Below are 71,893 nucleotides of genomic sequence, written 5' to 3' on the forward strand. Positions count from 1 at the left end.
TTTCCAGAAGGTCACTGATCTGGTGTGGATGGTCTGATATGGATGCATTCACATGCCTAACACCTGGGAAGGAATAGCCTGGAAAATGGGATAAACTGGCCCCCTTTCTCTCTTTATTTTGTCTCTTGGTTTCTCTTTTTTTTTTCACTTTAAATTACCTTTTTTTAACTTTTATTTAATGAATATAAATTTCCAAAGTACAGCTTATGGATTACAATGGCTTCCCCCTCCCGCAACTTCCCTCCCACCCGCAACCCTCCCCTTTCCCGCTCCCTCTCACCTTGAAAATAAAGAACAATGCCTATTGATTCAGTGATTCAGACATGTGAGGGACATAGAATAACTGCTTTTTTTTTTTTTTAATACAAGTATGGGGTGTGTATGAATGAAGTTCTTTCTGTGCTCTGTTTTGGGAGTCTGTTAAATCAGAGTTAAAATTGTCCTCAGTTAGAAGAGAGGGGGAATCAAGGACACCCCATTCCTGCATTATCCTGAACTTATAGGTGAGTGGAAGAGGAGCTGGTAGAGATGAAGTGCACACACTACTAGCTAACACATGTCCCTCAGACCTCATGGGCATGCAGGTTCATTTATTCTCTCTGACTCATCAGATCTTCATCATGAGTGTCTACCATCTACACTGGATGGTAAGGGAGAAAACACTAGATTTATGTCATCTGATGCTACCCTATGAAGGGTTCATTTGTATAAATGCTCAATGTGTTTTGGTGAAAATGATCAGTTTCTCAGATATTCCCCCTGCCTTGTTATTCTTTTCCAAGATAGGGAAATAGCATGAAGCAAAACTTGCCATCATCTTTAGTTATCTCCGTTAACTATTTCTAATCTTATTTGAATAGTAAAATTGAGTACAATAAAAGTGTGTGTTCATATTATACTTAATGCTGATAACTCAGAAGATACAGCTATTTTTATTAAACCAACAATATTAACCTAGTATTTGATTTTTAGATTTATTGAAGACATGTGAACCTGAAAATCATTTGAGCTAATTTCTTTAATTTTTTTTTCATTGAAATCATTTATTTGAGAGGCAGAGAGAAAGAGCCCCCATCTGAAGTTCACTTTCCAAATGTCTGCAATGGGAAGGGATGGACCAGGTCAAATCCAGGAATTGTGAACCCAATCCAGGTCCCCAACATGGATGGAAGTGTCCCATCCACTTAAGCCATCACTTACTGCCTCCCAGAGTACATAGTGGCAGGAAGCTGGAATCAGGAGTAGAGTTAAGATTGAAACTCAGGCCCTCCAATTTGGGATGTGGGCATACAAATTAGTATCTTAACTGCTAGGCCAAACACCTGTCCTGGGTTATTTCTATAATTCTTGGAGTTTTAGGAATATTTAACTTACATAAGCACTCATTTATCTCTAAGCCCATTTGAACGGATCTCCATTAAGAATTTTCTAAGTTCATTTAGCAATACATTCTGGATGTAGAAAATCATTATGTATATACACATATATACATACATAAACATTTTTAAACAAATAAACAGATGCGAACATTGATCTTATAGGTTTCATTTGAAAGTTTAATCATGAATCAAGCAATACAGTAATACAGAATTTACTAGTTTATCTTATAGTAATATAAAATAAATTTATTTTATTTTTAACTGACAAATAGAAATTATATATATTTATCATGTACAACATGATGTTTTAGATACCTATATTTATTCTATATCATGGTTACTATGCATAGTGCTGCTGTAAATGTGTGAATGCATACATCTCTTGGACATGCTGATTTCATTGTCTTTAGTATATCCAGTAGTGAGACTTCTGGATTATAAAGTAGTTCTATTTTTAACATTTTTAGAAACCTCCATACTATTTTCCACAATATCTGTATTAACTTATATTCACACCAACAGTGTTCCATGGTTTCTTTTTCTCCACATCCTTGCGGGTCCTTGTTCTCTTTGGTCCTTTTCATAATAGCCATTCTAACAGTTCTAAGGTAATTGTACTTTTTATTTTTATCTGAATTGTGTTTATTAAAAAACAGGGTAAATTGAGATTACCGACTCAATAAGGGCTAAAGCTTTGAGTTACAAATATTTGTGAGGAAGACATTTGAGATTTTTGTTTTGCTTTTACATGTAAGCTCATTGAGGCTCTGGAGTAGAGGTGGCATCAAACAGCTGTTTGGAGGTCTCCAAAGCTGACCCAAATGGGTAAAGTATTCCATCTGTTTCCAATTACCATGTTTTCTTTTTAGCATCATAAAGTGCTTTTGTGGTATCCTAAGTCCCCTGAGATTCCCTGATGGGGACAGGGGGCCTAAAGTTCAATTAACTGTAGGGAGTTGAGGGAGCTCAGTGGGAAGGGAGCAGTTTAGCAGGGGAGGACAGAGTGATGCAGGTGGTGAGGGTTTGAAGGGGGCCATATCAAAGAATTCAAGGAAGCTAAAGAGAAGATCAAAGGTGATAAGAGGAGGAAGTTGGAGAGAAGGTGATGGGAATTGAGAGGTTTTAGAAGAGCCAGTTTGGGTAGATGTTCAGTTTTCCAAAGAGGATATTAAGGTTCCAAGGTATCCACAACAAAATCACATCAACAAGGAAGAGGAAGGGTGGGCATTTAGCTTAGCAGTTAACATGCCCAAGTCTCACACTGGAGTACCTGGGTTTGACTACTAGCTCCTGACTCCAGCTTCCTATTAATTCAGACCCTGGGAAGCAGCAGTGGATACATAAAGTAGTCGGGCTGCTGTCACTCACACGAAAGAATTGGGCTGAGTTTCCAGCTCCAGGCTTTGACTCCAATCCAGCTCCAGACCTTGCCGGAATCTGGGGAGTGAACCAGCAGATTGGAGCTCTATCTGTCTGTCTGCCTCCCTCCCTCTACCTCTCTGCCAAGCAAATACTTTTTTCTTAAAAAACGAGACAGAGTTGGCACAGCATGTAGTGAGCAGGAATTCAAGAAGGGGGTTATAGCTGAGAAGCACCCATGGGAGAAACAGTATCAAATAGAGAAAAGAGAGGCTTCACAAAGAGCCAGGAAAAAAATTCTATCCCAGAAGTAAAAAAGTGGATCCCAACTGGAAACAAGAGTCCAGAGGAATTTTCTAGTCCAGGGCAAGGCCCAAGAATCAGGGAATAAATTATCCCCACTTCAAACAAAGAGCCAGAAAAACTTACAGTCCAGTAGATACTTTTCAAATGAAGAAGCCTTGAACTCTAGCCCAGCTGCAGAGAGTATACTCAGAATGTTTTGTTTAAAAATATTTTTATTTAGTTGAAAGCCTGAGAGGGAGGAAGGGAGGGAGAGAGGGAGAGAGACAGAGAGAGACAGAGAAAATCTTCCATCTGCTGGTTCATTCCGCAAATAACCACAACATCCAGGTCTGGGCCAGGCTGAAGCCAGGAGCCAGGAACTCCCTGTTGGTCCCCTACATGGGTATCAGAATCCCAAGTACTTGGGCTATTTATCTTGTGCCTTCCAGTACACATTAGCAGGAAGTTGAACCTAAAGTGGAGTAGCCAGGACTCAAACCTGTACTCCAATATAGATGCTGGAATCATAAGTGGTGGCTTAATCTGCTGTGCCACAACATTGGCACCGAACTCAGAATCTTTTTTTTTAAATTTTTTTATTTTTTTTATTGTTTTTATTTTTTTTGACAGAGTGGACAGTGAGAGAGAGAGACAGAGAGAAAGGTCTTCCTTTGCCGTTGGTTCACCCTCCAATGGCCGCCGCGGCCAGCGCGCTGCGGCCGGCGCACCATGCTGATCCGATGGCAGGAGCCAGGAGCCAGGTGCTTTTCCTGGTCTCCCATGGGGTGCAGGGCCCAAGCACCTGGGCCATCCTCCACTGCACTCCCTGGCCACAGCAGAGGGCTGGCCTGGAAGAGGGGCAACCGGGACAGAATCCGGCGCCCCGACCGGGACTAGAACCTGGTGTGCCGGCGCCGCTAGGCGAACTCAGAATCTTAAGAATCAAAATCTGTTCTTACCAGCTTCAGTGGATATTTGCCCAGAGCAAATGGTTCAGGAGTTTGACTCACCAATGGATTCCTGATCAATCAGACAGGAGTAAGGAGAAAGGCTTCAATGTGTGCATTTAGGATCCTGAATGCTTAGTCCAGGGATTCAGTGATGAATCTGATCCTATGTGAGTTGCAGATGCCACAGCTATTCAAAAATATATTTATGAAACTACTTAAAGAGTGGTAAGCATGACTTTATTCTGAACCATGGAATAGCTGTGGAGACTATGCGGTAGTGTTCTGCAGCAGGGGAGAGACTGGACTGGACTCCAAAAACAAGGGTAACAGGGAATTTGTTGCTAAGAATCAAAGTGGGGGGGGGGTCAGCATGAAGAAACTAAGGAAACATGAGGAAACGAAGAGAAAGTATGAGGGTAAGGAGGGATTCTGGCTGAGGTGAACTAAAATGATTCTTCCTGAAGGCAGGCCAGGGTGATCATGTGGAGAATGTACAACCCAATTGAATATCAAGGTCATCAGATAACCAGGATGGGAGTTGCTAGCTGAACTGATTGAGCAACCAGCACTCTTGACAAAATTAGAAAATGTAGAGAGCAAAGGAGAAGCCTCAAGGTCCGGACATAGTTTAGAAGAGGATTGAGAGGTGCCTGACTAGAGTTTGGGCAAAGGGAAAATCTTTGTCAAGGGCCTGGCTTCAATTAGGATCCTGTCACAACCCCTAAAGGGGCAGCAGCAGAGATTAGGAGAGCACACCAGCATTCTTGGAAGGTGGTGAAAATTCCTATGTAATTGCATGTTTTCTCAATGAATTATCAGTGAAATATGACAGGAGTTGTTGGTGGTTTTCGGAGTGCTCATGTAGGTACAGGAGAGAGAAGATACAGTTGTGGAGGTTACCCAAAGCTTGTCCATCACTGGGATGTTGCCAGAAGGGTATGGAGGAAGGAGAAAGGAGCAGAGGAGGTGTGTTGAGTGGGAGAGTGTATGGTTATATTCTGGGTTACGAAGAGTCTGGTGGATGGCGAGTATGAGGTGTGGTGGGTGAACTGGAGGCCTCCATGAGGTTTAAGGCAGGATGGATGATGGTGTTGGGGGCAAGTAATGGACATCATAGAGCTGCATGGTCTTGCCTGAAGCCCAGGGCAAGACTGTGAGTGGACTGTGATGGCGAGACGAACATCCATGAAGTAGAGCTCAGATGTGACGTGTGGGCACTGAGGTCTCCAGAAAGGACCAAAGGGATGATGACTGAGACAGACACTGAGTGTATTACGTGATAAGCGTGCTCACAGAGTGCGGTGCATGAGGGGATTGGTACAGGTGTCCAGCGAGGAGCGGTGGAGGAGGCTGGGACAGTCGGGCAGCAAGTCCTGGACATCACAGGTCCCATCCTCTAGGGCTACCGCGAAGTAAACTGGCAGTCTGACGCCGAAGTGCAGACTGGCAACGACGTCACTCGGCACCGACGCGCAGGCCCAGAACCCTCCAATCAGCGTGTAGTCCCGCCCGCACGCTCGCGTTTTTCCTGTGGCGCGGGGACTTGGCTGCTGTTGCTATGGTTCCGAGGGTGGGACCAGGGAAGGCTTCCGCGCAGAGGACGGGTCGCCGGAGGGCCAGCGGCCGGTACCGAGCCAGCATCTGGTCGGAGCTTTCATCCTGCTGGACGTCCCTAGCCGACATCTTCGAGCTCTCTGCAGAAAAGCTGCGGAAAAGAAGGCTTTTCCTCTGGTATTGGTGGCACTCGGTCTCTCTGGCCTGTAGATGGCAAAGATGCTCTGTAGAGCAACCCTGTCCGTAGACTGACCCCGCCCTTTGTGCTTGAAAAAACTCCGGGGAATCTTTTTCTAGTGAAGAAGCTGCTTTTTTTTTTTTTTAATTTTTAAAATTATTATTATTTTTTGTCCTTGGCAACTAGGTACCGGTGCTGGGGAGGTCCCTTGGGAAGATGCACCTTCTGAGGCCAAAACGATTTTGCTTTTCAAGTGAACTTCTGCGAGTCTGTCTATATACCCTAGCAACTTGTACTTCTGTTCTCTGAAAGGTCTTGCCATTTTCTTTCACACACGTTGTCCTGGGCTTTATGGCAGTTATTAAATGCATTGTCGAAAATTTGAAAGACCAATAATATAAAGAAAGGTAATCCTACAGTCTCATCACCCAAAGATAAACTTTAATGATTCTTTTTAATACATTTTCTTGGAGGTTTTTCATTCATAAAGGTATATTTTAAATAAAGTGAAGTTAATATTGTTTTATGACCTAAATATCAAACTTTTGAAACAGTTTACAACTTGGAAAATCATATGTTTTAGTTATTTTTTGGTTTTAAAAAATGAAGTATATGTTAAAATTATTAAAATTTCAGTAAAATTAGGCCAAAACATGGTAACTCATGTTCCACATGTTACAGACTCCCTCCTCCTTGTTATTTTTAGAACCAAGTGGCTCTAAAAAAAAACTATACTTACTATAGAAACCAGTTCCCATACGTGAGAAAAGATAGTGTGTGCCTTCTGAAATTGCTTTTAAGTTATAATTCCTGTGTCTTAAAACAATCTTACCTTGCAGTTGTGATTTGTTAATCCCTGAGGGCCTAAGATAACAGTGTGCTCCTGAAAACTGCCTCTTTACTGCCTTTCTAAATTTAGGGTATAAAAGTAAGGAGAGACAAAGGATCAGAGCTTGAGTTTTGAGACAGGAGTCTAGTCAAGCCAACATGTGTAAATAAACTGCCTTTCCTCCTGAAGCCTTGAGAGCTGTTTGGTTTCAGTGGTCTTTGTAACATTGGCTTCTCTGACAGGGAAACCAACTGTGCTGGCCCCTTGAGCCACTGGTTCAGGGCGTGGATGGAGCGACAGGATGGACGACTAGACGCCTCTCCCAAAACTTAAGGGAAAAGTCCTCCAGGCAACAGGGATTTGCACTGTGTCAGCCACTGCTCCCGACCTGGACTCAAGGAGACTCAGGATGATTGGACCTGGAAACTTCAGACAAGATTAAGAATCCCCTGGGACTGGAGTCTGAGACAGGCCTACCCCACTGAGCAGAAGGAGGGCCTAATGACTCCCCAAGAAATCTACTTTTTGCTTTCCTGGTAAGGACTAGCCCTCAGAGGGAAAGAATGTTTTAAACTCTGTGTGAGAAGTGTGTGAATGAGTGCTGGTCCTGCATGTGTTGGCGATTATAATCTGTTGACCCATGGCACAGGCTGTGGGTTATGAGTGGGCCTGAAACTGCAGTTCTATGGTGATCCTCATATGGTCAAGGGTCACATCAGTACAGGGGACTAGACTCCGGACAGACCCTGATTTATGTGGAGTGTCCTCTCCAGAAAACCTCAGGAGAGTGAGAGAAATCTTGCTGACCCTTTGCAGGCAGAAGGAAACCTTGGGAATGCCCAGAGCTGGTCCTTCTAGTCTGATAAATGGGTAATACTCCCCCCATATTCTGCCTTGCCTTGCTGGAATCCTGTCTCCTCATCAGGTCACAGGTGAGGGGTGGCTGAGTGTAGGTAAACTTTGTCTACTACTACCTCACTGTGAGATCAGTGAAACACGGCTCCCACAGCCCAGAGCTTGAATATTTCTAGTAAGAAAAAGTAAGAAGTAGGCCTCCAGGATACTGGGGATTCCTTTCACACTCAGACCTTGATCTAAAGATCAACTCAAGAAAATACTAGGAGAACTGAGTCTTAAGAAAATTAGCCTCTAGAATGTTAAAAAGGACTGTCTTAATTCTGGACTGAGTCTCTGACCTTGGGTCTTTCCAGCTGGATCCCTGGAATTCTCACATTATGAAACTCAAACATGGCATGAAATTGGAATCATTTTTCATAACCCAAGGTTATGAACCAAACTTCTGCTCTGCTTATATTAGTGTTAGGTAGGAAGTCAGATATGAGCTTATGTGTGTGTGACAGGCCTAAAGAGAAGATGTCTATGTCCAGCATATGTATCTGCATCTCAAAGTCATCCTGATAACATTTCAGGGGCAGCCCAGTGTTCGTTTGCATCCTGCTCTGCCCCCTCCTACCCGATAACCTGCCAGGTGGGGGTCCCCGCCCCTTCTGCCTGATAACCTTCCAGGTGCAGCCCAGTAGCTGCACTTCAAATGCCCTTCCTGCCCTTCCTCTAATGAGGACAGCACCAGCTAGGCTTCCTCCTGTCTGATCCCTTCAGGGGAAAGCTCAGGAGTTTCTTAGTATTTACATCCATAAAGTCTTTTGTTTCATGAGATGTGTGAAGACAAAGACCCATCTCCTTAAAAACCCCCGGCTTCAACTGGACTGCACGCTCAGCCTTCTGCCTCTCTGCTGAGCCGCCTGCCTGGCCTGGTCAGGTGTATTCTCCACTCAACCATGTAACCTCGCTCGTCCCCGAGCACGAGCAACTGGGCATGCATTCTCAGGTTCTGTCTGGAGAGGTGCCCATCCGTTCTTACAGATGTCCCTTCACTAATAAACTTTGCTATTTTACTCTCCACTACTCTCTGTCTCACGCCTGAATTCTTTCTTGCGCGAAGACAAGAACCCTGCCATTCACCGGTAACTTAAGGGCCTAAAGGATTAAAACTGACTCCCCTCCTCTCTGCCTGTAGTTTCTTTGGGAAAAAGAGAAAGAGAGAGACAGAGACAGAGAGACAGAGAGAGAGACACACACACAGAGAGACAGTGTAGACGTTTTTCCCTCTCTTTGATGTGTGGTGTGTTATCTCCATTCCTTTGCTCAGAGTTGGGAAGAGAAAGGTCTCCTGTCTCCCAACCTTGGGCAGAGATACTTAAAAGTTACTTGAATGTAGGTTGGTAATCTCTGGTGGGTGTGGTGGAATGAGAAGGCCATGCCAAGGTGGCCGCTGGCAAGGGAGTGTCAGTTACTCAGGAATGGCTTTGAAACCCACCTGGCAATGGAGCCTGCCTGGCAACAGGCTGCGATTGGATAGCTTTGAATCCCACCTGGCAATGGAGCCTGCCTGGCAACAGGCTGTGATTGGATGGCTTTGGAAACTGCCTGGCAACAGGCTGTGATTGGTTGTGGCATAGACCGCCCCTTGACCAGATTGGCTGGTCTTGGCTATATAAACTGTTGTACCAACTGAAATAAATGAGTTTGTGGGCTGCTTGCCTCAAGCCCGCTTTCACCTGACTCCTCCTGGGGTCTGTGTGGTGACTCCGCACCTCTTGCCCCCACCACGCTCCTCCTCTCAGAAAGGAATCCACTGCAACATTGTTGAGAAATAAACTGCAACATTTGTGCTTTTCACCCCTGACACACCAACCCCTGGCCTACAATCACCCTTAGAACCTTTCAGCTTCCTGACATACATTTATTTCAGAGACAGTCCCAGGTATCTGACTGTTGACTAGGTGTTGGCCTAAGGCACTTGTTAGTAAAAATACTAGGCTCAAATTCAGTCTAAAGAGACAATAACAGTAACAATCTCATGCATGAAAATTTGGTTCCACTTAACTGGACATTGGGTTTAAAGGGGTTTCTCCCTTTTGAATCTGGGAAGATAATTTCCTTAAAAAATTGCTTTTGAACTTGCAAAACTTGTTTTGTGACTTGGTATAACTAATCTGGATGAAATAGCAATGGGTGATCAGTGCTTGTTATAGACCCTGAGAAGGATTTTGCAATCTTCTGGTTTATGTCACTGATTTCCAGCTACAGTTCTTACAAATAGGAGTAGAATTACATATAAATTTTGACCTTAATTCAGATAAAGATATGATATAACATCAGCATCTTAAGTCATCTAGGTGTAATTGCTAAATGTAAATTGGCAAAGGTAAATTAGTTAAATGTGTCTAAATGTAAACCTAAGTGCTTCTAGCACCCTATATTCTATGCAAAAACTTTGGGTTTGTTAACAAGCTTGTTTTCATAAACTGTCCACATATGAAAAATAATTCAAGACTGCTTGAAAGTAACTAAGGTTAAAATATGAAAATATCTTGATTTGGAGATTTTTAAAGGATTATTTCAGTGTAAGTGAAGGAAATCAGCAGATGGAAAAAGGTCACAAGTATAAAAAATGTGTTCTTGGTAAGTAAGGTTAAGAAGGAAAGAGACTTTTTGAGTAAAGACAGGACATGGTTTGTAAGAATTACTAATGCTTAATTTACTCTAGACATGAATGGGATGATAATCAGGTTTAAGTAAGTTGCAGAAGGTGTGAGGAAGTCACAGAGGATTATGAAAGGAAGAAATTTCTGGAGACAAAAACTATTAATCTATTTTTTCTTTGACATAGAATTAGAATCTGATCCTCTGTTAAAGCAATGAAGATTTTACAATACATATATGTCAGTAATTATGTTGAAATAGTCTTGAAAATATGTTTAAAAACTGCAGCATCTCCTTTTTTAAGATTTTATTTATTTATCTGAGAGAGTTATACAGAGAGAAAGGCCTTCCATCCACTGGTTCACTCCTGAAATGGTTGCAACAGCTGGAACTGAGCCAATCTGAAGCTAGGGGCCAGGAGCTTATTCCAGGTCTCCCATATGGGTGCAGGGACCCAAGAACTTGGGCCATCTTCTACTGCTTTCCCAGGCTGTAGGAGAGAGCTAGATCAGAGAGGAGCAGCTGGGACTAGAACCAGTGCCCAACTGGGATTCCGGTACCACTGGTGGAGACTCATCCCACTAATCCACAGTGAGGGCCCCTGCAGCATCTCCTTTTAATAGTTTTTGTTTAATTGATGACTCTGTCAGTTTCCTAGCCAGCTCCACTGAGCTCTTTTCTCTTCCTGGTTCTGAAATTGTTAAAAGTGTTCCAAGTTATGAGATGATTCCATGTGCTGACACTTCTATTTAAGGTTTTCAGTTCTCATTTTGGTGACAGCCCAAAAAGACATCGATTTTGTATCCTATTGAGGTAATCTTTGTGTTCTCTGTCTCTTCTTAAGTCCTGATTATGTAAAACCAGCTGAGTTTTTTTTTTTATTACAAGAGTTAGGGCTTATTTTAATATATACCTATTTTAAAGCATTTCAGTGATCACTTTATAACAATGATCAAATCTGGTCTGTATTATAATGTTATGATGTTAAGGGATCCTGTTTCTACCAGATATTTTAAACCTTCTTGGCATCTTTGACAAAAAACAAAGTTCCAAAGATACAGTCAAGATGTAAAGTGGTGCTAAATTTTAAGTTATGATACACATGTTCAAAAATTACAAAAGTCTAGTAATCTTATTATGTCATCAGTTATGATGGTTATCTCAGTGAAAAAGGCCTAGAGGCATAAAAGGGATAAATGGTCTATAAAATCCTGCAGATGCTTTTTAAATACTGTGTGAAGTAACAAGTGCCTCTTGTTGGTTAATAAGTTCATAATTTTAAACATGGCTATTTAAAGTGTTTTATAATCCACAGTTTGTGTCCTCCCCCAAAGACTAAAAATCAGATTTACTGCTCATGGAAACTAAAACATTGTTGGTTCTGTGTTTAAATGTGTCCTCTTTTAGTTTCCAAAGACTTTTTCCAGTGACTTCGATCGTATTCAGTAGTTTGGGATGGCTCTGCAAACAGATAAAGCCAAAGTTTAACAGGTTCCAACTGAGAAAATGTATGGTTAATTGAGGTTACTAAGAGCAGGAAGTAATTAAAATTAATTGGTAATTAAAAATAACAGTTAAATATTAAAAAATTTTATTTAATAAATGTGAATTTACAAAGTGCAACTTTTGCATTGTTCTGGCTCCCCACCAACCTCCCTCCCTCCCTCAGCCATCTCATCTCCCACTCCCTCTCCCATCCCACTCTTCATCACGTTTCATTTTCAATTATCTTTATATACAGAAGATCAGCTTAGTAAATACTAACCAAAGATTTCAACAGACTGCACCCACACAACCGCACAAGATATAGAGTACTGTTCGACTAGTAGTGTTATCTTTAACTCTCATAGTAAAACACATTAAGGACAGAGATCCTATATGGAGAGCATGTGCCCAGTGACTCCTGTTGTTGATTTAACAATTAACACTCTTATTTATGACGTCAGTAATCACCGAGGCTCTTGTCATGAGCTGTCGAGGCTATGGAAGCCCCTTGAGTTCACCAACTCTGAACTTGTTTAGTCAAGGCCATATCACAGTGGAGGTTCCTTCCTCCCTTCAGAGAAAGGTGCCTCCTTCTTTGATGGCCTGTTCTTTCTGCTGGGGTCTTGTTCACCGAGATCTTTCATTCAGGTCGTTTTTGCCACAGTGTCTTGGCTTTCCATGCCTGTGAGACTCTCATGGGCCTTTTAGCCAGATCCAAATGCCCCAAGGGTTGATTCTGAGGCTGGAGTGCTGTTTAGGGCAATTGCCATTCTATGAGTCTGCTGTGTGTCCTGCTTCCCCTGCAGGATCATTCTCTCCCTTTTAATTTTATTCTTCATTATTTGCAGACACTGGTCTTATTTGTGAAATCTCTTTGACACTTACCCTATCTTTTTGATCAATTATATACTTAAACTTGTCACTTTAACAAGTGAGATGGCATTGGTACATGCCTCCTTGATAAGATTGAATTGGAATCCCCTGGCACATTTCTAGCTTTACCATTGGAGGTAAGTCCAAGTGAGTATGTGCTGACCTGTATATCTCCTCCCTCTCTTATTCCTACTCTTATATTTAACAGAGATCACTTTTCTGTTAATTTTAACTGCCTAAGAATAATTGTGTATTAATTACAGAGTTCAACCAGTGGTATTAAGTGGAACAAAAAGAACAACAACAACAAAAAATACTAAAAGGAATAAAATGGTAAGTTGTTCTTCAACAGTCAAGACAAGGGCTGATCATGTCAATGTTTCTCATAGTGTCCATTTCACTTCAACGGGTTTCCTTTCAGGTGCTCGGTTAGTTGTCATCGATCAGGGAGAACATATGATCTTTGTCCCTTTTGGACTGGCTTATTTCACTCAGCATGATATTTTCCAGATTCCTCCATTTTGTTGCAAATGACCGGATTTCATTGTTTTTACTGTTGTATTTAAATATTTTTAAAAGGTATTATTGAAACTGCTTTATTGTTCTTTCCTGTAATGTATGTTATGTGTTATATGCGTGCACATATTGTATGTCTACGTGAAAAATTTATTAAGAACTCTATTTTAATTGGATTATAGGTAAAAGATTGCTCATATGATTTTAAACTTCTAAATTAACCCAAAATAGATTTTTCTGTTTACGTGACCTAGATAAATCTCTGTATTAGATATTTTGAATTTGTTGGTAGAAAGAAACTGAAAATGTTTTATTGACATGTTTGTGCTTGGGTTTGCTGGTCAAACAAATTATACTTATGTTAAGTATTTAAGGACATGTTTCAAAATACATGTTATTATTGTCTTAAAATTTATAGAAGGTATTGGACTTTTGGTAAATGTTTTCCTAAGTTGGTTTATTTGACAGTTAAAATTGTTTGCTAAATTTTCACTTGATATTAAGTTATTGACAGTAAGCTATCTGGGAAGTCTGACATATTCCTTCATTTCTCTATTCTTTTCAAGATGGGAAACTGATTCTGTTCAAAAACTCTCCATTAGAATGTACAGTTTGATCTTTAGACCTCATAAAAGGCATGTCTAACATTTTTCTGTAATAATAGCCTGGCCAGATATAGAAGATCAAATAGCATAGCCTGAAGTAGAGCTTATTTATGATTTCACACTAGATATACTTTGCTGTGGGCACAGTAAACAAGCAAAACCTCCCTTTTTCAAACTATGGGGGATTTAAAAAGTTTCACTAATATCTCCAAAATTTATAGGTAAGGTTTTCATCATGTCTGATCTTAAAGTAAGAATATAGGTCTCTTCAGGGTTGTTGTCTTATATCATGGGAAAAACATTGTCAGAACATGTCCATGCCACAGATTTCTGTGACCGCCAAAAATTAGGGATGGGATTAAGCACCCCCTTGGCTTGCATGCTCTTAAAGGCTTCCTCTGTGTTTTACTTTAACAGAAACAAGGAGGGAGAGGAGTGATCTAGGCAGCGGGAACAATGTAAGGTGGCAGGCCAACTAATAGATTTATATGATAATCTGCTATCAAGGAGACCCAACAGGCCAGTCCACCCCAAATGGCAATGGTTTTCAATGTGGAAAGCCAGAAGGACTTTGGTTTCTAAAGAGCCCTGTCAGTTCTGCCAGCCAAGAGTTGGGTCACTGGAAATGGAACTGCTCTGAGGTCAAAGGACTCCCAGGTCAGGGTTGCAGACCTTGTTGTCTCCAAGATGAAAAGCCCTTCACCCGAGGGAGGAGGAAGTTTCTAGCTATAAAGCTCTAAAATGACATCTTAGTTGTTAAAGTGATCATCCTATCATATCCTATAGATAGGATTAAGTGTTAAAGAGACCATATAAATAGCATCAAGTGCCTGGTAATAACAATAGACAGAATTAAAAAGGAGGGAATGTCCAACATGGGAAGCAGTCCACACAGCAGACTCATAAAATGAAAATTACTTTAAGTAACACTCTGACCTCAGAATCAGCCCTTATGGCATTCAAATGTGGCTGAAAAGCCCATGAGAGCAGTGTAGGCGGGAAAGCCAAGACATTGTGGCAAAAATATCCTACATGAAGGATCTCTGTGAATGAGACCCCAGTGGAAAGAAGGGGCCATCAAAAAAGAAGGTCCCTTTCTCTGAAGGGAGGAGAGAACTTCCACTTTGCTTATGGCCCTGTCTAAATACTGAGGGAGTTTGTGGTCACAAAAGGCTTCCATAACCTTGGCGGCTCATGGCAAGAGCCTCAGGTGATCACTGACATCATAAATAAGAGTGTCAATTGCTCCACTTGTAGGACCTCTGTCTTTAATGAGTTGTACTATGAGGATTAATGGTAAAACTTATCTTCAAACAGTACTTTATACTTTGTGTGTCTGTGTGGGTGCGAACTATTGAAATCTTTACTTAGTATAGAGTTGATCTTCTGTATAAAGGTAATTAAAAATGAATCTTAATGAACAATGGGATGGGAGAGGGAGTAAGAGATGGGACGGGAGTGAGGGAGGGGCAGTGGGTATAGGGGAAAAACCACTATATTCCTAAAGTTGTACCTATGAAAATTGTATTCATTAAATAAAAGCTTTAAAAAAAGAAGAAAGGAAGGTTGAAAACAGAGAAAAGGGTCAGAAAACATGTTTCATCAGAGAAACAGGGCACATGCAAAATATTTAGGCATTTGTTAGCATTGTAATTAAAACAATCATGTCTTTGGGAAAAAATGAAGGGATGCAAATTTTCAATTGAGACATGTCTTTGGCAGCAGCAATTGCATAGCAAGTAAGTCTGCATTTTTTTTTTCAAAATTACGAAGCTACATTTCTAGATTGATATGACTTTCCTTTTTCTTATTTTAATCTTTGTTGATTTTACAAACAGTAAATTGTCAGCAGAAAGATACTTGACCTTTCACCTCACTTCAATAAATATTTTCTTGTAAAAAAAAGCCCTTCATTCTGCCCAACTTCCAAAGTAACCACCACTGCTGAGGGGACAGTCTAGGGTCAGTAACATTGCAGACTGAACTGTATATTTCCTTTTAGAGATGCCACCTATCTTCTATTCAGGACAGCTCTCCTCCCAGGCCAGCTAGGTAATGGAAGGGTACCTTCCGTAAGGAGATTCACACGTCCCTTATGTCTCTTCCAGTACCCTATGGCAGGGACCATATTCTGTTGTGTTCGTTACTCCCACTGCTCTCAAAGTTAGAGGTTTGACCCCTTGGATTCATCACACTCCAGTTAAGCTGGCTACACACACCAGCTGGACATTTAATCTGGTTTCAGGAGAGCCATTGAAGCTCGACCTGTCTAAGGACCCCAAGAGGTGACGACAAGATCCACCCCCTCTGGAAAGCTCACCTGACTCAGACAGCAACACCCTGTCCTGTCCACATGGCACAGGCTGGTCAGTCTATGCATGGTGGAAGCTTGAGGAATCTACAGCTTTCACTGCAGCAGTGAATATGGAGGCTAAATGCTTAATCCCTAGCGGAAAGCCTGGAAAACTTAACAAGAGACACCTGGGAATTGGGGTCACAATGTCACCTTATTCCTTAGGGCTGATAATGTTTTTATTGCTGTCTGTAGGTTTTGTGAGGTTGCCCCAAGGGACTGGAGCTGACCACAGATAGTTGCTCTAGCTGTGTTCTACACAGGAGTGGTAAGTCTATTAGAAAAAATCTTTTGTTTCTTATAGTAATCTGTGTTTCACTGATTTCCAGGATGCATGCTAAGGTTACAGTCCAGGGCACATGGATTTTGGAGTTACTCCATCATAATCTGATAAATCCTATTGCTTCAGCCATCTGATCTCAGTATCAATAGTCCAATAGCCTCAATTTTGATGGGTGTGTTCTCCTAGATTTTGACAAACAGCCACTGCTGATAATGATTTACTAATTACAAATTAATACACTAATTACCACCTGCTGGACATGTACCACTGCGGTAGACCCACACCAACTTAGCACAAGAAGTGCACCCAAAAGTGCACATCTGGTTGGGGTTGCGAATCCTGGGTTGTTAAGGCCTCGGGCAGGTTTCAGTGTTGGGTACCTGGTTCTCCTGTTATTGATAGCTGTGGCTGGCCCCTGCATACACAATGCTGTTTTATGAAATCTCCAATTGCCAAAGTCAAGCTCCAACTACTCTTTATGTAGTACTGGCCACTTATGGGACCAGCCCCTAGAAGATGAAGATTTTAGAGTATTCTAAAAGTGCCCTAAAGAAGAGGAGGGGATATTAAAGACTCCTTCCCCCTTGTTATCAAAGGGTCAGGTGGGTCTAAAAAAAGCAATAATGACTAGGCCATAAAGGCTAGTCCCATTCCTAAGATAAGATAGTTGCATGCCTTCTGAAATTGCCTTTAAGTTATAATTCCTGTATCTTAAAACAATCTTACCTTAAAGTTGTGATTTGTTAATCCCTGAGGGCCCAAGATAACAGTGTGCTCCTGGAAACTGCCTTGGTATATTCAGGGTATAAGAGTATGGAAAGACGGCTGGCGCTGCGGCTCAATAGGCTAATCTTCCACCTAGTGGCGCCGGCACACTGGGTTCTAGTCCCGGTCAGGGCGCCGGATTCTTTCCCGGTTGCCCCTCTTCCAGGCCAGCTCTCTGCTGTGGCCTGGGAAGGCAGTGGAGGATGGCCCAAGTGCTTGGGCCCTGCACCCCATGGGAGACCAGGATAAGTACCTGGCTCCTGTCATCAGATCAACGCGGTGTTCCGGTCGCAGCGCGCCAGCCATGGTGGCCATTGGAGCGCGAACCAATGGCAAAAGGAAGACCTTTCTCTCTGTCTCTCTCTCTCACTATCCACTCTGCCTGTCCAAAAAAAAAAAAAAAGTATGGAAAGGCAAAGGATTGGGGCTTGACTTTTAGTCTAGTCAAGCCTGCATACATAAATAAACTGTGCCTTCCCTCCTCCTGAAGCATTAAGTGCCTTTTGGTTTCTGTGGACTTTGTCCCTAACACACAGACAATGATCACCATTCATCCTTTTGACAGGGGAGCTGTGATGTATGTTTCAGTCTTGGGGAGTACCTTGCATAAACTAGGTGCTCAATAAAAATTGTCAAATAAAATACTATTAATGTTTCTGGTATTGATGTATTATGTTTATATATAATTGACATTTGCATAACGTGAGTATAATATCTCAACAGTTTTCTACATTTTCTTTTTCATTTTCATTTTGTTTTCAGTATTTCCCTATATTCTAACAAAGCAATTTGATGGTCTGTTGCCACTTCACTCTGCTAAGTGAATCAAATTTAGCTGATTGGTAACAGAGCCCTGGTCTTTTTAGGTATAAAGCGCTTTCCTTCATTCCATAATAATCTGACTGTGGTTTAAGTGAATAAGAGAAAGCAAAATGTCCTGGGTAGCTGTGCTCTGTCTTTTATTGTTGCTCCACAATTTGATGGGAGTCAGTAGATTGGTTGCCTTTCCACAAAGACCCTGCTCTGGATGACGTCAATTCATAGAACTGAGATTCTGGAAGGCGTCCTGCTATTATTTAGTCCAGTGGGAAAAAGCTAGGCAGGTGAGCTTGCTGCATTGGATTACTGACTTTGGCCATGTAAGGAGGTCTGGGGGGTATAAAGAAGAAAGCAGTAGATGTGAACTTAGGGTCCCAATGAGCAACACACTATTGGAATGAAGACAAGGAGACCAATATGCGTAAAGCAAGCTGGATCTTACTGCAACGGCTTTGGTCTCCCCAAGTCCAGCTAATACTTCTCTGATGATGGTTTCCATGCTTCATATATCCTAAAAGAATTTACATAGTTAATGCAGAAAACATTTCCTTTTAAACAGAATTGTACATAGATCATCTGGATTGCTTTATACCGGCAACTTGTTTATCATATAGACATGGTTGGATGTGGACCTGTAGTTCTTCACTAATCTCTTCCTGTAGGGTCTCCTGGAGGCTTTGGCTAGATCTCAGGAGAACTTCTCTTCTAGTGCCAGCTCCACAAACCTTACTTATTTTATGCTCTTCGTTTGAGCTGGCTGATTCCTCCATTTTAAGAGGAAGGGTCAGGTTAAATTAGTGGGTGGCACGGGGAGGTGGAGTCAGGAAGCAGCATGGCTAAGGAGCCCCGTATCCAGTACAGCCTCTACTCTTTCAGTTCTGAATCAGAATTTTATTTTGGGTGAATGGGATTTTTTTTTCACTTTAACAGAGAGTTTGAAATCCCAGTCTCTCAGAAATAAAAGGAAGATTGGTGAGAAATGAAGTCATACCACTGAATAGGTTGGGCCATCCTTAGAAGTACCATGCACTTAGAACTAATCTCTAAGTAGATAGCTGGGGAGAATGTTTGATCAGTAATGGGGAGTCTGCAGGAGTTGTAATGTCAACACTGCAATCTGACTATTTCTTGAGAGAGGACTTGTGGGGCTGAAGATGTAATCCTAATAACTGTTAAACCATTTCTAAGGGAAGATCAGTGAGGGCAAGTAATCTGCTCCAGTGTAATGGCAACAGTCCCATGAAGTAACTCCTAGGTCATAATTCCAGTTGGTATAGCAACAGTAGTTGCCTAGCAGCACATAAGAGGAGTTTTCCTCTGCAAGTGAACCTCCACATCACTTGATAACAGCAGTGATCAGACACTGGGAGCCATATCTGAAATGATATCGTCTGAAAGGGGTTAAATTACAGAACCTGTAATTGTAATTTCAGGGGAAGAAGATATGACCCTAATTAGGTAAATGTTGAAACGCAGCTGTGAAGCTCTTCCTGTTTTTATTTTTTAAAGATTTTATTTATATAAGTGGCAAAGCAGCAGGGGAGAGGGAGAGGGAAGGAGCGGGGGGGAGGAAGACAGGGAGATAGGGAGAAGGGGAGAGGTAGAGAGGGAGAATGAAGGAGGAGAGAGGGAGAGGGGGAGATAGAGAGGGAGAGGGAGTGAGAGGGAGGACAGGGAAAGAGGGGGGGATGGAGAGGGAAAGAGAGGGACACAGGGAGATAGAGAGGCAGAGAGAGGGAGAAGGACATGGAGAGAGGGAGGGAGACAGGGAGAAGGAGGACAGAGAAATAGGGGGAGAGGGAGATGGAGATGGATGGATACAGAGAGGGGGAGGGAGAGGGGGAGAGGCAGAGAGGGAGAAGAGGGAGAGATGGAGAGGGAGAGGAAGTGGGAGAGAGGAGGAGGAAGGAGGGAAAGGAAGGGAGGAAGGAGAAATAGGGATGGTGAAGGGAAGGGGGAGGAGGAGAGGGGGAAGGGAAGGGGAGAAGGAGAGGGGGTGGGGATCTGGAGTGGGGGAGGCGAAGGGGGAAAGAAGGAGAAAGGGAGAGGTGAGAGAGGGAGAGGAAGAGGAAGAGAGGAGAAGAACAAGGAGGAGAGGGAAAGGAGGAGGGGGATAGAGGAAGAGAGAGAGAGAGCTGGGTAGAGGGAGAGAGGGAGAAGGAGAGAGGTAGAGAGGGAGAAGTAGAGTGGGAGAGAGAAAGGGAGGGAGAGGGAGGCCAAGAGGGAGGGAGAGGGGGAGAGAAAGGGAGAGGGAGGGCGAGTGGGCGAAGGAGAGAGAGAGAGAATGAGAGAAGGAGGGAGAGGGGGAGGGGGAGAGGGAGAGGAATGCAGGGAGAAAGAGAAGGAGGGAGGTGGAGAGGGAAAAGGAGGGAAGGGGATAGGGAGAGGGAGAGAGAGGGAGGGAGAAGAGGAGAGATGAGAGATGGAGAAGTAGAGAGGGAGACAGGGAGAGGAGAGGGGAGGGAGATGAGAGGGGAAGGCAGAGGGGAGGGGGAGGAAGGGAGGGAGAAAGAGGAAGAAGGAGGGATGGAGAGAGAGGAGGAGGTGGAGGGGGGAATGGGAGGGGGAGGGAGAGGTTGAAGGGGATCTGGAGCAGGGGAGGGGAAGGGGGAGAAAAGGAGAGAGGGAGAGGGAGGGTGAGGGAGAAGGAGAAGGAGAGCAAGGGGAGGAGGAGAGTAGGAGAGGGATAGAGGATGAGAGGGATAGAGGTAGAGGGAAAAGGGGAAGGGAGAGAGGGCAAAGGGGAGAGGGAGAGAGGGAGAGAGGAAGGGAGAGGGAAGGCAAGAGGGAGGGAGAAGGAGAGAGCAAGGGAGATGGAGAGAGGGAGGGGAGAGGGAGAGAGGAAGGGAGAGAGAAAGAGGGAGAAGGAAGGGATGGGGGATGGAAACATGAGCGGGAGAGGGAGAGGAAGAGAGGAAGAAGGAGAGCAGGAAAGAGGGAGAGAAGGAGAGGGAGAGGGAAGTATAGGGAGAGAGGGAGAGGAGAGAGAGGGAGAGATGGAGAGACAGACAGGGAAAGGGAGAGAGGTAGAGGGACAGAGAGACAGAGGGGGGAGAGAAGTGGGAGAGAGAGGCAGGACACAGAGGAAGAGGGATGGAGACTGGAAGAGGACAAGAGGAACAGGGGCAGATGGGTTTGGGAGAGGAAGGTAAAGAAGGGGAGGGGGAAGGATAAAGGAGGGAGAGGGGAAAGGGGATTGAGAAAGAGGGAGAGAGGGAGAGGTAGGGAGGGAGAAGGGGAAAGGGAGAGGAGTAAGGAGAAGGGGAGGGAGAGAGAGGGAGGGGGAGAGGAGCAGAGGAAGACGGAGGGGGGAGAGGAAGAGGGCAAGAGGGAGGGGCAGAGAGGGGGGTGTAAAGCAAGAGAGGGAGAAAGGGGGAGGGAGGGAGAGAGAGGAAGTGATAGGGAGGGGAGAGGGTGAGAAGGAAAGGGAGAAAGGCAGAGAGGGAGAGGAAGAGTGAGAGAGGGAGAGGAGGAGGGAGGGGGGAGCGGGAGGGGAGAGAGGGAGGTGGAAAGCAAGAGGAGAAAGAAGGAGTGGGAAAGTAAAGGAGGGGAGAGGGAGAGAGGGCAATGGAGCAAAGCAGAGAGGGAGAGGAAGTTGCTGAGAGGGAGAAGAGATGATGAAAAGGGGGAGGGGGTGGGGAAGAGGAAGGGGTAGAGAAAGAGGAGGAGGGAGGCAGGGAGAGGGAGAGGTGGAGAGGTGAATGGGGAGAGAGAGAGGAAAGGGGAGAAGGGAGAGAAAAGGAGAGCAAGGGGGTAGGAGGAGAGGTGGAGGGGGATAGAGGACAAGAAGGAGAGAGGAAGAGGACAGAGGGAGAAGGGGAGAGGCCAAGAGAGAGAGGAAGGAGAGAGGGAGAGGACGAGGGAGAGAAAGGAGAGAGGGAGAGAGAGAGGGAGAGGGAGAGAGGGAGGGAGGGAGAGAGAGAGAGAGAGAGAGAGAGGAGAGGGAGAGATAGAGGGAAGAGGAAGAAGGACAGGGAGAGAGGTAGAAGGAGAGAGGAAGGGAGATATGGAGGGAGTGGGGAGGAGAGGGAGAGAGAGATGGAGAGAGGGAAAGAGAGGGAGTGAGAGAGGGAGGAAGAAGAGGGAAAGGGAGAGAGAAGTAGAGAAGGAAGAGGGAGGAGAGAGAGGGAGGGAGGTAGAGGGTGAGAGGGAGAGGAAGAGGGATAAATGGAGAGGGGGATGGAAAGAGGAAGAGGAGGATAGGAGAGAGGCAGATGGGAGGGGAGAGGAAGGCACAGGGGCAGAGGGAGAGATAGGGGAGAGGAAGGGGAAAGGGATTGATAGAGAAAGAAGGAGAGAGGGAGAGGTAGAGAGGGAGAAGGGGAAGAGAGGAGGAGGGGGAGAGGGAGAGGGAAAGGAATAAGATGAGAGCAGGAGGGGCAGAGACAGGGAGCATAAAGCAAGACAGGGAGAAAGAGGGGGATGGAGGGAGAGAGAGGGAGATTTAGGGAGGGGAGACGGAGAGAGGGAAAGGGAGAAAGGCAGAGGGAGAGGAAGAGGGAGTAAGGGAGAGGAGGAGTTAGAGAGGGAGAGGAAGAAGGGGAGAGGGAGAAGAGGGGGGAGAGGGAGGAGTGAGTGGGAGAGAGGGAGGCCAGAAAGAGGGGGAGGGAGAAAGAGGGAGTAGGGGGCAGGGAGAGGAAGAGAGGGAGGTGGAGATGTGTAGGGGAAGTGGAGATGAAGAAGGGGAGAGGGAGTTGTAGAGGGTGAAGGGAAGGGAGAGAAGGAGAGGGAGAAGGGAGAGAAGTAGAGGGAGAGAAGGAGAGCAAAGGGATCGAGGAGAAGAGGAGGGGGCGGATGGCAAGAGGGAGAGTGGAGAGGGAGAAGGAGAGCAGGAGAGAGAGGAAAAAAGGGAGGGAGAGGGTGGGGGGAGAGGAAGAAGGAGAAGGCGAAGGAGAGGGACAGGAGAAGGAGAGAGGGAGAGAGAGAGGAAGAGAGGAAGAAGGGGAGAGGAAGAGAGAGATGGAGGGATGGGGAGAGGGAGATAGGGAGGGAGGGTTAGAGAGAGGAATGGAGAGATGGAGGGAGAGAAGGAGAGGGGGAGAGGGACAAGGAGAGAGAGGGAGAGAAGAAGAAGAGAGGGAGAGAGAAGAAGAGAGGAAGAAGGGGAGAGGGGGAGAGAGGGAGATAGGGAGGGATGGGGAGAGAGAGGAAGGGAGAGGGAGAGAGAGAAGGAGAGGGGGAGAGAGGAAGAGAGAGAGTGAGAGGGGCAGAGAGGGAAAGAAGGAGAGGAATAGGGTGAGAGGGAGAGGGAGAGGGGGAGGGAGAGAGGGAGAGGAAGAGGCATAGAGGTAGAAGAGAGAGGGAGAGGTGAGAGGAAAAAGGAGAGAGGGAGAGTGGGAGGAAGGGAGAGGGAGAGAGAGAAGGAGAGTGGGAGAAGGAGAAAGGAAAAGAGAAAGGAAGAGGGAGAGAGAGAGGGAGAAGGAGAGAGGGAGACGGGTAGAGGGAGAGAGAGAGGGAGGGGGAGGGAGAGACAGGAAGAGGTAGTGGGGAGAGAGAGGCTGAGAAGAAGGGAGGGAGAAAGGGGGAAGGAGGGAAGTGGAGAGGGAGAAGGAGGGAGGGAGAGAGGGAGAGTGGCCGAGAGGGAAACCAGGAGAGGAAGAGTAAGAGACAGGGAGTGATAGAGGGAGAGGGAGAGGAGACTAGAGAGAGAGGGGAGGGAAAGTCAGAAGGGAGAGGGAGAGGAAGGGAGGGAGAAAGAGGGAGAAAGCGATGTGTAGAGAAAGAGGAAGAGGTGGAGAGAGGGAGAAGGAGAGAGGGAGGAAGCGAGGTGGAGAGAGAGAGGGAGAGGTAGAGGGGAAGAGAGAGAAGGATAGGAAGAGGACAGAGGAAGAGGGGCAGACAGGGAGAGGGAGAGGAGGTCGAAGTGTGGGTTAAATAGGGGAGGGGAAGGGGGAAAAAGAGAGAGAGGAAGAGGGAGAGAGTGAGGTACAGAATGAGAAGGGGAGAGAGAGGGAGTGAGAGAGGGAGAGGAAGATGGAGGGGGTAGGGGAAGAGGGAAAGGAAGATGGCAAGAGGGGGAGAGAGAGAGAGAGGGAGGGAGGTGGAAAGCAAGAGAGGGAGAAAGAGGGGAAGGGAGGGAGGGAGAGGTAGAGATGGAAGAGGGAGATTGAAAGGGAGAAAGGCAAAGAAGGAGAGGAAGAGAGAGAGGGAGAGAAGGCGAGAAAGAGGGATCGAGGGAGAGAGAGGAGAAGAGGGAGAAGAAAGGGAAGGGGAGGGAAGAGAGGGGGAGAGGAAGGAAGGGAGAAGGAGGGAGTGAAAGGCAGAGGTGGAGAGGGGGAAGGGAAAGGGGGAGGGAGAGGGGGAGGGTAGGTTTAGCAGGGGATGGGAAGAGGGAGAGAGGGAGAAGAGAGAGAGGGAGAGGGAGAGAGAAGGAGAGCAAGGGGGAGAGGGAGAGGAGGAGGTGGATAGAGGACAAGAAGGAGAGAGGCAGAGGGGAGGAGGCAGAAGGGCAGAGGAAGAAGGAGAGAGGAAGAGAGGGAGAAAGAGGGATGGAGAGAGAGGGAGAGGAAGGAGAGAGAGAAAGGGAGGGAGAGGGAGAGAGAGGGCAAAGTGTAGGGAGAGAGAGGGAGAGAAGGAAGAGGAGAGCAAGAGAAGGAGAGGGGGAGAGGGAGGGGGAGGGAGAGAGTGAGAGGAAGAGGGAGAGAGGGGAGGGAGTGGGGAGAGGAAGGGCGGGAGAAGGAGGGAGGAGGAGAGGGAGAGGAATAAAGGAAGAAGGAGAGAGGGTGAGAGGAGGTAGAGGAAGAGAGGACAAGAGAGAGGTAGGGAGAGGAAGAGGGGGAGAAAGAAAGGTAGAGAGAGTGGAGGAGAGACAGAGAGGGAGAGAAGGAGAAGGGGAGGGAGAGAGGAAGAGGTTGAGAGGAAGAGGGACAGATGGGAAGGGGGAGGGAAGGCATAGAGGAGGCGGGAGAGACAGGAGAGGGGGAGGGGAAAAGGGATTCAGTGAGAAAGAGAGAGGGAGAGGTAGGGAGGGAGAAGGGCAGAGGGGGAGAGGGAGAGGGCGAGGGAAAGAGGAAAAAGAGGGAGAGATAGAGGGAAAGAGAGGAGGGGAGAGGGAGAGGGAGAGAAGGAGTGGGGGGAGGGAGAGAGGGAAAGAAGGAGAGGATGAGGGAGAGAGGGAGAAGAAGGGAGGGAGAGGGAGAGGACAAGAGGGAGAGAGAGGGATGGAGAGGGGAGAAAGGGTGATAGAGAGGGAGATTGAAAGAGATGGTGGGAGATGGAAAGGGAGAGAGATATGGAGAGAGGGAGAGAGAGGAAGAAGGAGAGATGGAGAGTGGGATGGAGAGTTATTCAGGGCGAAAGGAAGCAGGAAGGGGAGGGAGAGGGGGATAGGGATGGGGAGAGAGGGAGAGGAAGAGGGAGAGGGGGAGAGACAGGAAGGCAGAAAGGGGGTGAAGGAGGGAGGTGGAGAGTGAGAGGAGGGAGGTGGAGAGTGGGAGGAGGGAGGGGAAGGGAGAGAGGAAAAGGACAAGAGGAAGAAGGGCAGATGGAGAGGGGGAGAGGAAGGCACACAGAGGGAGGGGGAGAGATGGGGGAGGAGGGGGAAAGGGATTGAGTGAGAAAGAGATAGAGAGGGAGAGGTAGAGAGGGAGAATGGGAGAGGGGGAGGGGGAGGGAATGGGCGAGAGGGTGAGGGGGAGAGAGAGAGGGAGGTATAAAGCAAGAGAGGGAGAAAGGGGGAGGGAAGGAGAGAGGGAGAGGTAGGTATGGAGAGGTAAAGAGGAGAAGGAAGAAAGGCTGAGAGGGAGAGGAAGAGGGGCAGAGGGAAAAGAGAGAGGGCAGGGGAGAAGAGTGGGGGAGGGAGGAGAGGGGAAGGAGAGGAAGGCAGAGAGAAAGAGGGAGAAGAAAAGTGGGAGAGGGGGAGGTGGAGAGGGGGAGGGGAAGGAGAGAGGGGGAGGGGAAGGGGGAGAAAAGGAGAAAGGGAGAAGGGAGAGAGGGAGTGAGAAGGAGAAAGAGAGCAAGGGGTAGGGGAGAGGAGGAGGGGAACAGAGGCAAAGAGGGAGAGAGGAAGAGGACAGAGGGAGAAGGGGAGTGGGAGAGAGAGAGGAAGGAGAGAGGGAGGGAGAGAAAGAGAGGAAGAAGGAGAGAGATGTTGGGAAATGGAGAGAGAGATGGAGCAAGGGATATAGGTAGAGGGGGAGAAGGAGAGGGAGAGAGGATGAGAGAGGGGAAGAGAGAGGAGGAGGAGAGGGGGAGAGGTAGAGAGGCTAAGTGAAAGAAGGAGAGGAAGAGGGAGAGAGGAAGAGGACAGAGGGAGAAGGGGAGAGGGAGAGAGAGGTTGGGAAATGGAGAGAGAGATGGAGAAAGGGAGAGAGGTAGAGGGGGAGAAGGAGAGCAAGAGAGGGAGGGTGAGGGAGAGGCAGAGAGAGAGAGGAAGACAGTGAAAAGGAGAGTGAGAGAGAGAGGGAGGACGAGAGCGAGAAGGAAAGGGAGAGAGGAGAAGAGAGGGAGAGGAAGAAAGGGAGGAGAGAGAGGGAGAAGGGAAGAAGGGGAGGGAGAGAGAGGGAGATGGGGAGAGGGGGAGAAGGAGAGAGGCAGAGAGGGAGAGGGGGAGAGGGAGATTGGGAGGAAGAGGGAGAGAGGGAGAATGGAAGAGGGAAGGGGGGAGAGGGAGAAGGAGGGAGCGGGGGAGGATGGAGGTGGAGAGGGAGAGAGTGGGAGATAGGGAGAAGGGAGAGAGGGTGAACTAGAGAGGAGGAGAGGTAGAGCAAGAAGGGGAGAGGGTGAGAGGGAGGCAGATAGAGAAAGGGCGAGAAGGGGAGGGAAAGGCATAGTGGGAAAGAGAGAGAAAGGGAGAGGGAGAAGGGAGGAGGGAGAGGGAGAGAGGAAGAATAAGACGGGGTGAAGGGGAGAGGGAGAGTAAAAGGGAGACAGGGTGGGGGGAGGGGTAGAGGGCAGAGGAGAGGGAGGAGTGGCAGAGAAAGGGAGAAAGAAAGAGGGACAGGGAGAGGGAGAGCAAGAGATGGAGGGGGGGAGGGAGAGAGAGAAAGGAGGAGGAATACAAGCAGGAAAGGGAGAAAGAGAGATAAAGCAAAAGGCTGGGGGAGAGAAGGGAGACTGAGGGGGAGAGAGAGACAGATCGTCCATCCACTGGTTCACTACCCAAGTGGCCACTGTTGCCCGGCAGGGCCAGGAGGAAGCTAGGAGCCTGGAACTCCATCTGGGTCTCCCATGTGGGTGGCAAGGGCCTGAGTACTTGGTCCATGTTCCATTGCTTTCCCGGGCACAGTAGCAGGGAGTTGGATCAGAAGTGGAGGAGCCAGGACTTGAACTGGTGTTCTTAGGGAAGCTGGCATCACAGGCGGCATTTACCTGCTGCGCTGCAATGCAAACACCCCTGGTTTTATTTTATTTCCAGACTTTATTTAAAATTATGAAGTTGAGTTTTGGTTATTAAACTTCAGCTTGACTTTAGAGTTCCGGTATTGTCTCTTTTCTCTCAGTACCTGGGGTCTTGTACTTTTGACTTTGAATCTGCTGGAGCAGCCATCAATGACTCATAAGGGAACACTTAAAAATGCTATGGAAAAAATAGAATCAAAAGATAAATTTATCTGGGTGTAAAACATTTTGAAATTCATGCATTTTCCAGAAAGTTTTTGAAATTCCCTCGTTTCTCCAGATAAGATGAAATGGCTTACAATTTAAGCACCCGGAAGATCAATTGATGAGCAATCTGTTTTCTTGCCTCTTTTCAATTTGTTTTCAGGAAAAAAAGAAGTGCCAATAAAGAGGATAACCAGCACTCTGCCCGTTGCAAAAGGGCTAAGAGAAACCCTGTCGCTCAGGAGTCTCAAGAGGCAGAGGTAGGAAGTAGGGTCGGATAGCCTCTATTTCACTCACTGCCTACCCTCAATTACCAAATTTGTGTTCTACAGTAAAAAGGAATTTAATTTTTAAATTTTCAAATAGTTTTCTTATTCTTAGGAAGAATAATAATTTATTATTGATGGGAAGAGAACAGGTTTCATGTATTTCATAGTACAATTCTAAGAAGATAACCGTACTTCCTCCCTCCCTCCCACCTCAATCCCCCCACCTTCCTTCCCTTCTTATGTTTTCCTTTACTTATTGCAACACCAATTTCAATTTGCTTTCTAATCACAGGCTTAATGTGCAACTAACCATAATGTTCAACAAGTTAAACGTAGAAAGACCAGTGTTCCACAGGAGAATAGAAAAGGAATAAAAACACTGAACAAGTCATAATATGTCAGTTTCAAGCTTATACATTTTTTGTACTCTATATTAAACTACCACATGTCAGGGAAAACATATGATTATCTGTCATTTTGGGGATGGCTTATTTCCTTAAGCATAATGATCCCTGGTTCCATCCATTTTGTCGCAAAAGACAAGATTTCATTCCTTGTTGTTGTTGTTGTTGTTTTGAGGCTGAGTAGTACTCCATAGTGTTTATCTACCACAATTTTTTATTCAGTTGTCAGTTGATGAACATCTGGGATGTTTCCATGTCTTAGCTCTTTTGAGTTGAGCTGTTATAAACATGGGGGTAGAGATAGCTCTTTCATATGCTGCTTTCATTTCCCTTGGGTAAATTCCCAAGAATGGAATGACTGGGTCGTACAGTAGATCTGTTTTCAGATTTCTGAAGGCTCTCCATATTATGTTCCATAATGACATTCAAGCCATCCTATGTCGAGGACTCTGTTTTCTTGATTGACGGAGATACTTCTGAGCAGCAGCCTGTGACTTTGAATCTTGGATCACACAGAAGATGCAAAGGAAGCACAGGATGATTTTGCTATCAGGAGGTTTGATCCTAGAGGTTACTCTGCTCATGAGAGAAGGAATAATATATTTCCAGATGCATGATAGTATGTTATTGGCTAGAAGTTGGTCATGGGTTTCTCACTGGGACAAGTGTAAATGAAATGGGTGGGGGGAGGCGGGATTGAAGGGAGGGTCCACTGATTTTGCAAAGCCTTAATGGTGATTGAGGACTATGAATTTGAACTTCGAGAGACTTAGTTTTCATGCCTGGTGCTAATTAGCATAGTGTTACTTTAATTGGGATGCAGTTCCCTAGGAGAGTATTAAGGAGCCTTTTAAAGGCTTTCTGGATGAACCCTATTAGTGGCTAGGTACTGCTCACTCAGTTTTATTGTTAGTGAGCAAGAGATGACAGGATTATCAATCGATGGTTTCCTCTTGGAGCCATACACGGATGATGACATTTCCAGAACCTGTGCAGCTGCTCGGATGGGTAGTGTGCAACCGGATATAAGCCATGTACTTCTGGCTGATGGCCTTCTCTGGTGAATATATTTGCATGGGTGTAATATTGTCCGTTATTTTAAATATTACCATCTTCATACTCCATGCCACCACTCCATATAAATCTGTTCTCTGGTACATATGTGTAAGACTTACAGGATGTAAAACACAAAGATCCAAAGGATTCCCTACAGGCCTCTTTGATACGCATTTTGTTGTTCAGATTACCAAGTCCTACAAGAGATCGGGGCTAAAAATTCAATTAGGTGTTAACCCAAGTGGCTTCCTGGAAGACATTGCTTCCTTTGTCTCTTTCCTACCAGAACAGAAAAATATTTCATATTCCAAATGTTCTGTGCCATTTGTTAAACATTATGCTGGGTGTTTGTGGGTGACCTTAGATAACTCTGCCACTCCCTCCAAGCTTCTGTTCTATCCCACCACAGCACGTCATACATTGTCTCCATCCAAACTCCAGCCTGCACAGTCTCTTGGTCTCTTGCTTGATATGTTGCAAAATTTCCAAGTTCGTTCTGGACTCTCATTCTGCCTCTGTCCCTTACTTCCCTTAGAATCGTATTTGTGAATATAGATCTCAGTAGGTCTCTTGTAGTCAAGTACTTGCTACTACAGACTTCATGATTTAAGGATTTATTTATTTGACAGGCCAAATGACAGGGAGGAGGTGATGGATATATATATATATATGTGTGTGTGTGTGTGTATATATATATATATATATATAGAGAGAGAGAGAGAGAGAGAGAGAGAGAAAGAGAGAGAGAGAGAGATTGATTCCATCTGCTGATTCACTCCTCACATGTCCTTAAAAGCCAGGGCTGGGCTAGGCTGAAGCCAAGGGACATGAACTGCATTTGGGACTCCCACGTGGGTAGCAGGGAAGCAAGCAGTTGGGCCGTCCTCTGCTGTTCTCCCAGACTGTATCAGGGAAATGAACCTGAAGCAGAGGAGCCTGGACTTGAAACAGCAGGACGCCGGCTTATGCAAGCAGTTTTAGGCTACAGACTTACTTAGCATGACATTCAAGTCCCTTGAGAACCTAGCCTTGTTTTCACTAGCATATTTTTGTCTCCTGTCACTGGCTTTGACTCCTCAGAAACACTTCTTCTCCCCATTTGTCCCACCCTTCCTATGGATTCCCCCAAGAGCTAGTTCAGATGCTTTTCACTTTAAGGAGCCTCCTCTGATTCCTCAGCCAGCATTCATTGCTAGGTCCCTGTCATCGCAGTAGCTTCATGGTGTCATTCTCCAAGGATTCTTCTTGACTAGGTGCAGGAACTACCTGGTGAATCCCTAAGTAGCCCTGGAAAATTGCCTCCTCATATGGAATGGAGAAGTCTTTGATTGGACAGTGGTGGACAGCAGAACTACCTGTGCTGCCTATTTGAGAGTCTGTCAGAGTTGGGGCCCAGCTTAGCCTGTGAGTCACCCTGACAAAGAGCCACCAGGTGGTTCTGATGCAAATCCCAAATAGAGCATATTAAGGCAACTCCCTGCTGGCCTCAAGCTCCTTCCTTAGGATTCAGGGTTAGCACGCAGATTTCATCATGGCCTAAACTAACCTGATCTCCTGCCTTTCACACAGTCCTGGACTCCAAGATTTTTGTGAAGTGTCTTTGTGAATTTGACTTGCTGAGCTCCCCCCGCCCCCCGCCCCGGGGTCTTCCCAAACTTTATCTCACAGGTGTCACTACTCAACCTTTACTGGCAATTCAGAGACAGAGGAATGAGCTTTGTTGTGGTGAAACTGGATGAGCATTCTGTTGAGAGCTGTCAGGAGAATGGCAAAAGGGGTTTGCATTTTATGAGTCTTTCTCAATCCTGAAGCATTCAAAATCTCATTTTTTTCCACGGCTACAGAACTGTGCTCTGTTCTAGAATCAAGTGCAGTAGGTAAATCTTTCTGTACCAAGAGAGCAGTTTCAAGTGCCAGAGCTATACACCATCAAGAAACAAAGCGTTCCTAACACTTCACCTGAGAATACACTGGTCCACAGAGCAGAATTACACTCACCAGGTTAAAGTGTGACTTAGCCCAGGTTGCATAACAGAGGCCTTGTCTATTAGAGCACCAGCTCTACTGGCCTAGAAATTGCTAGTGCATATGACTTTGGAGATGTTCTTCAGTGGTCTAAGGGAGACGAAACACTGAGCATAGTATCTTCTTTATGCAGTCACAATTTGTGTTAAGTAGTTGTTGGAAGCCGGAGGTAATTGCATCCAACAACAGATTTGCTTGGTCTTGAAGTAGCATTCTTTCGCTTACTTAGAAATACAATATTTGCTTCTCACAAAAGACATAGATTTGTGTAGATTGATTAGAAGGTGAAGATATCGAAAAAGTAAAAACAAATCATGATTTGAAGTCTCAGACTGTATCTATTTTTTCCAACCCAAGGTGGGCATTTGCATTTGTACATTAACCAAAAATGCTTTAAAAGCACTTGTAAATGGTACACACTTGTAAATGGTATACTTGTAACTTTTTCAAACGGCATAAGGGACATCTTTGTGTCTCTCAGTGTAAGTAATCATTTGTGTTTGGAGATGCATAGTGTCACTGCTTTGTGACAGTGGAGGAGCCAGTGTTTTAGAAAACTCTGGGCTAAGAAAATATTGGACTTTCATTATGATTTGGCCTTAACATTAAGTTCTTAAGTCATTTTGATCTTTGCTGTTGGGAACCTCACACCTAATTTAGTTGGACATTCCTGTCTCTTTCATGGGGAGTTGTTTTACTAAATTCAGATGTTTCTGATTGATAAAGAGGAACGTAGGTGGTCTTTTGATAATTGTGGGCAGTGCAATGTGTGACTGAAATTGAATCGTTCAAAATGATGTATGGACCATGATCACTCTCGGTTTAACTCTTGTTACGGTTAGCTCTGGAAAAGGTGGCCTTTGTTTATTCATTTACTTTTTATTTAAATTGTATTGAAGGTTATACAAGTTTCATAGTATACAGGTTCAGGAACAGAGTGATACTTTCCACCCTATCCTCCCTCCCACCCATGCTCCCACCCTGCTCCTCCTGCTCTCCTATTCCCATTCGTAGTTTTTATAAAGATCTATTTTCAGTTAACTTTATATGCATAAAATTATCCCTACACTAAGTAAAGAGTGCAAACAGTAGTATAGAGAGGGAAAATAAAACACTGCTCCTCAACAGTCAAGACAAAGGCTGTTAAGAACCATTATATCTCACAGTGCCAATTTCACTCCTGTAGATTACCTTTTCAGTCAGTCAACTGAAGACTAGATAAAAAATTATGGGATATTTATATACACTATGTAATGCCACAAAGAGATAAACAAAATTAAATCCTGTCATTTGCAACAAAATGCATGCAACTGGAAACCATTATACTTAGTGAAATAAGCCAGTCTCCAAAACACAGATACCATATGTTCTCCTGTGATCTGCGGCAACTAAAAGATTGCCTTTTAAGAAACGCAGAGACAACATTTTTAGATTCAGATAAGGGTCCTTGCTTTCAACTTCTCCTTTGAGAATACTAATTTGGGTTGCAGGAAGGTCTTGATAATGAACGTTTTCAGGGATGGCTCTAAATAGGCAAAGGCCGGGAATCATGTTAGGTAAATGGAAAAAAAAAAAACCACGAACACACACACTCTACCAGATTCATAATTATAGAGGAGCAGTGAATAACCTTCATCAAAAATGCCAACAGCTTACACTTCACATGCGACTCTCATAAAACCTATGTGAGATGCCTTTCAGGGTATGTGGGGAGTCTTTTTTTTTAAGATTTTATTTGTTTATGTGAAAGTCAGAGTGACACACAGAGAGAAGGAGAGACAGAGAGAGAGATAGAGAGATCTTCCATCCACTGGTTCACTCCCCAGTTGGTTGAAATGGCCGGAGCTGCACTGATCCAAATCCAGGAGCCAGGAGTCACGAGTTTCCTCCGGGTCTCCAATGCGGGTGCAGGGGCCATCCTCCACTGCTTTCCCAGGCCATAGCAGCGAGCTGGAACAAAAGTGCAGCAGCCGGATGTCAAACTGGCACCCTACAGGATGCTGGCAGTGCAGGCAGCGGCTCTACCCACTACGCCACAGCACCGGCCCCTGTGGGGAGTCTTGAATGAAGAAGGGAAGACCATATATGTCCGCCATCAAGATACATGTGCAGAATCATCATGTATTTGTACACACGTGTATATGCATGTCTGTTTATATCAAGGCGTGTACATAGCAATGCACTTACTTGTTTTAACTTGTCACCACAGCCCACCTCACTTTTGTGGACATTATTTATAGTATGTCTTGTAGTACCGTTTGACGCTGCCCATTGTGCTTTGTCTGTGTGGCAGGTTATTGTAAGAAACGGTGCACCTGGGACAGAAAATGTGTGAAGGGCATTGGAAATAGAATTCCTAAGTCTGACTCCTACTCTGCCACATCCTAGCCATGTGACTTTGGGCAAGTCAGGGATCTGTTTCCTCATTTGCAAGATGAGGGCTCTGAATCCCAACTTAATGTATACGGTTGTTGTGATGACACAATGAGCTGTGCTAAGTCGTTGTACTTGGTAAACCACGAAGCCCAGTCTAGAGTGTGATGTTGCTATTCTCCAAGACCATTAGGAAATACATTGTAGTAGTAGTGTCGTGATCTTCTTCTAGTTTTTCTCTTTGCAGCCCTCAGGCAGCAATAATGAACAGAATATCAACAATATTAATGTCCCAGAGACATCCAGTGGACCAGGAAGCAGCGCAAACTGGATCGTTGCTGATCCCAACCCGAGGATCCCTCAGTCGTTCAACGAAGAGTCTGTCATATCCCAAGGTCCTTACTTCTGCATCAACCAGGTCTTGAGGGAGGCTCACTTTAACAGCCTGCAGCAGCGAGGACGGTCTCCAACCTGATGAGACTGGGAGCTCCTTCTTACAACCTAAAATTGGCTTATAAAAGCAGTTGCATGCAAACAAAAAAAGTCTGTGGGCTTTCCTGTCTATCTGTTAAGTAGCGGGTTAATGGGTACTTGTTCATTAGGAATGTCACTATACTGCTGCAATTTGAAAAGAGGTTTGAAGAAATGTTTTAAACATTCTTTTCAAATAGGGGGTCATGTTTATTTTAAGATAGCAAAATGGCATGGCGGTGTTGTGAGACTACAGCTAAGCTGCCGCTAGCAAGGCTGGCATCCCCCCTCTCCCCTTCCCCTCCCCTTCTCCACCTCCCCCTCTCCCACCTTTCTTCTCCCTCTTTCTCTCTGCCTTCCTCTCCTTCCCCTCTCCTCCCTCCCCACTCTTCTCCCCGCCCTCTCTCTTTTCACTCTGCCCCTCTTCCTCTCCCTCTCTCCCTCTCTCCCTCTCTGCCTTTCTTCCTTCTCCTCTTTACCTCTCCATACTTACCTCTCCCTCTCTCCTTCCCTCCCCCTTTCTCCCTCTCTTGCTTTTTACCTCCTTCTCTCTCTCCCCCTCATCCTCTCGCCCTCCTCCCCTCCCTCTCCCACTTCCCCTCTCCTTCCTCTTCTTCTACTCCTCTCGCCCATTCCCTCCCCCTCCCCCTCTCCCATTCTCCCTCTCTACCTCTCCCTCTCTATCTCTTTCTCACTCAATCCCTTTCCCCCTCCTCCCCCATCTCTCCCCCTCCCTCTGTGTGCCTTCCTCTCCCCCTCTCCATCTGCCCTTCTTCCTCTTGTTTCTAGTGCTCAACGTTTCAAATAAATAAATAATCTTTCTCTAATTAGTCGTCCAAATGAGAAGCTCCTCACCTCTGAAATGAATCCATAGTATACCCAATTCAGATTCCAAATCTGTCAAGTGGAAACTCATGGAAAAGAATGTGATTTTAAAGATTTATTTATCTATTTGAACATCAGAAATACATAGAAACAAGAGGAGACAGAGATACACACAACAACAGAGTGAGAGTGGGAGCGGAGGCGGGGGTGAGGGTGAGGGTGAGGGTGAGGGTGAGGGTGAGGGTGAGGGCGAGGGTGAGGGCAATGGCGATGGCGAGTCCTCAAATTCTCTGGTTCACTCCCAAGATGGCCCCACTGGCCATTGCCTAGTCAGGCCTAAACCAGCATGAAGAAGCCTCACTCAGGTCTTCTACATGGAAGATAAGGGCCCAAGCACTTGGGCCATCCTCCGTTGCTTTTTCCCAGGCCACCAGCAGGGAGCTGGATTAGAAGTGGAGCAGCCAGGTCACAAACTTGCTCCATTTGTGGGATGCCTGCATCTCCCATGGTGGTTTACCTGTTGTGCCACAACGCTGTCCCAGGGAAATAACATTTAAAGTTCCAAGCCTTCATTTTTAAAGTTTCAGTTATCCTGTATGGAGTCTGTAGTTTCCATTTCAGATAACGACAAACACAACCAGACAACAATGTTAGTATTCCAAAGTCTGGAATGCTTGGCGCCCTACTGTGCTGAAATGAACTGCCATGCTGCCCCTCAGAGGGAGGAGGGCCTATTAGCAGAACTCTGTTCTTGGAACAGCTAACGCTGCTAGACTCTGTTTGGACTGTGAAAATGGGAACCACTCTCTACTGCCTATCTCCACTGTTGATATTTGCAGGAAGCATGTTTCTTTTCTAAAAATATTTTATTTACTATTTTGGGGATAACATTTCAATTTTCACTATAGCCAAAGTCTTATAAGCTCCACTAAATAAAGAGTTCAAGAATTAAAACGTAAAACCACCATAAAACCAGCAGGAAATTGGTCTATGTCTGTATACACAATGAAACAGGGGAAAGACATTCACATTCACTCGTACACAGTTCATTTTAAAATGGCCACCAAATCATTAAAACTTAACTAGTATAAAATTTGTTTGGCAAATTAAACAAATGTCTGACACATCAATTTGTTTAACAAATCTGTTTTTAAAATGTGGAGATTTCTTGAAAAGCTAGAAAGAGACTTGCCATAATTTCCAGCAATCCCAGGACTGGGTGTGTAGCCAAAGGACAGGAACTCATTGCAGGAAGGACACTCCTAAGGCTCTGGTATGCTGAGACACATTCTTTTTGAGAATTTAAAGCAAGATTTGAGAATTTAAAGACTCAAAGACATCCATCCACAGTGAGCTGGAGGGGGACTCCAAGAGAGGCAGGTGATTCTGGGGTGTTTAACCACAACTTAGGGGAGAAAAAGCGTGACATTAAGCTACAAGGCTGGGAAAAAACTCATCCAAACGCCTGATTTTCAATCTTTTATCCTGTCTGGCTTGCTCATGATAAAACAAAAAGCCACCAGAAGGGTAGGATAACCTAATTTGCTTTACAGTAAACTGGCCTCTCAGACGGAATTTCCATTCCCTTGCTCTTCTCATGATAAGATTGGAAGCTTCCAAGGAATGGGCAGGCAGTCACCTTTGACCTTGCTAAACACAACCTCCAGGGAAAACAATCATTTTGCTCCTTAAACCTCCATGGGGCCCTCCAATGGACATGAGTGTACAGAAAGTGGAAACAAGTGGAGCTGAGGATGAGGATGGTTTTAGAATGGAGTCTTTGATTTTGGCCAAATTGTGCAAAAGGACATAGGTTGCAGGTTGACAGAAATAAGAGATTTTATTAACTGGTAGAAGTAACTGAAAATGAAAGCTGTCTTATGAAAGGAGAACACACACATGCATTCACACGTGCATAAAGGTGTTTGTGCACAGTCCCCTCACTTCCACGGTTGCCCTTGTACTGGAATTTGAGTGTGATGGTAGGGGGTTACAACTTCCCTGGCCCCATCATGGCAGGAAATAGAGAAAGGCCCCCTGCCTACCATTCCTCTCTAACAACACAGGGAACAAGCAAGTACTAAAGACAACAAGGTGTTTGAACTTTCCACCACATGCTCACAGCAGGACCAGAACATCCAGAACCCGGCAGGCTTCAACACACAGCCCCTCCTCAAACAATGGGTGTCTGATAAAACAGTGTTCCTGCAATCCCTAGAGAGCACATTTCCTTTCTGACCTGCCTACTTAGGGACCTGGAAGATGATACCACCACCATGACAAAACGTAATTTTTTCAAAGTAAAAAATAATGTAAATCCCTCGTGCTTCTTCGTAGTAAATTCAAGATGTGATCTCCATCCTATTTGGAAGACTTTCTAAGTCTGTCTACCAGGGGGCTTCCAAACGTGGTAGAAGTTGAAATTAAAAGATGCTCATGTTTTCCATGAACTCTTTCTGTAATATCTATAAATTAAATATATATATTAAATAAATAAATATATATACATAACGGTGCATGTCCTTTGAACATTAAATAAAACAATCCTTTTAAAAAGCTTTTTATTTTACATAAAGGGAAAGTATTTCATGTACTTCATTTATACTGTTTTAAGGGCATAATGATACTCCCCACCCTACCTTCCCTTGGCACCCCCTCTATCCCACCCTCCCTCCTCCTTCCTGGCTTATTTTGTGTTAATTTTTACATTGGCATAGGTTCAGTGGGTTACTCCACCAAATATGGAATTCAACTAGTAGCATATAGAAAACCCACTGTTCCTCAGGAGTATAAATAGGAGCTATAAAGGAATCAAATTGAAAATGTCAATTTAGCACATATATATTACATATTTTTTGTACTCTTTATGAGCTACCACAAATCAGAGAAAAGATACGATGTTTGTGTTTTGGGGACTGGCTTATTTCACTGAGCATAATGGTCTGCAATTGCATCCATTTTGTTGCAGAAGACAGGAATTCATTCATTTTTATGGCCCATTAGTATTTCCATCGTGTGTATGTACCACGATTTTTTCACCCAGTCGTCAGTTGCTGGACATCTGGGTCGAACCAATTATTACCATCTGCTATAAACATAGGACAGATAACTCTTTCATATGCTGATTTCTGTTTTTTTGAGTAAATTCCCAAGACTGGAATATGGTAGATCTGTTCTCAGATATCTGAGGAAGCTCCATCCTGTTTTCTATAATGGTTATACTTGCATACTTTCCCACCAGAATCAGTTTGGGAATGTTTGCATGACATCCTTGCTAACATTTGTCGGCTATATTTCTCTTTTTGTCTTGATTTTTGTATGACAGTCATTCTAACTGGTGTGAGGCAAACCTCATTGTGGTTTTTATTTGCATTTCCCTGATGGCTGGTATTCCTGGGTGCCTTTTCGTACATTTTTTGGGCATTTGCATTTCATCCTTTGAAAAATGCCTGCTCTTATCATTAGCCCATTTCTTAACTGGCTTGTTTGTTTTGTTGTGTTGACTTTCTTGAGCTTCTTGTATACCCTGGATATTAATCCTTTATCAGATGCATAGTTTGCCCATATTTTATCCCATTCTCTCAGTGGTCTCTTTACTTCTTTGAGTGTGTTTCCCTTGATGTGCAGAAGCTTCTTATTGTGATGGAATCCCATCTGTCTATTTCTGCCTTCAGTCCCTGTACTTCTGGGGTCGTATCCAAGAAGTCTTTGCCTGTGCCATTGTCTTGCAGTTTTTCCTGCATGTTAGCTTCTAGTAGTTTGATGATCTCAGGTCTTAGGTTGACATCCTTGATGCATTGTGAGTCCATTTTTGTATAGTGTGTAAGGAAGGATTCTTGTTTCATGTTTCTACGTGCGGAGATTCAGTTTTCCCGACATCATTTGTTGAAGAGACTGTCCTTTCTCCAGGGAGTGATTTTATCTCATTTGCCAAAGATTAGCTGGTCATAGATGTGTGGATTAATTTTGGGGGTCACTAATCTGACTCATTGGTTCACATGTCTATTTTATGTGCATAGTAGGCTGTTTTGATTATAGCTACCCTGCAGTATGTCTTGAAATCTGATATTGTGATGCTGCCAGCTTTATTGTTTGTTATTGTATAGGATTGCTTTAGCTATGCGGGGTCTCTTGTGATTCTGTATGAATCTTGGGGTGCTTCTTGTTTGAGATCTGAGAAGAATGTCATTGGTGTTGTGATGGGGATTGCATTGAATCTGGAAATTGTTTTGGGTAGTAATGACAATTTTTAAGGTATTGGTCCTTATGAACCATGAACATGGAAGGTTTTTCTATTTGGATGGATCTTCTTCTGTTTCTTCCCTTAATGTTTCGTAATTTTTATTGTGGAGATCGTTCAAGTCCTTGGTTAGGTTTATCGCAAGATACTTAAATGTTTTTTTAGCTATTGTGAATGAGACTGATCTTACTAGTTCTTGCTCAGCCATGGCATTGTTTGTATATGCAAATGTTACTGATTTGTCTGTGTTCATTTCATACCCTGCAACTTTGCCAACATCCCTTATGAGTTCCCGTGGTCCCTTTGTGTAGTCTTTTGGTAAAATTCAATTCGCAACAGCAGAGAAGGGTGACAGCGTTTCTAAGCTATCTCTGCTGTGAAGGAGCAGTATTTTCAAGGAATATCAGAGAATAGATGAAGAGGAGTCTCTGGACTGTTTTTCCAAAACCAGGGGTTTTAAGAAAGAGACTCGGATTAACTCCAGAGCATCTTGTCTGAGAAACGCTATTCAAAAATTGAGACTAGAGAGCCAGGGCAGAATGCTTCAGGGAAGGTGACAAGGGTGTGCTTCCTGGGGGGACACTAGAAATGCCCTTCAGTGGGGACCCACATTGTGCCACATTGTGTGTGTGAGTTCCTGACAGTCACCCTGAGGTTGCTTGACATGGCTATCTGTCACACGGGGTAGGACAGGGAGACTTTCTGCAAAGGTTCCATATGACTATGGCTGGTCCTGAAGTGAATGAGAGGTGTGAGTGATTTGCTTCCATTTTCTCGTTCACTCATAAACTACCCACTATGCTCAGGGCAGGGCCAGGCCCGAGTCTGGAGCTGGGAACATGATCTGAGTTTCTAACATGGGTGGTAAGGACCCGGGTGCTTCAGTCATCCTTGCTGCCTCCTTATTGCGCATTAGCAGGAAACTGGAATTGGAAGCAGAGCCAGGACCTGCTAGTATCATTGAGGATGTCTGAAGCAGTGCCAGCAGTGTCTTAACCACTGACCCGTGTGCCTGCCCATATCTTTAAAAATACTTTTAAGTTGCTCTCCTGTTCCAAACTTGTGAAGGTCAGTGTGGTGACAACATTAAATTGAATTCTGACAAACTGTGCAAAGTTCAAGTCTGAGATGGTTGGGAAAATGTATGGCGAGGCACCTCAACTAGGCCTGGATGGCTTGGGATGGTTACATCATGCTTTTAGGACAATGTACAGGAGCCTTGCCCTGGCCCACGAAGCCTTGGTTGATTTATCAGAATCAGTCTCTAGATCTCAGGGCAATCTCATCCAACTGCTCCTCCCCCTTCACAGCCCTCATCCTCACTGGCTTTATTTCAAATGCTCCAATATACTGAGATTCCTCTTGACTTGGCCCTTTGCACACTCTTCTCCTTTTCCTTGGGATTCTGTTTCCTGCTTTAGAACTCCTACTCAGCCTTTGGGTCCTGTTTTAAAGGCCACAGCCACACAGAAGGCTTCTCACCACATCCCTGCTTGGTGAGGGATCCCTATTAGATGTTTCCAAGGAGGACCACAGTCTGGCTTTATGGCTACCACCCATATTGAAATAAGATAAATCCTCCTTATTTGCATGTGTAACATCCCCCCCCCCCCATCCAGGGGTAACACCTCAGGAGGAGGATCCACATCTGTCTGATGCACTGCTATATCACCAGAGCACATGGTAGGCCCTCGGTTAGTATGAGATAATGAATCAGAAAAGGAAGAGGAGTTAGAGCACACACCTGCAGAGGTCTCCAGAAAGAATGAGAACAAGTCACATAGCTGAGATGGATCTGGTAGCAGGCCTTATTGGAAAGCATTGAAAAAAGACTTTGAGGCAGCATGGTATTCTCCAGCTACTCAGTTGTACAAATATGGGTCTTTGAAGGACGTACTTTTCTCAGAAGGGAGGAGAGAACTTCCACTTTGCACATGGCCCTATCTAAAAACCGATGGAGTTTGTGGACTCAAAAGACTTCCATAGCCTTGACAGCTCATGTCAAGAGCCTCAGGTGATCACTGACATCATAAATAAGAGTGTTGGGGCCGGCGCTGTGGCGCAGCAGGTTAAAGCCCTGGCCTGAAGTGCCGGCATCCCATATGGTGCCGGTTCTAGTCCCGGCTGCTCCTCTTCTGATCCAGCTCTCTGCTATGGCCTGGGAAAGCAGTAGAAGATGGCTCAAGTCCTTGGGCCCCTGCACCCATGTGGGAGACCCGGAAGAAGCTCCTGGCTCCTGGCTTCGGACCGGCAGTTGCGGCCATCTGGGGAGTGAACCAGCTGATGGAAGACCTCTCTCTGTCTCTACGTCTCTCTGTAACTCTGTCTTTCAAATAAATAAAATAAATCTTTAAAAAAAGTGTCAGTTCAAATAAATAAAATAAATCTTTAAAAAAGTGTCAGTTGTTACATCAACAAAAGGAGTCACTGGACACTTGCTCCCCATGTTGGACCTCTGTCCTTAATGAGCTGTACTATGAGAATTAACAGTAAAACTTGTCTTCAAATTGAACTTTATACTTTGGGTGCCTGTGTGGGTGTAAATAGTTGAAATCTCTACTTAGTAGAGAGTTGGTTTTCTGTATATGAAGTCAATTAAAAACGAATCTTAGTGGAAAATGGAACGTGAGAGGGAGTAGGAGGTGGGATGGGAGTGGGGGTGTGAGGGTGGGGATGAGGAGGTAAGAAATACTATATACCTAAAAGCTGCACATATGAAATTTGTATTCATTAAATAAAAACCTTAAAAAATAAATTTAAAAAACCAAATATGGGTTTTTGAAAAGCAAAGAGACAGAGAGAACAATGTGGTTTGACGGGGAAGGATTGGAGGGAGAGAGTCCTGCAACCTACCAGATCACTCCCCAAGTGCCTGAAACAGCTGGACCTGAGCCAGGTCAAAACAAGAAGCTTGGAATCCTCTGCCCATGGTCCATGGGGGTGGCAAGGACCTCACCACTGGAGCCATCACCTTGTGCCTCTCAGGGAGCACATTAGTAGGAAGCTGGAATTGAGATGTGGGCATCCCAAACACTGGCTTAACAGATAGGACAAAGGCCCACTACAAAGGTAAAAAATTTTTAAGTGGGTCTGGCACTGTGGCGCAGTAGGAGACCATGAGAGGCCACCTGGCTCCTTGCTTCAGATCGGCGCAGCTCCGGCCATTGTGGCCATTTGGGGAGTGAACCAATGGACAGAAGACCCTTTTTCTCTGTCTCTCCCTCTCACTGTCTGTAACTCTACCACTCAAATAAATAAAATCTTTAATTTTTTTTAAGTTTTATTAATTTATTTGAAAGAGAGAGAGAGAGAGCAAGAGCGAGAGATATCTTCCATCCACTGGTTCACTCCCCAGATGGCCACAATGACCAGGGCTGGGCCAGACCACAGCAGGAGCCAGGAGCTTCTTCAGGGTGTCCCATGTGCGTGCGGGGACACAAGCACTTAGGCCATCTTCTTCTGTTTTCCAATGCACATTAGCAGGTCTCTGGATCAGAAGAGCAGCAGTTGGGACTCCAACCGGTGGCCATATGGGGTGCTGGCATCACAGGCGGTGGCCTTACCCACTGAGCCATAGCACAGGCCTGAAAGGTAAGTCTTGATATCTGTACCTACAAGGAGGAAATGATCTCCATACAACAATTTCCCTTAGTGAGGCCAAGAACAGAGGGTGCTCTCAATCCTTTACTTGCCTTCAGCTCACCGTTCCCCCATCGCATGGTTAAGGAGCTACATTTGAGGATGGGGAAGACGCTCTGTGATGTGGCTGGTTGTGGGGTTGTCGAAAGGAGGATTTTCTGGCCAACAGGGTCTTGATTACACTTGGCAAGAACACTCTGTGGACAGGTTGGTCAGACACAGCTTGACCTTTGAGGTGCAAGGTGCTTTTGTGCAACATTGTAGTCTTAGGGAGAAGGAAGAGGATGTGCTGGATGCCATGGGTAGGCAGGGAATGATGGCCATTTTGGGAGAGAGACCTGAAGAAGAACACAGTCCCCAAAACCGCCCCGCTCAAGACTGGCTGTCTTCAGCAAGACCTGAGAGCGGTGGGCCCTGCCACCTGGTGGAGGCACATAGGGAATGCGAGTGGGAGGGACAGGGCTGAAATGAACCAGAGCCCAGAAGGAGCAGATATTGAAAGCGGCAACAGAGCAGATGGCAGACAGTGAGTGGCCACCGTGCAGCTCCAGGTTGTTTTCAGGAATTTCTGATTGAAACGAGGTGTGGGTAGGGCAGCCATCTGTGGAATGCATTCTACGACTGCACAGGCAAAACCTGATGCCTGAAAGCAAGGTCGTGTCGTGTTTCTGCATCTTTGGTGCGCGCTTGGCCTTGCATTTGGTTCCCTGATTCTGAGCACGGGCGGTGACTGTGATCAGACGATAGGTGGCTAGCAGTGCTATAAAATCTGACTCTAAGTTCTAGTGCCTGCTAGCACCTTTCTTCACTCCTGTGGAGTGGCAGGTATAATGTCACCATCACAGAAGCTGGCTGACAAATACGGTAGGTGGCTTTTCTGACCTGCCATCTTCTATCTCAACAACATCGTGCCCTCTGATCCGGCAGGCCCGGGAGCTTTCTCCTTCCCTTCTCAGAAGTTCTTCCTTCTTACTTTCTGTCTGTGTATTTGCCTTCCCAATGGAAACCTCTGCCACACTGCTGCTGTCACAGACTATGTGTTTGTGTTCCTCCCGAATTGATACATGGAACTCCCAGCTCCATGTGATGATATTCAGAAGAAGCCCGACATGAGGCGGCATCTTTGGGAGTGATGAGGTTGGACCCTTCCTGAATGGGATTGCAGTTCCCATAGGCAGGGGCCAGAGAGCTAGCTGACACTCTATCCACCACCCAAGAGTTCAGCAAGAAGACAGCAATCTGAAACCATTAGAAGAGAACACTCGCCAGAACTTGTCCATGCTGGCTCCGTGATTGTGGGGTTCCAGCCACCAGAACTGGGAGAAAGCCCTTGCAGTTATGTATAAGTATAGGGTACATTGTTAGAGCAGCCAAACTCAGACCCGCATTCACCAAACATTTCGTGCTTCAGCCTTCAACCTTAATGCAACGTTAGTCGGCGCTGTCTGCTGCAGGCTTTTCTTTCCTCATAGCATAGCATGACTTCTGAGCACAGGACCACTGCTAGATCCACGTTTTCCTGCTCCCCACTGCCCTGAATACTGGGAATGCATTCCCTTCTCCACATTGAACATCTGTCCTGCTGGGTTGTGTTACTACTCAGTGTGGCTAAAAGTAAAGTCATATCTCCTACACAAGATGCAGTTTGTCCACATTCCTTTATATCTTAGCATGTATCATGCCACCAGCCTCCTACACTACATGTGTAGGGACTTCCTTAACTATCTGATTATGGCTTGGGGCCCATCTATCCCCTACAGTTTTTCATGACCATAGTAGGTCTCAAATTTGTCTAGTCCTCTTATGTTGGGATGACTCCAGTAACAATGCAAGGGGCATTTTCTTACTTTGTTCCTTCTAGCTCCTCTGCTTTCTCTGCTGCCTGATCTACCTGAGGCAAATGTCATTTTGGTCACATCTTTTGTGCATTCTAAAAAGACCCTAGTGTTTAATACCTTGCCTCAGTGGTCAAGGGTACTCTTCCCACAAAGGGCCTCTTCAGCAACATTTCCACAGACCCTATTTCTTCCTAGAACTGCCTAATAGGATTGGTCACTCTCTGTCTTTAAAAACCCTGTGGGGCTGGTATGACTTAAAGGGTTAAACAGCCTCTGCAACACATGCATCACATATGGTCGCTTGATCTAGTATCCAAGGCTCCGTGTCTGATGCAGCACCCTGCTAATGTGCCTGGGAAAGCAGCAGAGATGGCCCAAGTCCTTGGGCTGCTGCACCCACGTGAGAGACCTGGATGAACATCCTGGCTCCTGGTTGATGGCTCAGGGTAACCCATTGGGGAGTGACCCATTTGATGGGAGATCTCTCTCTCTCTCTGTCTCTTTCTCCTCTCTCTCCCCCCCGTCTCTCTCTATACCCCTGCCTCTCTGTCTCTGCCTCTCTCTCTAGCTGTCTCCCTCTGTGTCTTCAAAAAAACACCCTGTTCATGTTGGCATTGTGGTGTGGCAAGTTAAACTTCTGCTGGCAATGTTGGCATCTGCTTATCAGAACCATCCTTTGAGACCTGAGTACTCTGCATCCTATCCAGCTGCATGTTAATGTGCCTGGGAAAACAGCAGAAAAAAGTGCAAGTACTTGGGTCTTGCCACCCATGTGGGAGACCCAGATGGAGTTCTTGCCTCTGTCTTCAGCCTGTCCCAGCCCTGACTATTGCGGCCATTTGGGAGTGAACCTGTAGATCCCCTGCCCACAGCCCCCACGTTGCAAATAAAAAATGAAAACATAAAAGGCATCTTGTGCCTCCCAGATAGACATTGCCAAGTCCCGTGTTCTGTACGTTCTAGGTCTAGCGCTGCCCTCACACAGACAAAACCCTAGTAGAGGGTGATTCTACCGAGAACTGACAGGGTAGATAACTGTATGATTGCTGCAGCAAGTCACCACCTGCTTTCAACTCATTCTTTTCTGCTCAGCAAGCAGTTGGGGTGCGGAAAGCTATGGTCAGTGACCCCAGAATGCGTAGAGTCAGTATCCCACATGATGAGCAGTCCGGGATGGTGGGATGGAGGGAGCACTGTCCGAGTTGTTTTCTTGCTCTCTAAAGAATCCACCAGAAACCTAGCTCTTAAGAAAATGCCACTAACTGTCTCAAATGTGGTGGGTCTGGACCCAGAGGCTCCGGCAGCTTCTCTGTAAAGGGCTCCCCTACCCAGAAGTCATGGTGCCGGCCAGACTGGGCTTTCCCCTGCAGGCCCAGGGGAGGAGTCATTTCCACACTCATTCAAGATTCAAGATTGGTGTGATTCAGCTTCTACACTCTTGTCTTGCCAGTGGTAGCCTGGGAGATGCTGTCTTCTCCTAGAGGCCTCTGTCTTCTGTGGTGTGTGTCCCCTCAAGCCCCATCCTCAAAACCATCAATGGGGCATGGAGTGTTTTCATGCTTCTACTCTCTCTGACTTATCCTGCTAACACCAGCCAGAGCAAGCCATCTGCATTGAAAGGGCTTGTGTGGTTACATTAGGCTCACTTGTAGAATACCCCTCTTTGACTCAACAGGAGAATGACCACCCATCACATTCACCATGGAGGGAATTATAAAAATTTGAGGTAGGCCGGCGCCGTGGCTCAACAGGCTATTCATCTGCCTAGCAGCGCCAGCACACAGGGTTCTAGTCCCAGTCGGGGTGCCGGATTCTGTCCCGGTTGCCCCTCTTCCAGGCCAGCTCTCCGCTATGGCCCGGGAGTGCAGTGGAGGATGGCCCAAGTGCTTGGGCCCTGCACCCCATGGGAGACCAGGAGAAGCACCTGGCTCCTGGCTTCGGATCAGCGCAGTGCGCCAGCCGCAGCACGCTGGCCGCAGCGGCCATTGGAGGGTGAACCAACGGCAAAGGAAGACCTTTCTCTCTGTCTCTCTCTCTCACTGTCCACTCTGCCTGTCCAAAAAGAAAAAAAAAACTATTAAAATTTGAGGATCGTTGGCTGCTCTTCCTGGAATTCTGCCTACAATGACCACCAAGTACCAAGTCTTCCAACTCTCTGGTGATGCTCTTTGACGATGAATCTGTTGGAGGCAGGATGCAACGTGAATGTGATAAATTCCTGCATGCATCTACGTGGCCTCTCTAACATGTGTGTGTTGCTTTTCTGACTGCAATGAACACAAGACTTGGACAGAGATGTAGTTGGTAATGGGTACACACCACTCGGTGGTGGGCTTCAGGGGGGAGAGGCTAGAATGCTTTACAATCCTGCCTGAGCCTGGCTGCTAGGTTGCATCAGAGGACAAGAGCATCTGACCCACAAACCATGGCTTGAGGCAGCTCCTCCCCCCACCGCACAGCCACCCGCAGACTGGGTTTACTACACACCCACTGCCATAAGTGATGCCCAGCCTCTGCGCTGTGCAGCTCATCTATTCCCCAGAGAGCCTTTCAGCACTGTTCTCTTCCCATCCGCGCCATGGACCACAGTGCAGCACTCCATCTTGCTGGACAGGTTCCTTTGTGCAACAGAGCACGTTGTCAGGAGGAAAAGCAGTGTACAAGCAGATGTCAAACTGCAAGGATCCCAAAATGACAAAGGGCTCAAACTGGAGTTCAGCAATGGTCATATCTCCTGACTGATTTGTAGATCAAGGGAAAGAATACGTGCAGGAAGGACAGCGTTTCACAGTATTGGACCATGTTGACTTTGGATGCACTGCTGGGAATGCATGATGGGTTCAGAGAGAGACGCGAATAGACCCCCTCAGAGCTACAGAAAGTCACTCACAGGAGAACCGCGAGCCAAGGTTGTAAAATCATCTTTCTTTCATTGCCATGAGAGAAAGGCAACTTTGCTTGTTTTCTCACAGCAAGTCAGGACAAGATTTAGGGATGAAGCTGAGCAGTGTTTGGGACAGTACCTCAAGCGAGTGATGATCGAGGCCATGTGGAAACTCCAGGGCACGATGCTGGGAGCTCAATAAAACATAACATAAACTTACATAAGCTTCTACAAAGAGTGATGTCAGTGGCTGTTAGTTACACGGTGAGAATGCATGAGACAACGTAAACTAGGAATGAAAGCTATTCATATCCAGACACCTTTGACGTGAGTTGGAGTGGAAAAGACTACTACCTGCTACTGTGCTCAAATGCTTTTCGCTTTAAAGATTTTATTTATTTATTTATTTGAGAGGCATAGTTACATACAGAGAGAGTGAGGCACAGAGAAAAATGTCTTCCATCCCCTGGTTCACTCACCAAATGGCTGCAATGACTGGAGCTGAACCTATCTGAAGGCAGGAGCCAGGAGATTCTTCCAGGTCTCCCACGCGGGTGCAGAGGCCCAAGAACTTGTTCCATCCTCTACTGCTTTCCCAGACCGTGGCCGAGAGCTGGATCAGAAGAGAAGCTGCCAAGACTAGAACTGGCACTCATGTGGGATGCCGGGACTACAGGTGGAAGCTTAGCCCACTATGACACAGTGCCAGCTCCCTACAAAATGAGTTGGTACTCCAGGCAATACTCCCTTGTCCCGAGGAGCAGGATTCCTGTCGTGCTCAGAAGCAGCCAGGGAGTGGGTGTCGTTATGCCCACTTTCCGCACAGGAAGTGCACGGGCAGCAGCCTCCCGTGAGATGTGTAATGGTGCTTTTCTTTCTCCTTTTGCTACCCTTTGCTGCAGCCCTGCCTCTTCTGGCCACACATCTGCCCTGCTACCTTCCAGCTGTTTGAGAACCTACAGCCTGACCTCCCTGTCTACACTCGCGGGCTGGGTGGAGCTCCAACTTGGACTCGACCTCCATGGATCCACTCCAGAATTGGAGTCCAGGGTTTGCTGCTGACGCCTCCCCGATGGCCATGGCAGAGACTTCCGCGGACAGCAGGGCCGCCTCTCAGCCTCCCTCCACAGAGCAGCTCGTGTGGGGCCTGGGGAACATGAACCCCGGTGCCGGCCCTGATCTGCCTGTCGGATCAGTTCCTTCAGTTCTCCTCCCTGACTTTGTCTTTATCACTTCACTACTTGGTGTGACTTTTCAGGATGCACAATGACCAGTTTTTAAAGATAGTCAAAGGCTGACAAGGAGCAGGCACATGGTACCCTGTGGCAGCCATTAGTTCTCTTTCCCTGGGAAGCAGGACAGCCTCATCAGTCAGCACCATGGACTCCTTCCTGCAGGCTCTCCTAGGGCTACATGGCACAGGCTTAGCTTCCTTTTCCCTGCACCCCTTGCCACATCGCCCAGGGGAATCAATCATCCCCTCATTGAGAAGTCCTACAGCTTAGCTCAGCTGCAGTTGTGGCATTGAAATGAAATGTTCCAAGTGGTGCCACCAGCCCCATCATTACCTCTGGCTTCCCTGCCTCTCCTTGCCATGGCAGGGGCAGCCCCGTGTACTTTTCCCTGGTTCAGACTTGCGCACTCTACCCTTTGATTTTGCCACCACCTTTGACTAATCCTCCTGCCTCTTCTGATTTCATTTTGTAGTCGTTGTCCTTGCGTTTACAGCATACAACATTAGCTAACGGAAACCCACTTTCAAACGACATCATGTCTCTGTGTATTGAACAGGCCTTACCACAGCATGCTGCCGGTTCTTCCCTCTCATCCATCGTCCTGTGACCTGCTTCCTGGATGAGAGCACCGGGGTGTGTTTCTCCAGCTGGTACTGTGAGGAGTTAGAAGTGTTAATAGGCAGTTAGGAAAGGCCTCTGTGGGAATAAGGAACGAGGTGTTTGTATGAAATGTGCCATCGGCTCATTGGACCAAAGACGTTGCCCCAAGAAAATGACGAGTTTGGCAGTTAGGGAACACAATGTGTCCCATACCCCCACGTAACCCTAAGAGAAACTAGGCTCTGGCATCCTACTGGAACGCACCACAAAGCAGCATGTCTCAAGTGGTTAGCAACAGATCAAGGAGGCATGACCTACCCGGATTGGTCAGCTCAACAATATTTCTCAACTGTCACATCCCCCAAGCGGATGACATAGTAACATTTGTAGACCTGTCCAGAGCCATGATGGCAATGCAAGAGACATGCAGAAAAACAAAGCGGACCATCCTTGGTGTACGGAAACTGTGTAGAACTGAACAATTGATGTGCTGCCCCTATATAAGCTGCCAATACCCAAAGGTGGTTGGACCCTTCTCTTGGGGACCCCTTCTGACAAGTAGGATTCTCTGTTTCACAGGAAAATCGACTTTCGCTAGCTTTGTCCACCCCCTTTATCGCCCGCTTGGTGAGGTGATTCTTAGTCAACCTGAGATGAAGAACCCACTCTGAATTCCTGCTACAGCAGCAGAGCTGACAGTGTAGCCGTAATAAGCATTGCCCCGTGAGGTTCTCCACTTGTATACTGTTAGGTAGCTAACATATTGTTTAACTGCCTTAAACCATAAAGGAGATGTGATTTACCCGTGTGGTTGAGTTGTGTAACCCTCCCGCATCCTTTTGAGGTCGACACCGTGCATTTTTATGTTTAGCATAGTGATGACCCTGAGGAGAAGTGGAAGCACAACCCCGGAATTGGCGCGTCTGAACTGAAGGGCATGTGAGGACGCTGGCATGTGCAGTGTGCCAGTGTCTTTATGGCCCGACTGGCCCCAGATGACAGTGACTCAACTTGTCCAAAGCGATTGTCATGACAGAAAAGAATGCACCTGGTTACCTGAGGGACCTGAGGTGGGGACACAAGCAGCTTACCACAGGGCTAGCCTCATCCTGAAGACAGCCTCCAGCCTCAGAGCAGAGCAGTTCGGGCTGGACTGCTGGCTATCACGAGGTCCTGCCAACGTCAGGAAGTGCCTCAAGGAAGTCTCCTGCTCGTTTGTATGGAGCAAGAGCACAGAATGGGGTTGGGGACACAGACCATGGCCACTAACGGTGGGGATGCTTGATCCGGCAGCTCGAGTGTGGGGCTGCGCTGAGCCCCTCTTGGGGTGACAGAAGCAAGGGGAAGGGTCTGTGTGTGGGTGCCGGTGCCCTTGGCTTTATATACTCCATGCGTGACACAGTGTCAGCCAGTTTCCGAATTGTGTGTGAGACAGGCTCGTTCAAGCTTGCTGCCTGGAAGCTGAGCCTCCTTGTGTCATTTGAATGCTTGGCCCACAAGCGGCTGTTGTTTTCTTTCCTTTTTCATGAGGCAAGACGTCTTAAAATTGACACTTGGGTCCCCTGATTGTTACCCCCAAACAGATTAGCTCGTGTGTACAATGAAACCTGTAGAGGTCATTGTAGCACCCTCGTCTGACTTTGGGAGACAGAGCAGAATGCACGATACGCAAGCTTAGCTGAGCTGAGTTTTCCCTTTGTGATCTCATCAGAGAAGTTTTGACATGACTTTGCAAGCCTCGCTTGCCTTCCCGGTTCTGAACCTGTGACGGAAGGACTTCCTTAGGAACTCAAAGGCTTACATTCCACTGCCAGCACTCCTGTTGTGTGTCAGCATGCCTGCACATCTGTGAGATCACATGTACGGAGTGTAGGGGGGCAAGGTGATCACAATGAGTCCAATCTCGGTGTGTTGCAGCCACTCTGTGTCACATTCAAGGGGGCTTTGTTGTGTCACAGTTCACCTCTTGACCCACTACAACCCTCTCAGTGTTAGTGGGTGAGAATGTAATTGTTGACCTTTCTCATCCAGAGACTTGATTTTCAAAGAGGCTAAGTCCCTCAGAAAGTGACCGAGTTAGTCCCACGTGGGAGGTGGGACTCAAGCTCTAAGCCACTTGCCTCTACCACAGCTAAATGCCTTCTGCTTCTTTCCGTGAAAGCAGTCCCACTACCTCTCAAGCAGCCCTCCAGGCACCAAGTTCTTAATCCTCCTCTCTCACCACCTCCCACTCCAGGCTTTGCTAGCTGTGGGGGTAGGCTGTGAAGAGGAATGTCAATGGCAGAAATGTCAAGGACAGACCTGTAACACATTGTTGCTCACAAACGGATCCCATGGGTCTGACCAGTGGGACCTCCCAATGGAGCCCTCCATGTGGATTCTTTGCAAGATGCCCTGACCCATTTAGTCCCTAGAAAGACATATACTTGTTGACATAGTTACCTCTGTTCCAAGGCAGCTCTTACAGGCCATCTGCATGCACCAAGGGGCCCCGGGATTGCCTCAGGGGCCATACGTACCAGGTATTGCTAGACCTCTTCTCTCCCCAAACAGTGGCCTCATTTTCACCTCTCCTTGGACGAGATGAGAGCGCATCTTATAGGAAGCCACTGTCTATTTCTTCTTTCCTGTCATACACTCCTAAAAATAGGGCTACTGTGTGTCAGACTTCTCCTGGATGCCCACAGTGAACCATGGCCCCAACATCAGAGCCATGGGGTCAAGGATATTGGGGAAATTTACCAAATACCTAAGCCTGACAAGACCAGGAGTACCGTGTGTGTTTATGTGCATTTGTGTTTGTGTGTGTATGTGTGCGTAATATACAAGGGTGAGAGAGAGTGATCAACCTCATCCACTGGTTAATGCCTCATATGCTCACAATAGCCATGGCTGTGCCAGGCTAAAGTTTGCAACTAGAAGCTTCATCTGCATCTTCCACACATTGGCCCAACTACTTGAGCCATCACTTGTAGCTACCATTTTGGGTGTGAATCTACTGATGGGGGATCTATCTTTCTTTCTCTCTGTCTCTCTGTCTCTCTGTCTCTTTCCCCTTCCTCCCTCCCTCTCTCTCCCTTTCTAACACATAAATAAATCTAATATAAAGATAAAGCCCATGACTCTGACCTTTATGAAGATTGTAGTCAGGTGTTGGATGCTAGGTCCTACCCACACAGAAGGGAGATTTCATTCATCCATGAGCTTCCATGCCTTAACATGTGATGCAATTGCGGGAGTGGAAAAGTATCTTTTTTGTGTGAAGGCAGTGGTCAATCTCTTAGGTTTCAAGGTAACCTGGAAAGTAGGTAATTAGTTAACCACTTCCCAGGGAAAAGGGCGAGAAAACTACTCATCTTCCTAAGTTGGTAATTCCTCCAGCCTCGGTCGGGACCCAAGTATTTCAGAGAATCCCCAAACTGGAGCAATTATGTTCATACCAACAGTTTCTGAAATTAAAGAGGTGTTTTTTCCTCCGTCTCAAATGACGGGCTGCTTCTCTGCAAAGACTTACCGGTACACTCATCCTGGAGGCTGGCCTTCTCGCTTATGTCTACCCAATCCATGGCTGCTTTCTTCTCAAATGCTTCAGAACACACATATTAAATGAATTTCAAGTATGTGTCTTCCAATTTCTCTCTTCCCCTTTGGATTTGTCATGTGTGTGAAGATGGAACCCAAGATTTTGGACCAGTGTCCTCAACCATGGGCAAAGGTAAGTCCTCATCTGGCCATCCTGGGGCCCTCTGTATTGTGTGTAGCACTAATTGTGCTGACTATATGTTTACCACTTCCATGCTTGCCTGTGACTTGACAGTCCATGGAACAATCTTAAAAATGGGTTGCTCACATTCGTGGCAGGTTGGAGATTCCATTTTCAAATCTTTCGACTTTCACAAGTGTTATTTCCTAAAACTTGTCTGCTGGAGAGAAGCTTATGGGCTCTCTTTTTCTACCAACCTTTCCAGAATCCCCTTCTTCCCACTTGCTGAAAGAGAACTCTATATCAAACCCACTCCCAACATTATAACTGTGCAATGAACCCAGGCCTAAAAGTCTCCAGGAAACAAAGAAAGTATTTGAGTATTTGAATATTCAAGTTAGCAAACATCCTTGCACTCAAACAGCCCCATCCAATTCATTAGTAGGTTCATACCCAATGAAACTATTTTCAATAATTAATGACTTTATTTCCGAAGTTGTTTCATACATACATACATATATATATAAACACATGTAAGTTATATATTTGGATGTAGCATGTAAATGAGTGTACACTTGTAAATATGTACATATGTGCTTTAGAGACATTTGTTTTCATACATCAGGTATGGTACATGTGCTATTATGGAATATGAATAAACCATACAAACAGTAAAGTAGATGACAGTATGGTCCTTATTTTTACCTATAGTGAGCATCAATTCTGTGCCTGGAGATTAGAGGTTCCTATTTGATACCAAGCAGACTTATTTTAGTCTTTCATTTGATCCAGGATCTAGGCACATCCACCTTGTGTAAGAACAAGAGCAAGAGAGCCAGCCAATGGTAGCAAACCTTCTATTAACTTAGTTCCAGGACCTCCACCCATTTACTTTCTTCCCTTGACACAAAAAGCTCAGCCTGTCTGGGTTAGTCATCTGCCCACCCATGAGATATCATTGCTTCTCCTTCACATGTCCCTGTCCATTGTGGTGCCTTCCTCCCTTAGCAAAAGAAGAGCAAACCTGTAACTGCGTAATGCTGTTAAGTAATTGTCCATGCCTTGTATGGACATTCTAAAACTCAGCTGTGTACTCTCGATATCATTTTGTGGGTGACCTCTGCAATCATAGACCGCAATTCACCAGTGAAATGCAAGCTTTCCTTGGATAAGTTAATTGCTCTTCCAAGTCTTGACAGCTGACAAAAGACAAGTGAGCAAATATTTACACTGTTCCTCACGCTCCTTGTGTGGAGGTGTTGGCAAAGATACATGAAGGGCTTAGAATAGTGCTGATTATTACATCTTCCATGCCTTAGCCCTATTCCATTACAAATTTATTTTATTTTATTTTATTTAATGAACATAAATTTCCAAAGTACAGCTTATGGATTACAATAGCTTCCCCCCCATAACTTCCCTCCCACCCACAACACTCCCCTCTCCCACTCCCTCTCCCCTTTCATTCACATCAAGATTAATTTATCTTTATATACAGAAGATCAATTTAGCATATATTAAGTAAAGATTTCAACAGTTTGCACCCACACAGAATATTCATTGAAAATATTGTTAGTATCATTTTTTTGCATACAACTAAGCATTTTTAAATTAAGTATGACATCCTAAAAGAGTGATGCTGAGATGCAGGGAAAGCAGCAATTCTAAAAGCAAAATATGGGAGCTGGTGTTTAGCCTAGAGTTTCAGATGCCTGCTTCCTGTTTTGGAGTTCCTGGGTTTGATTCCTAGCTCCACTTCTTTTTATTTTTTTTAAGATTTTATTTATTTATTTGAGAGATAGAGTTACAGACAGTGAGAGGGAGAGACGGAGAGAAAGAAGTCATCATCCGCTGATTCACTTCCAAGAGGGCCTCAATGGCCACAGCTGAACTGATCCGAATTCAGGGGCCAGGAGCTTCTTCTGGGTCTCCCATGTGGGTGCAGGGGCCCAAGCACTTAGGCCAACTTCTACTGCTTTCCCAGGCCATAGCAGAGAGCTGGGTTGGAAGAGGAGCAGCCAGAACTCAAACTGGCACTCATATAGGATGCCGGCACTGCAAGCAGAGGCTTAGCCCACGATGCCACCCCAACGGCCCCTAGCTCCACTTCTGAATGCAACATCCTGCTAATGGACACCCTGGTAAGCAATAGATGACAGTTCCAGGAACTGAGTTCTTGCCACACACATAGAAGACATGGATTGTTTCCAGGTTCACAATTAAGTGACCCAGGATGGCAGTATTTCCCTCTCCCTCTCCCTTCCCCTTCTCCTTCTTCCTCTCCCTCTCCCTCTACTTCACCCTCCCCCTCTCCCTTCCTCCCTCTCTTTCCATTTCTCCTCTCTCCCTCTCCCTCTTTCCCCACCCACTCTCTCCTTCCCCTTTCCCCTCCCTTCTATCCTCCCTCTCCCTCTCCCTCCCCTTCACTCCTCCCCTCTCCATTCTCCTCCATTTGTCTCTGTCTCTCAAATAAAAAGCAAATAAGATTTTAAACAATAAAATGTGACTTAAATTCTAGATTTGTGAGAAATGTCGTCCTACTTCGTACTCTGCTGGAAAGCGCATCAGCTTCTGTGTGTTTGCTTCATGGGAAAATGAGGCTCTCATGCTTGTTGAGTCTTACAGCTCGCTAGAAGTGTGCACAGGAGAACCTAAATGTACTAGCACTGGATTAGAAAGAGGATGTGGGCATGTGGTTTTTGCTGGTCTCAATTCCCAGTAATCACAAACATAATTCAAGGAGGAAGCCTTCAGGAATGTGTGGCAAGTCTTACCCAGTTACATGAAGGCTGGAACTGCAAGGACCAGCTAAACGTGGTGGGTGTCCTAAAGGTTCCCAAGGTTTCCAGAAGCATCTGTTCAATCCACAGTCATTGTTGAGCGCCTACTGTGTGATGGGCACTATGCTAATGTCAGGGATATAGCAGTGAACAAGCCGGTGGAGGACTTCACCTTGAACAGTCTACATTCCCTCAGCAGTAGATTTGAGGGAGAAGCAATCTACAAGCATGGAAATAATGAGGTGTGATTCTTCCTATCCAAATGTGGATTCAGTACCTGTCGGGAGCTTTGTGGGGAGGCGCCATGTGCTGCACAGTCCCTATCACATGCTGTCTTTCCATTGCTCCCCATTCCTATATGCCCGCAGCTGAGTCACTGAGATGTGTGGGGCACACTGTGATGTGATTGTGACTACACATCCATCACAGGATTCCCCTGTTGGGATAAGGGAACACAGCAACACAGTACATGGGCTGTGATGAGGCTGTGTCCTGTGGGATTTCTTGCCTAGGGGGGCCTTTGTGTTGGCTTCCTCCAGTGGGCAGAAAAGCTCCACTCAGCTCCCTGCACTCTGTTGGCATCGCTCTCCATTCAGTAGTGTTTCTGTCATCTCTCACCGCTTTCAAGCTGTAGTAGGTGAACAGGAAACTTATAATAATGATATAACAAATGCCATAAATGTCTCACTTTGGTGACATTTTGTCTAAAAGTAAGTACAAGTAAGTGTCTCATGAATCAAGGGATATACCTTACTGAAAATTGTGAAGTAGCACACGCAGTGTGATGCCTGTCAGTGCTGCAAGTAGTGAGAGTTACCACAGCAGACAGCATGAGGAGCACGTGTGGCTACTGCATGAATTCTAGCATCTCAACTCCCCACTATATGCCATGAATACATTAAGAAAAGGCATAGTTCCTACTTTAAGTGCAGGAGAGAAACACATACTTGGTCAATAAGTCCCAACAGACTGACGGGCCCCACCTCACACTCTAGTGGAGTGAAGGTGGGCTGGAAGAGGTCTTTTGGGGAACAGAGGAGAGTCAGATGAGCAAGGGTAATCCTTGGAAACACTCTATGAGCAAAGACAGCCAGGAAATGCTGAAGGGAAAGCAAAACATGAGTTTGGCAAATTTGGGGGGAAAACTGGAAGGAAGTGCATGGGGTTGTGTGAACCAGAGACAGCACAGAAGCTGATGGCGTTGGTGTTCGGAAGCCCTTCTCAGGAGCCATACTTTAATCACTGGCCTAGGAGCTGCAGATCTCAAAGCCTACCCCGAGTTTTCAGTACATTCCAGTCTGGAGATGTGGCTCAGTTTATGAAACCAACTGCCTTCTGATGGGCAGTTAGGTCATTCTCCATATTCTGCTCTTACTAAACAGATGAAATTGTTCCTAAACATATGTGTTCCATGTTGGACACTCCCTTTGTGTTTTCCTGCTAGTGCTCACTACAGCTTGTGCTGTCCTGGCTGCAGGGGAGCTAACGCTGGCTCCCCACATCCTTACCACAGTAGGTATACTCTGAGAGTGGTTACCGTTGATCGCCCCATCCCTTCCTCCATGCAGATATTGGCTCTCATATCTAGAGATGTAGTCTCACTCTCCTTCTTTTGAATATGTGCTGTGGAGGAATAAGAGAAGGTGTGCAGATGTCATGTATGTTTCTTCAGACTTGCATGAGTCCACTTTCCAGTGATGCCACAGAGCACCTGCTGTTGGAAAACGTGTAAAGAAAACAAAATGTGCTTATTTCACAGTCTGGGTGGCTGGAATCCCAAGAGGTGAGGACAATTTCATCAATTTGGTCTCTGGAGAGGACCAAATATTGGCTGGGAGAAGTGCTTAAGCTCATGAGAGAAGGAGGGATCACATAGCCAGGTGGGGAGTCAAAAGAATGAGGAGGGACTGCGATTGAACTTTTCCAAGAACCCTCTTATGGGAACTCACCAAGGTCCCAGGAGAACAATGTCAATCTCTTCCCAGAGCAGCACCCCACAATGAGCTAATGACCTTCTTCCGTGCCTTACTTCATATAATTCCACTGCGTCAACCCCATAAACATGCAGGAACAAGCCTCCATCCCATGTTCCAGGGGGAAGGGGGTGAAAATCCACATCCAAATCCTAGCACAAGTCTAGTTCATCAAAAGACCTCACTCAACACACATTTGCTGAGGCTCTGCCGCTAGGGGTTTTCCTTATGATCACAAAGACAGCATGCTATGGGAAGCCCAAGTCACAGTAAGAGCCAGGGAGCCTGATAATCTGGACCTCAATTTGAAGGAAATGTCAAATATTTTCACACAGAGATTTATCCTAGTGCTAAAATATAAAAAGTTTCGTCTTGCCATTCATGTGTAAATGGTTCCATGCTTCATGGTCTGGAACTTTCGCATCTGCACCTCTCCATGTGCCTCCCTAGAAAACGTCTGCTGCAGCCAGACTACACAGCGGTGATTACTTTGGCAAGCACATGACAAAGACTTGTTTTACAGTTTAAGAGGGGCAGGCCTTTTGCTTAGCAGTTAAGACACAGGTCTGTATGACCCTATGATATGTCAGAGAACCTGGGTTCCAGAACTGACCCCAATTCCAACTTCCAGCTATTTGAAAATGTTGGCAGGCAAGGCAGCATTGGTGATTCAAATGATTGAATCCCTGCTGCCAACGTGGGAGATTTGGATTGAGTTCCCAGCTCCTAGTTTTTGGGGAGCAAACCAGTGGATGGGAACTCTTTCACCATCTGTCTCTATGTGTCTCAGATAATTAAATAGATAAAGTGCATAAAGAAAAATGAGATATTGTGGCAAAATCAAAAGAGGTGAGATAGGTACATGCTTGTAGTTCTCACTTCTGTTCTATGTGAGCATCTGCATTTGAGCATTTCCAAAGGCCAGGATTCCTGAGGATTCATCTCTGGATATTCTGATTCAGAAGATCTGCAATGTGAACCAGGTGTGGGCATCATTTTAAATTCCATGGACAAAGGCAGGGAGGGCAGGTGTGGGAACAGGACTCTACTCTGTGCTATAATATAGCTATATTATAGGGATAGGGAAAGATGTGCTATATTATAGGGATAGGGAAAGATGGATAAGAGAGGGAGTGGGTGGCAGATGCTTTTTCAAAAAAAGGAAAAGACATTGGTAAGAGTGCTACTTGCATGCTGTGTTCAAAACCTCATTATGAAGCAGCCAGAGCAATCATCATATGGCTCCCCTAACAGAAGTTAGGGTCCATTCTTGTTGAGGGGGAAATGTGAGGAGTCAGATGGGCTAATAAGCCATCAGGGTGGTGCCAGTTGAGTTTGGGGTGTAGAATGCATGCTTTCCCCCAAAAAGGTTATCTTTAGCAAGAACAAAATGTCCTATGTCATCCCTTAGGAATCTCCAAATTTACCATGAAAATAGCAAGGGAGTGGTGATCCCATCCTCCTGAGCTCACAGTTTATTGTGAAAACAAGTTACTATCCCACCCTTCTGAATTTTTTTTTGTTTTATTATGAGCAAGCCAGATAGGATAAAGGATTGTAAATCAGGTCTTTTGATGGGTTTTGTCCCAATCTTGTAACTGAATGTCAATCAAAATTGTTCTTAAAAACTTGACTGCCATGGACCACTTTGGGTTATTTTCTCTCTTGGAAACCCCCTCCATGGCACTCTGGCTGGAAGTATTTGACTCTAATAAATCTTGCTTTTAAATATAAAAAAGTAAAAGTTATTTCAGAGAAAGAATGTGTTTCCCATGCCATAAAGTAAAGTAGTCTTGATAGGCACTCATATAAAAAATATGTCTACCATTGCTATTTATAGTTTTCCCAAAAAAGTAAAGCATGAGAAAGGTAGATGATGATATAATAAAAGGTAGTGGTGATGACAAAGTGTGCCTGAGTGGTAGCTCCTTACCAGACTTGTTCCACCATTTCCACACTAAAGGCCATGCTAGTTTGCACAGAAACCCTGCAAGAAGTAAGTCTATTCCATTATCTGTCTGCCAGAAGCCTAATTTCCTTGGCCAAGTAGAGATGGCCAAATACTCCTTTGATCCTGTCTTTAGGGCATGGGAGGTTACACAACCCACATCACTTTGCCAAATAGTAACCCCATTATCAGACTGCAGAGGTTTGCTTTTCTTCTATAGGAAGTTAGAGCAATTCTGAATACAGTTGAAACAGAGAAGAAATCATCTCTAGCAACACAAGCATTCACGTATAAGCCTTTCTTTCTTTTCTGTGCTTTTAAAAATCTTTTTTTTCTGCATATCTGCAAATATCTGCATATCTGCAATATAATATAGTATTCAGCATTGAATCCTGAGAGATTTGTCTGACCTAGCAGGCAAAGGACATTGAGGCATTTCCCCACAGTGTAAAACCTTCCCAACTGACCAGCAAAGGACGAGTTTAAATATTGATTACAGAAAAATGCATTCTTTCAAGGCATCATACCCCTTATTAGTAGATGAACTGGCAAGAAATTTACCTTGCATGGTTAGTAATTATTTGCAAAGGGCTGTCATATTCTATGTCATTTTGATTCACTAAATATTAATACTGATAATAGTAAACACATTGCTGTCCAGCAGTTTTTAAGTGTGAAGTTTTAAAGATTAAAGGAAATGCAATAGATTGTTAAACCTTGATTGATGTGAACATAGTAGTTTTGCTTTTTAGAATTCAAGTGCACTGATCTATGACAGATGCTCAAGCTCTAAAATGCATGCAGGTAAAATCTACATGGAGCACACAATTTTTAAAATTTTTTTATTCTTTAAAATTTTATTTAAGGTATACAAATTTCATGTATTTCATATGTACATATTCAGGAATATAGGGCTACTTCCTCCCCACCCTCCCTCCCACCACACTCCCACCCTTCTTGCTCATCCCTCTTCTATCCCCTTTGTTAATTTCATGGCAAAAAGAACCACATAGAATTTCCAACTGTGAAGTAAGAACTCGTTTACATAATTCTTCAAAAATTTACTTATTTACTAATTTGAGAAAGAGAGAATCTTTCATCATTTGCCCCCCCCCCCATTCTCAAATGCCCACGAGAGCTGGAGCTAGGCCAGACACAACCAGGAGCTGGTAACTCAATAGGATCTCCAATGTTGGTGGTAAGGACTCAGCTACTTGAGCCATTACCTGCTGCCTGCAATGGTGTTGATTAGAAGGAAGCTAGAATTGGGATCTGAACCAGGACTTTAACTCAAGCACACTGATATGCAATCCGGGTGTCCCAACAGGCACCTTGATCCCCCCTTTTTTAGAGCTTTCCCATCTACTGTTTTTTTTTTAATTTTTATTTAATAAATATAAATTTCAAAAGTACAACTTTGGGATTATAGCTGTTCTTCCCCCCATAACCACCCTCCCACCCACAAACCATCCCATCTCCTATTCCCTCTCCCATACCATTCTTCATTAAGATTCATTTTCAATTATCTTTATATACAGAAGATCAATTTAGTATATACTAAGTAAAGATTTCAACAGTTTGCACCCACACAGACACACGAAGTATAAAGTACTGTTTGAATACTAGTTTTGCCGTTAATTCTTATAGTACAACACATTAAGGACAGAGGTCCCACATGGGGAGTAAGTGCAACTTACAACTCCTGTTGTTGATTTAACAATTGACACTCTTATTTATGTCATCAATAATCACCCAAGGCTCTTGTCATGAGCTGCCAAGGCTACGGAAGCCTCTTGAGTTCACAAACTCGGACCTTCTTTAGATAAGGCCATAATCAAAGTGGAAGTTCTCTCCTTCCTTCAGAGACGGGTACCTCCTTCTTTGATGGCCCACTCTTTCCGCTGGGATCTCACTCACATTTAAGGCACCTTGACCGTTAATTCAAAGTACCTCTCTCTCTCTCTCTCTCTCTCTCTCTGTGTGTGTGTGTGTGTGTATGCCTAGTACCATTGAACACCTTTGAAATGATTTGAAAGGATGGCACAGTGGCTTCATTTTAAATGCTAATACCTAAACATATGATAACAATTTTAAACTATAAAGGTATGTGAATAATTTCAAAAAATCCATTGGGGTTCATCAGCAAGTATTTGTTGATCGCTGATGTTGCAGGATCTTTGAGCTATGATTTTCATGCATTGCCAGCTTTCATCCTTTCACCAACCCTCTGAGGTAGGCCCCATGACTATTCTCCTTTAGAGGAGGAGGCACCAGGGAATTGAGGGGCTGAAACCTAGGTCTTGATGACCACAAAGCTACTTTTCATAAAATTCTTTGTGCTTTATCCAGTCATAGTTTTCTGCACCTATCACATGGGACAGGTGAGAAATGCTGTGCCATGTTGAGTCTCAGGCAGCCTTATTCTTGGTGTGCTTCCCATGCCTGAATGACTAAGTCATATGCTGTGCAAATGTTGTGACCCTGCCTTATGAGATGGGAGACAGCATGAGTAAACACCTAATTTTGTCCCAACTCCCACCTGCAATTGGGACATATGTGTCTCTTATCATCAGTCTTGGGGCCTTATTTCCTCTTGTGTGACATCAGTGTTTTTTGTTGACACACATCTACTAAGCCTTGAAAATGTTTTAGTTGTGCTGGCATCTTCTGTTTCTATATTTGTCTTGCCCCAAAATGTGTTGTCTCTGCTCTTCTACATTACCACTACTAGGGCGTGAAAAATTACAAACTATTTATTGTTCCTGGGACCATTGCTATATCTGGCTTTCTCTTTCCCCAGCACCTTTGTTAAGTTAGGAATCCCTTTTCAATAATGGGTGCCCCATAGCATGGTATTTCTAGTGGGTGTCTGAACAGGACTCCTCAAGTTCATAGAACTGTCATAGAATTGGCTCCACATAAAACGCATGACTCTGGGGCTAGCGTTGTTCTACAGTGGATTAAACTACCACCTTCGACACCAGCATCCCCTAAGGACTGCTGATTGGCATCCTGGATGCTCCATTTTCAATCCAGCTCCCTGTTAATGTGCTTTGGGAAGGCAATGTAGCATAGCCTGAAAGCTTGAGTTCCTCTCTCCCCTGTGAGGGAGACATAAATGGAGTTCCAGGCTCCTGCCTTCAGCCTGGCACAGCCTTAGCCATTGTGGTCATTTGGGGAGTGAATCTGTGGTTATAGGATTCTCCCTCTCGCTCCCCATCTCTCTCTCCCTCTTCCTCTTTCTGTCACTCTGCCTGTCAAATAGATTAAATAAGTGCAATACAATAAAACTGTTTAAGAAAAGAAAATATTTTCATGAACTCATTTAAACTGCTCTTTTGCTCCAGGTTCCACAACTTTGATCTTGCCTTGTCACTGACTTCAGAAATGCAAACACACATGGACTTTTTCCAGAAACGTGCACAAGATCTACTTCTCTCTATTCTTCCTGCTGATTCTTCCCTGAACATTATACATAAACATCAGCAGACTCTGCTTGAGTCTCTACTTGAAAAAGGACACAGCAGTATGTCCCTGGGTCCTCCTTTTTTGCTTTTGGTAATCCACACTGTATGCTGGATAAGCAAGAACAGCAGAAATCACAATGGGGGCAGACAAAATAAACCTGGAAAGCTTGGCCAGATCCCAAAGAGAACACCTGTGTGCTGTATTAGGTGGGGAACAGAAAGCCTAGGCCAGGGCCTTAGATAGCATGCTGCTTATTGCCTAGGCTAGGCACAGAAAACCCAGGCCAGAGTCCAGAGCAAGAGCTGCAAGTGTTGTGCTAATCAGTGCATGGAAAGTCCAGGACACAACCTTTATGGAGCACACTGGGTAGGGCCATAAAAAACCTAAGCCTCTGTTTGTGGGAGAGGCAAGGGCCTAGAATGATGTCTGGGAGAGAAAAGGGAGGGGGAGAGAGAGAGAGAGAGAGAGAGAAAGGGAGAGGGAGAGAGAGATAGAGAAACAGGACTCTCCCATGTGTTGGTTCACTCCCCCAAATGTCCAAAACAGCTGGGGTGGGGCCAGGCCAAGGCCAGGAGCCCAGAATTCAGTCTGGGTCTCCCACGTGTGTGGCAAGGACCTGAGTGTTTGAGCCATCACTGCTGCCTTTCAGGGTATATACTAGCAGTAGACTGGATCAGAAGTAGAGCAGGAACTGGAATCCTGGTACTCCAACATAGGATGTGGATGCTCAAAGTGGCATCTTAGCTGCTGAACCAAACTCCCACAACATATTTTACTTTTCATAGGTAGCATCTCTATGTTCTATTTCACACAGTACCTAGAGCCCATTTGTTGCTAGCGTGAAGATAATACTCATTAATCACCAAAGTATGACTAGTATTCTACCTATTTTACCACATTTAGAGATATCATGTCATAAATGAGTGGCCATAGCAAATCCCTCTTGTCTGATTTTCTGTTCACTAAAACTCGGGTTTGTCCTACCCACTGTCTGAAAACCCTGCTTAAACTGTTTCTAAGCAAGGAACAATTCCTTAGCATACATAACAAATAAGGCCAAGAACAGAGTTGGAAAAGAGCATGTTTGCATGGTATGGGGGTTGGAAGGATATGGGGTTCTGATGAGATGTCAGTAGACAAGTGGTAGAATCTCTGGATTGAAAACAAAATGAAAATATCAAATGCTGGAGAGAATGCAGAGAAATGGGATATCATACATATGGATGGTGAGGCTACACAAAATGGTACAGTGACTCTGGATATTAGTTTTTTCGATTTCTTAAAAAATAAAACTAAGCCTACACTTATATCAACCAGAAATTGCATTCCTAGGTTTTCACCTGAGAGAAATGAAAGCTTCCCTCCACACAAAAACCTGTACACCATTGCTCAAAGCAGCTCTATTTCTGATAGGCAAAGTCTGGAAACACAAATGGCCACCAGCAGGCAAATAATGAAGAAACAGTGGCACATCCAAACCATGGAATGCTACTCAGCAATTCAAGGAAGGTGCCTTTTGACACACACACAACTGGTGTGGACCTTTGAGGCATCATGGTGCAACAAAAAGGGCAACCACAAAAGGTCACATGCTATATGATTTGCATAACACTCTCAAAATGAAACAACTCTGGAAGTGGAAAACAGGATAGTGGATGCCCAATATTGGGGATGGAACTGAGAAGGATGGTGGGTGTGGCTACCAAAGGAAAGCCAGAGAATGATCTCTGTGGTGATGGCACAGTTTTGCAGCTTGACTGCAGTAGTGGTTACACAGATCCACATGTAATAAAATGAAAAAAAAAAGACACGCATCCATTGTACCCATGTCAATTTCCTGGTTTTCTTATGCCTCATAGTCATGCAAGACAGAACTATCCTGGGGAAAAGCAGAATGAAGGGTGCACGTTTCATGTGTATGTATAATGATTTCACAGTAAAAAGTGAATGCTCACATGCAAGCGAGCACAGAATTGCAGTCCATCAAACCTAATGCTTCTTCTGGGCTCCAATTGAGAAGAGTGAAAGCATTTTGAAAACAGCAAGTCAGAAGCAGTACATAGATGCTTTACAGTTTATTGGCAGCAAGGTCAAGGGCAGAAAAGCCAAAACCCAAGGAAGGAATAGAACAGCTTGCACCACAGGAGCAGTGTTCTGGGGAATCCAAGAGAATCACTGCTACTGGTTGCCCTTGCCCAGATCAACTCCTCCCTGCATGCCCCAGGGTGAGGCTGAAATGACTAGAGGGGAGGACCCTACATTTCTGGAACTATGTTTCTGGAACTAGATTGAATGTCCAGCTGATGGGACTGTTTGTCATGAGGCTGGTGTTGTTACTCTTCCTGACCTTGTTCTCAAAAGGTAGCAGTGCTGACACTAGAGACCCTATCCTTTATGATCTTCCTTCACCTGAGGATGGAATTCTCAGTCATTCTGGCCATTCTTGCAGAAGCCTTCGAAATGTCCTTTTACTTTTCTGCAGCTTCTTTCTTTGGTTCTTCTCTCTTTCCTGTACCCTTTCTTGTAGAAGAGGGGGCTGAACAGTACCATTGCTGAGCGTCAAGTTACTGAGTTCTTGGATTAACTTATCCCAGGAGGAAGAACGAGAGGTTGCTTGCTTCCCCATTGAGATTCCAGAAGTGCTCCCCATATACCTCTGGCAATAGCGACACTCACATTTGAATCTCTCTTGATCTATATCACGTGAGGAAGAGGTTTTTGCTTTTCTGTCAACCCGATAAGGAGCCACTGACTTGACATATCTCTGTTTTGTGTGTTCCACTAGCCCTTTTTCCTTTGGAGGTGGCCTTGAACAACCCCACTGCCACTTTTCTTCCATCCTCTAAAGAGCAAAAAAGGCATATATTAGAAACACTAAAAGTCAATTCAAAACATGTCATGCTGTATACCATTCCCAGAACACCTAGCAATACAACTACAGACATAACCAGAAGAGCCCCCGATGATCTCAGCAACTGATTTCTACAATTCTGATTAATTGGTATGGGCATTTGTTTTGAAATATGCAAGTAATTTAGTCTGAAAATTTGGAATGTGGGTCTTGATTTAATTTCTGGTCTTATTGGCTTAAAAGAGGGAAAAAAGCCCAACGAGAAAGTCGTGGGGCACACATTTGGCTTGGTAGGCAAGTTCACACAGTTTTACTCTTCCAATCTTTTGCAACATTTGCTTCAAATTCATTCCTAAACATATTTACTGAGTGTCTGTCTCATGACTTCCCCTATGTCAGGAGATTCTATAGATAATATCCAGCATTAGTTTAGTGTCACCACTGGACCAGGTATGGAGAGGGAGGTATTTTATATCCGTCAGTCCTCCCTGACATGCTTTCAGAGTAGAGAGAGTTATTGTCATTTTGCAGGTGCAAAACTGAGCCTTACTAGCAGAATGACCTCAGTGACAGTTTCAGAGCCAAGACTGGAATTCATATGACTTCTGTATTACAATACCACCGGTGTCTATGACAATTGTGAATGCAGGCATGGAGGGGGCTGAGAATAAAAGGGCAGCCAGATTCAGGTCATGGAGAGCATCCCACGTGCTAGTAAGAGCAGCAACATACAAAGGAAATCACCAGCTTACTCAGCCTGGAACATTTCCCTATCCAGTCAACAGTTGCACTCTCTCTAGGGACACAATTGGATATGAGCTCAACTGATCCGTACAATATAAGTTATAGTTATATATATATATATTATATATAATATATAATATTATATATGTATTATATTATATAATATATAATATATAATATATATTATATATTATATATATATATTCCTTGTCTAGGAACCATAACTCTCTCTCTCTCTCTCTCTCTCTCTCTCTATATATATATATATATATATAGACAAAGACACCCAAGATGGGTGTTGGGGTGTGAGGGAGACTCTTGGCAAGACCCACTCCCTCCTTGAACCTGCTTGCTATCTGTAGAGAAAGCACAGTAAAGCTCACCGTTCCCAGGCTGTGTGTTACACATCAGCAGAAGGCCTGTATCTAGAGTTTTAAGTAGCAATTTCCCTTCTAAACCTGATGCTAAATAAATAATTGGACAAGTGGAAATAAAGATGTTTTCCCTAGGATATGTGTGTTAGGAGGGTGTCATGGAGGTAAACTGGAAACACAGGCACAAATGAGGGTTTTGCTGAATGAAGTAGGCTTCACATTTACGGTAGAATGAGATACTTAAAGCTCTGAGCATGCTTTCAATATATCAGGTCACATTCAGAAACAGTGACCTGTGGCTCTGGTAGAAAAGGAGTTAAAATAGCACACTGTGTTATCTTTGACTCCCATGCTGTTCTCTCCTTCTCAGAATCCTTTTCTGCAATCCATCCCCCACCCCATCCACACATCTAGTCAAACCCCAGGACTCAACTCACATAACAATTCCTCTGGCCAGTTCTCCCAGATTCCTCTAAAGGGTTCCTTCATTTCGCCCAGGTTCCACTAAAGGCCATTCCCTTTATCACATGCAGGAGTTACCATTTGGTTTCCACTGCTTGTAGAATTATCTCACCTGCCACCCCCAACCGCACTAGATGAGCATCCCTTATGCATAACACAGTTTGCATGCCCTGGTACAGACTCCAGGCACACTCCTTCCTCATGTGCTTGCATTGGTTGTTCCAACTACTCCTCCAGACACCCCTGTGTCCTGATCCCTCACAGTATCTGCTCATGTGTCACCTTCTCAGAGAGACCAACCCTGACTTCTTAAAACTGCATATGCACCAAGCAGCACTGCCAAGCCCCCTTTCCCTTTCCCTCACTACCTTCCTAAAAGCACATATTGCCTTACACTGCACTGTTCAATTTGTAGATTTATCACAAGAAGTGTTATTGCTGTCTCTGCCACTGTTATATAAACTCAACATTGGCAGTCACTGTACTCAGCTGAGTGCCCTGGTGTATCCTCAGCTCCAAGGACACTGCCTGGCACATAGATGGCCCTAATAAATGTTCATATATGGAAAGGATGAAGTGCCTGGCACAAAGAAGCTGTTCAGTGAGTTACAGTCCTTTTATTACTTCTTTCCTGGTTGAGGAGGTAGCTGTTTCCTGCAAAATTTTTCTGTCCCTGTGTGTGTCAGTGTGGATATAGATGTAATTTATGCTGCCAAGACATAATATGCAGGTCTGGATAATCATTTATGGTTCTTTTGTCTATCCATGAATGTAATTGTTTAAAACACAAAATAAACAACTTACACAAAATGGCAAACAAAACAAGAACAGTTTGGAAGAAGACATAAGTGACAGGTCAACCCTGAGCAGATTTAAAACCATACCACAAAAACTACTAGACGTAAGTGAAGTGTTACTGGCTGAAAATTGCCATATTACATTTAGTCAGTATGGCTGTTGACCTGGGAAGGGCAAAAGATTAGGCTGGAGGAACTCTTTGAACAACCTATTAAGCAAACTTAAGGGGAAATTTGATCAACTTGAGAAAAGAAAATGGTAAAAGTGCTGGGAGCACTCTCCAGTAGATACTGATCAGTGAGGAGAACTCAAGTATATTTAGAGGATGGTAGCTGTGGTACCTGGAGTGAGGAGGGTAACATCACCCACCATGGGGAAATCCCCCAGACTCCACTCACGTCACATAAATGCCTCCTACCTTTGTTGCAATGACCCCTTCACTTCACTAGAGGTGCCAGTCCACACAGTGGCTCAACCTGAACAGGTTAGATGATACCCCTATCCTATGAACTAAGGGCCTCAGAAGGGGGAAATGAGATTGGTGGAGAGAAGGGGGCATGGTAGTACCACATGTGAGGGGCTGCTGCTAGTGCAGTCTGTTCCTTCCTAGTCTAACCATAGATGCAAATCAGGTGTCTGAAGCAAGGGATATGTCATTTTCACAATCAATGCAATCACAACCAAAATGTTAATTGCTTTCATTTAAAAATGGTTGCAATGTTCTTGTCTCAAAGCACTCAAGAAAGAATAGCTGGCCAAGTCTGCCATTTCCTGTCCTTTTCTTTTTAAGAAAAAGAAAACAATTTCCAAGGGCACATAGTCTGCATGTGCTATTGAATTTGATATAACATCAGTGATGCTTGCTCTTAAATATCAGTGTGATTACATTAAGGAATACCTAGAAACCTGGAATAGTGTCATTTTCGTTGTGACTGTGGGTGTATTACCAAGCAAGATTAGCTATGAGTCCCATAAGTTGGAAGACTTAGCCTCCATGCAGGCAGACTGGGGGTCTGGAGAAAAAAATCACAGAAGGCCAACTGCTCTCTCATTCTGAAAGCTGGGATGTGCTTGATTCCTGCCTTGGACATCAGTAGTTGCCCTTTGGACTCCAGGAAATTGGACAGCTGCCATCTTGCTGGTAGTTGGGCTTTCCACCTCTAATTGAGTTACACCTTCAGCTCCCCTGCTTCTGAGGCTTTCAGACTTCGACTGAGCCATCCTGCTGTCATCCCTGGGTCTCCAGCTCACATACAACCTGTTGTGGAATTTCTCCATTGTCAAAGTCAGGTGAGCCAATTTACTTACTATTATCCCCCTTCATATATCTACATACATATCCCATTGATGCTGTCTCTCAACACAGCCCTGACTGATGCAACAGTGACTAACAGATGCTCAGGAATCTAGGGTCAGGAAGAGAAAGTGAAAGAAAATTCACTGGTCTCAAAGTAGAAGTGCTACTTTGTCATTTAAGGTTCCCTAGCATCAAAGGGAAGGGAAAGATACTAGAACAATGAACACAAAGGACCAGTGCTGGCTAAAGCAGTCTGTGCCTTCCTTTGTCACTGCATCCCAGAGAATCAGGCTAAGAATTGATTGAGCTCTTATTAGCAATGTCTTAAGAGCCACTATAGAGACACCCCGGGGCCAGTTCTCACAGCTCTGTGACTACAAATGGAACTAAATGGAGACATAATCTAGCACAGCTGAGGAAGGAGATGCTATGCCCAAGACACTGCTGAATGCAAACTTGGGCCACACAGCAACCAACGAAAGAAGACCCTCTGAAGTACTGACTAGAAAGTCAGTGAGGCATGCACTGAGGAATGGTGGAAGACATCAGCAGAGAAAGATAAGGATGAGATCCATCATCCAGTAGACAAGGTGCACACTCTTTCTACCCACACCATAGGCTCACCAATTACCAACCAAAACTCAAACTGTCTCCTCCCCTAACATGTCCCTTTGCCTTCTGTATAACCTCAATCCTAGACTGATCATTCGACTTTTCCCCCTCGTTTGACAGCTGGAACTTGAGTCTCAAATTCAAGTGCTCACTCATTCCTTTAGGAAAGATAATTTTCTGCTCCCAAAAGCATATTTTGCACCCTACGAAACAGGAGCTGCATTGAATTCCCACACTCTCAAATGTCTACCAAAATGGAAGTTGGTATACCTAGGAAGGCGTGGTTTTCTTTGAAAATTTTTGATTCTTCTCATCTCTTTCTATGTTCCAGTGCCCTGAGAAGTAAAGCTAAGCAAGATCATTCACAATCTTTTTTTAAAAATCTGAACAGCCGGGGCCGGTGCTGTGGTAGCAGGTTAATGCCCTGGCCTGAAGCGCTGGCATCCGATATGGGCACCGGTTCTAGTCCCGGCTGCTCCTCTTCCAATCCAGATCTCTGCTGCGGCCTGGGTAAACAGTAGAAGATGGCCCAAGTCCTTGAGCCCCTGCACCCGTGTGGGAGACCTGGAAGAAGCTCCTGGCTCCTAGTTTCAGATTGGCACAGCTCCAGCCATGGTGGCCATTTGGGGAGGGAACCATCGGATGGAAGACCCCCCCCCCCGTCTCTCCTCTCTCTGTGTAACTCTGACTTTCAAGTAAAATAAATAAATCTTAAAAAATATGAACAGCCTTTTCAATATTGTTGTTTGGACAAGTGGATATCCACATGCAGAAGAATGAAATTAGACCCTCATCTATCACCATATTCATTCAGAATAGTCAGATATGGAGTCAACCCACTTCCAGATGAAGGGGAAATCATGTGGTATATACAGAGAGTGGAGTATTATTCAGTCATGAAGAATATAGAAATCCTGTCATTTGAGGCAAAATGGATGGAACTGGAGGACATTAGGTTAAGTGAAGCAAACCAGACACAGGACAACAAATACCACATGATCTCACTTGCATGTGGAGTATTAAAAAGTTGAAGTCAAAGAGAGAGAAGCAGAACAGTGGTTTCCAGGGCCTAGGAGTTGGGTGGATTGGGGAGATGTTCAAAGGATTCAAACTGTCAGTTAGAACAGATAATTTCAAGAGATCTATTATATAGCGTGATGATTATAATAACAGTATATTAATTGAAAATAGCTAACAGAATAAAATTAAGTGTTCTTCACCCACACACACATGCACACAAAATGATGAATATTCAGAATTATACCGGCAAGATGGCGGAATAGGAAGGGAGCACACTGATAGTTTGGGGAGAGATAGTTTAATAAAAGTGGAGATACTGCAGGTTCAAGGAAGAGTAGGGGAGGAAACAGCAGAAGAAACTCTTCCGGAACGCGTGACTCACAGCGGACCTGCGTGGAGAGCGTGGGAGCCCACAGTTCGGGACATCAGCGGCAGACTCAACACACCAGCGCTGGAACGCGAGGTGAGCCGAACCTCAATAGCCCGAGACACCGGCAGGCAAGTGGAAAGAGGAGACTAGAGGGAACGACCCCCGGGGGGGGGAGTTCACAAGGCTAACTGGAAGAGAGAGAGAGAGAGAGAGAGAAAAAAAAAAGGGTGACTAGTACGGACACGGGTTTCTCTCTCTCCGCTCACCTCTCAAGGGCGAGCAAGACAAAGAGCAGGCGCCATCTTGGACATACGTCATAAGCAGAGCGACCTCAGGTCTGCACTGGCCCTG

General features: G+C 45.3%; 1 protein-coding gene and 1 long non-coding RNA gene across 2 annotated transcripts; both read left to right on the forward strand.

Moving 5' to 3' along the window:
* The first annotated feature begins 5,545 nt into the window (after positions 1-5,545).
* On the forward strand, positions 5,546-16,145 carry LOC149119613 (uncharacterized). Its single transcript, XR_016228181.1, has 3 exons — positions 5,546-5,704; positions 6,777-7,070; positions 16,069-16,145. It is a non-coding gene; the product is annotated as an uncharacterized LOC149119613 (long non-coding RNA).
* Positions 16,146-24,466: 8,321 nt separating this feature from the next.
* On the forward strand, positions 24,467-34,078 carry VCF2 (VCP nuclear cofactor family member 2; the record flags this gene model as incomplete). The annotated part of the gene is made up of 3 exons (XM_089323936.1): positions 24,467-24,498; positions 27,447-27,543; positions 33,658-34,078. Coding segments are annotated over 3 exons (357 nt in total), but the record flags the coding sequence as incomplete, so codon positions are not given.
* Positions 34,079-71,893: the final 37,815 nt, after the last annotated feature.

The sequence above is a fragment of the Oryctolagus cuniculus genome, chromosome X, assembly GCF_051225735.1.
Source record: "Oryctolagus cuniculus isolate XC-2025 breed Fujian yellow rabbit chromosome X, ASM5122573v1, whole genome shotgun sequence".
Taxonomy (NCBI): domain Eukaryota; kingdom Metazoa; phylum Chordata; class Mammalia; order Lagomorpha; family Leporidae; genus Oryctolagus; species Oryctolagus cuniculus.